Source organism: Hyperoodon ampullatus (genome assembly GCF_949752795.1).
Source record: "Hyperoodon ampullatus genome assembly, chromosome: 10".
In the NCBI taxonomy this organism is placed as follows: domain Eukaryota; kingdom Metazoa; phylum Chordata; class Mammalia; order Artiodactyla; family Ziphiidae; genus Hyperoodon; species Hyperoodon ampullatus.
In genome coordinates, this window is record NC_136923.1 from 82185521 (window position 1) to 82252001 (window position 66481).

General features: G+C 54.2%; 7 protein-coding genes across 11 annotated transcripts; 2 read left to right on the forward strand and 5 right to left on the reverse strand.

Annotated features, from left to right (window-relative positions):
• Positions 1-616: 616 nt before the first annotated feature.
• LOC307059554 (complement C4-A-like) lies at positions 617-14980 on the reverse strand (the record flags this gene model as incomplete). 2 transcript variants are annotated; one of them, XM_079713624.1, is made up of 41 exons in its annotated part: positions 617-857; positions 1003-1135; positions 1421-1504; positions 1674-1772; positions 1855-1944; positions 2081-2183; positions 3820-3894; positions 4028-4118; positions 4236-4422; positions 4500-4593; positions 5432-5491; positions 5867-6034; positions 6110-6342; positions 6561-6732; positions 6828-6941; positions 7042-7198; positions 7367-7442; positions 7622-7831; positions 7981-8070; positions 8172-8223; positions 8469-8678; positions 8787-8926; positions 9191-9261; positions 9354-9465; positions 9556-9753; positions 10034-10108; positions 10284-10410; positions 10665-10823; positions 10995-11180; positions 11311-11493; positions 11611-11787; positions 11899-12014; positions 12645-12777; positions 12890-12995; positions 13166-13262; positions 13446-13528; positions 13736-13824; positions 13909-13979; positions 14178-14370; positions 14573-14774; positions 14916-14980. In XM_079713624.1, the coding sequence occupies 41 exons, from the start codon at positions 14978-14980 to the stop codon at positions 716-718; spliced, it is 5223 nt and encodes a 1740-aa protein (XP_079569750.1). In that variant the 3' UTR covers positions 617-715. The 2 variants fall into 2 exon arrangements, with proteins under 2 accessions (XP_079569750.1, XP_079569751.1); XM_079713625.1 differs by lacking the exon at positions 4028-4118 and having other exon boundaries at positions 4283-4422.
• Positions 14981-15876: 896 nt separating this feature from the next.
• On the reverse strand, positions 15877-22512 carry WHR1 (winged helix repair factor 1). Of its 2 annotated transcripts, XM_079712472.1 has the most exons (7): positions 22381-22512; positions 22087-22223; positions 18168-18263; positions 17737-17876; positions 16781-16878; positions 16522-16669; positions 15877-16318 (listed from the first exon to the last, which is right to left on the reverse strand). In XM_079712472.1, exons 1-7 carry the CDS (start codon positions 22478-22480, stop codon positions 16273-16275), a joined length of 765 nt encoding a protein of 254 aa, XP_079568598.1. In that variant the 5' UTR covers positions 22481-22512; the 3' UTR covers positions 15877-16272. The 2 variants fall into 2 exon arrangements, with proteins under 2 accessions (XP_079568598.1, XP_079568599.1); XM_079712473.1 differs by lacking the exon at positions 18168-18263.
• Positions 22513-22959: 447 nt separating this feature from the next.
• On the forward strand, positions 22960-25095 carry DXO (decapping exoribonuclease). Its single transcript, XM_079712465.1, has 7 exons — positions 22960-22981; positions 23190-23591; positions 23755-23990; positions 24078-24297; positions 24421-24556; positions 24705-24799; positions 24885-25095. The coding sequence occupies exons 2-7, from the start codon at positions 23236-23238 to the stop codon at positions 25033-25035; spliced, it is 1194 nt and encodes a 397-aa protein (XP_079568591.1). The 5' UTR covers positions 22960-22981; positions 23190-23235; the 3' UTR covers positions 25036-25095.
• Positions 25096-25155: 60 nt separating this feature from the next.
• SKIC2 (SKI2 subunit of superkiller complex) lies at positions 25156-35746 on the reverse strand (the record flags this gene model as incomplete). The annotated part of the gene is made up of 30 exons (XM_079712663.1): positions 25156-25393; positions 25489-25629; positions 25819-26037; positions 26114-26224; positions 26375-26585; positions 26691-26817; positions 26913-27060; positions 27394-27498; positions 27640-27777; positions 27928-28065; positions 28419-28649; positions 29723-29845; positions 29928-30140; positions 30326-30422; positions 30497-30643; positions 30979-31085; positions 31266-31350; positions 31482-31628; positions 31955-32100; positions 32320-32448; positions 32617-32807; positions 32910-32963; positions 33260-33334; positions 33439-33553; positions 33645-33762; positions 33862-33971; positions 34818-34921; positions 34999-35127; positions 35240-35429; positions 35630-35746. 30 exons carry the CDS (start codon positions 35744-35746, stop codon positions 25193-25195), a joined length of 4167 nt encoding a protein of 1388 aa, XP_079568789.1. The 3' UTR covers positions 25156-25192.
• NELFE (negative elongation factor complex member E) lies at positions 35745-41439 on the forward strand (the record flags this gene model as incomplete). 2 transcript variants are annotated; one of them, XM_079712313.1, is made up of 10 exons in its annotated part: positions 35745-35819; positions 37189-37258; positions 37360-37505; positions 37967-38041; positions 38165-38202; positions 38388-38719; positions 38842-38986; positions 39146-39200; positions 39449-39551; positions 41127-41439. In XM_079712313.1, 10 exons carry the CDS (start codon positions 35745-35747, stop codon positions 41222-41224), a joined length of 1137 nt encoding a protein of 378 aa, XP_079568439.1. In that variant the 3' UTR covers positions 41225-41439. The 2 variants fall into 2 exon arrangements, with proteins under 2 accessions (XP_079568439.1, XP_079568438.1); XM_079712312.1 differs by lacking the exon at positions 39146-39200.
• Positions 41440-41495: 56 nt separating this feature from the next.
• Positions 41496-47440, reverse strand: CFB (complement factor B; the record flags this gene model as incomplete). The annotated part of the gene is made up of 18 exons (XM_079713193.1): positions 41496-41642; positions 41939-41988; positions 42069-42201; positions 42302-42414; positions 42623-42699; positions 42805-42958; positions 43180-43297; positions 43435-43532; positions 44045-44182; positions 44273-44374; positions 44655-44786; positions 45102-45240; positions 45545-45681; positions 45793-45894; positions 46115-46288; positions 46425-46610; positions 47047-47280; positions 47377-47440. 18 exons carry the CDS (start codon positions 47438-47440, stop codon positions 41496-41498), a joined length of 2298 nt encoding a protein of 765 aa, XP_079569319.1.
• A 594-nt stretch (positions 47441-48034) lies between these two features.
• On the reverse strand, positions 48035-59522 carry C2 (complement C2; the record flags this gene model as incomplete). 2 transcript variants are annotated; one of them, XM_079712525.1, is made up of 18 exons in its annotated part: positions 48035-48425; positions 48577-48626; positions 48800-48926; positions 49126-49217; positions 49359-49435; positions 49546-49711; positions 49829-49940; positions 50037-50131; positions 50257-50397; positions 51377-51466; positions 52291-52431; positions 53337-53475; positions 54859-54992; positions 55172-55270; positions 55351-55524; positions 57663-57848; positions 59091-59300; positions 59462-59522. In XM_079712525.1, the coding sequence occupies 18 exons, from the start codon at positions 59505-59507 to the stop codon at positions 48249-48251; spliced, it is 2256 nt and encodes a 751-aa protein (XP_079568651.1). In that variant the 3' UTR covers positions 48035-48248. The 2 variants fall into 2 exon arrangements, with proteins under 2 accessions (XP_079568651.1, XP_079568652.1); XM_079712526.1 differs by lacking the exons at positions 57663-57848; positions 59091-59300 and having other exon boundaries at positions 59462-59507.
• Positions 59523-66481: the final 6959 nt, after the last annotated feature.

Sequence of the window (66481 nt, forward strand, 5' to 3'; positions counted from 1 at the left end):
AGGGGGAGAGCTAGGCAGGCGGGTGGGGAGGGTTGACCCGAGTAGAACAGCAGTTGGCCTTTTGATGAAGACATCATCAGATGTGAGCATTGCACAATTCTGGGAAAGTTACCTAATACCGCTGATAAAGGGATCAAGTGTCAAACGGGCTTTCAACAGAGCAGGTCTCAGCTAAAAGCAAGACCCCAGAACTGTCAACTGCATGAGGACAGAGTGGGAGACATGTAGCTGGGTAGCTGCTCACGAAGCAGAAGAGCTGAGGTGCTGGCTGAGCACCAGCCCCGCCTGAGGCCACAGTGACGGGCTGCATGGGCGCGGGGAGTGCCCTGCAGGCACAGTGAAAGGGAGGCTCTGGTGTGGACACTGGATCCTCGGAGTGCAGGGTGATCTGCCTGGGGTGCTCACTATGAGGGACTGAGCTCCCAGGGGGTCATCTGGAGGGGGGGGATTCAGGCAGAGCTGGACACTGCAAGGGTCACCCGGGCTCTGAGAGCCTAAGATATGCAAACCCTGGCCTGGGCCCCCCAGACCCTGGAAGGGGCAGTGGGGACGCTGGTCTCAGTCCTGGAGCTACACACTGACACTTTGCTGCCAAAGGCCTTTATTGAGTCCCTGGTGCTGCCTGGGGCTGCGTGCGGGGGCCCGGGCACGGCAGTGATCCAGGCGTGATCTTTCCCTGGCTCTGGCTCCTCCGGGGAAGATGGGAGGGCAGCCCTTACACCTGGCAGCCCTGCGTGCCGTACTCCTGGAAGAAGCTTCTGAGCTGGGCGCAGGCTGCCCGCTGGCGGGTGCTCTGGCACAGGCGCTCCGAGGGCATCTCCTCGATCCAGCTGTTCGAGTCCAGCAGGTACTGGGGGCTGCAGGGGCGAAGGGGCAGGCAGCAGGGGTCAGGAGGATGGTCAGGCGGAAGAGCCCGAGGCACCCGGCTTCTGAGGGGACACAGGATCAGTTCCCTCGTGAGGCGTGAGGAGAGCAAGAGACCGAGGGGCCCAGAGAACTCACTCCCCCTTGAGGTCATGCGTGGTCCCGTCCAGACCCATGATCAGATATTTTTTCCCAGGTTCCAAGTGAAGGCGGCAAGAGGCTCGAACCAGGAAGTTTCTGGTCTGACCGGCAGTGGCCTTGGCATCCTTGGCTGAGGGGAGAGCGTCCACAAGAGTTGTCAGAGGGGAAGAGAAGGGGCTGGACAGCACTGGGGCCAGGGGCTTTGTGCCGAGCCTCTCATTTGACCCTCACCCCTCCCGATGGGGAGGTGCGACTGCTTTCCTGTTTATGGACGAGCCCAGAACTTCCAAGAGGCTGAGGGGACTTGAGCTCAGAATGGCTGAATTCTCACTATTCCAGGCACGAAGGCCCCAAAGCCAGAGCTCAGCTCCTCTGTATCCCTCCAGCCCCGCCCACTTATCTGTCTCCTTCTCACTGAAGTGCAGGACTTGGGTGATACTGGTCTCAAAGAGGCGGAAAGCAGCTCTGCTGTCTTCTCGGAGAACCTTAACCTGGAAGCCTGTGGGGGTTTAGGAGAAGGGAGGGAAGTTAGTCAGCCCGAGGCTGAGAGGGCTGTAAGTCAGTGCAGAGCCACAAGGCTGCCCATGGGCCTGAGAGGAGCAGGCACAACCAAAGGGACCCTGAGGATGGGCCAGGGTCAGGGCCGGGGCCCAGGCGGGAAGACTGACCGTAATCCACTCGGGGAAAGTAGCAGGCGAACTTCATCCTGTAACCTTCCATATCCTGCCGCCCCTGCTCCAGGGCCCGGCGCTGTCGAGGGCACTTCCCTGAAGTCAGGGGCCCAGATGAGCGAGTGCAGGCCCCAGCCATACCATCTTCCCACCCCTGCCCCTGGGCCCTGGGTCTCACCCTCAGCACACTGGCAGACGTCACCAGAACACAAAGTGGACAAGAGTTTGCTCTTAGTTGGTGCCCCGTAAAACACAGAACATTTGTGCTCTGGAGAAAAAGCAGACCGGGGCGTTAGGGCGCAGACCCCCCTATCTGCTCTCCAGTCCCATGGAGCCGCAGGACTTCCCTGCCACCCTTCCCTGCCACCTATCCCAAACCTCCCGAGTGTCCCCGGTGTGCTCACCCGGGTTGTAGTAGTCATACAGCACGGCGCTGGCTGGCTGCACCAGCCCCACGGCCACGTCCTGCACAGCTCCGAAGCCCACGCACTCCTGGGACATGGGGACCTGGCGTGGGAGGGGGGAGGGCGGAGAGGTCAGGCACCCACCTCTGGGCCCTGCGGGGGCTGCTCTGATGTATTTCCTTGGCCTGTTCAGTTCCGGTTGATCTTATCGTCAGTGTCCTTCACAGTGTGTTACCTTCCAGCCTCCGGATTTCTAAAAACTGCTCCCCAAGGTCTCTGGTGACTTCACTGCCCACATGGTGACCTCATCCTAGTCTCCAGAGCCCTGGGCCCCTCTGCAGAGTCTCATATCGTGGACACATTCTCCATGAGACGCTCCCTAAGCTCGGGCTTAGCTTCCGGACCAGCCCTGATTCTGACCTGGTCACTTCTGACATCCCTCTCCCTCCCTCCCAGAAGCGCAGTCCCCAGCCCTGGCCCTCCCCCTCCTCTGCGCTCCCCTCTGGAGGTCGCACCGCTCCCTGGCTCTCCCCAAACCCTTCAGACTGGCGATTCCCGAACCAAACTTTCAGCCTTACTCTTGCATTGGGATTATTGCAGGATGTATTAAATTCGCCACATTCCCTCCGCCTGCTCACCCTCTTGACAGCCTCCCTTCACTGATACAACTGAGGTCTGCCTTATCTGCCATAACCTGACAGCAGGTGCTCCCACTCGGCCCGTCCTCCACGGCCCAGCCGTTCATGTCCAGGCCCAGCCCCCTCTCTTCATGCCCACACTGGTCCAGTCCAGCCTGGTATCCTGCGGGTTTCCCTCCTAAGCTGCATGGTCACCTCCCTGATTTGAAACCCTCCTGGTTCCTCATTTTCCATTGTGTTCAACCAGAATCCTCTGCCTGGCTTCTCAAGCTAATAGGGTCTGTCCCCTCTGCACACACAGGGCAGGGAGGGTCTCCCCTGACCCACAAACACTTGGCTAATGGTATCACAGCATTAACCCGCCTTTTTCACATTTTCTCCAAGACGTTACAGTAAATGTTAAAAAAAACTTTTGAGGGGGGTTCCCTGGTGGCGCAGTGGTTGAGAGTCCGCCTGCCGATGCAGGGGACACGGGTTCGTGCCCCAGTCCGGGAAGATCCCACATGCCATGCTGCGGAGCGGCTGGGCCCGTGAGCCATGGCCGTTGAGCCTGCGCGTCCGGAGCCTGTGCTCCGCAATGGGAGAGGCCACAACAGTGAGAGGCCCACGTACCGCAAAACAAACAAACAAACAAACAAACAAAAAACACTTTTGAGGGCCGTCAGAGGGTTGATAACTTTGTGTTAGCCAAATAAGGCTGTGGAAAAACAAAAACAACTCGTCTAGGACCAGCATCATTTTAAAAAACAGAATACATTTTAATATCAAAAACAAAACAAACACAAAAACCGGGAAGGGAGACAACAACAAAAAAACAAAAGCAGCCCCTCAAGTTGAGTAAGTTCAGCTTTACAAAAGGCTCACCCCAAGCACTGGCACTGGCCCCCAAGCCACAAGGGGCTCAGCCCCTGCCCGCCGACAGGCAGCAGGGAGCCTCCCTGGCCTCTGCTCCGGCCACTCCTGTCCTGTCTCCCTGCTCACATCACAAGTTCTCTCTAAGCGCACTAGACGCTGATACAGCTGCCTCCTGGGAAACTTCTTAACACGAGCTCAGAAAACCCGGTGCCATATGTGCCCCCCTCTGTCCCCCGCCTTGCTCACCGAGTCGAAGTACAGCAGGACGTGGGGCCCCTCGGTCTCAAAGTGACTCACGTAACGGTCAGAGAGGGAGGTCAACTGTGGGGAAGGAGAGCTGGTCACAGGGAGGTAGCCCTGGGCGCCCCTGCACTGAGGGGCTCAGCAGCTGGGGTGCTGAGGGGACGGCGCAGGGCTCCCGAGGGCACAGGCGCCTCTGGGTGTCTGGCCACACCTTCTCCAGGTCCGCCCGCAGGGCATGGAATCCACTCAGGAGGGTGATGTCTGCGATGGCCATGCCTGACAGCCCCACCTTGCCATTCTGCCTGTGGAGACACATGCCCTGTCGTCTGGGTCGCCCTGTGTCAGGCTGTAGACACCCAGCCCCAGCCTTGGGCCAGCCCACAGCACCCCACTCACCCAGTGCAGCCCCCAGAGCTCACCAGATGCACACAGTGTACTGCACCCTGGATTCCTGCTCTTCAGCCACCTTGGGGGCCTCCCTCCTGCGGCGGCTCCTCCGTCCGTCAAACAGCTGCAGGGGTGTCACGGGCTGGGAATGGGCCCCCGGGTCATCCCTGGCCGGAAGGTCCTCATACTCATAGTCCTCGTAGTCCTCGTTGGCTTCCACTGCGCGGGGACAGCACCGTGGCTCAGGCCTGGCACCAGCCCCTCAGGGACCCACGGCCTCTGACCCCAACACTCACTTGTGTACTGGACGTGGCCCACGACCGTCACTTCAATCTGAAGATCCTGGCAGGTCGTGTTCTTCACGTCCATGACATTGTAGGTATGAAGGACCTGGCTCAGCAAGGGGTGGGGGGAGGACACGGGACAGTTGGGGCCACAGGCCTCTCTCCAGAGCCACACCGAAGGGCACCTCCCTGGGCCAAGGGCTTTGAGGCCTCCAGCCCCTTCTCGTCCCCATCGCGGACCAGTCCAGAAATACGAGCGGGCCCAGGTGTCGGGTTAGACGGTGAGACAGAGTGGGGAGCGGGGACCTGGCCTGGGGGTGAGCACTGTACGTGGTGCACAGAGGACGCTGGAATGGAAAGTTCAGGAAAGGCTTCCGACCGAGGCTTGAAGGAGGAGAATGAGTTTGTCACGTGGGACAAGAAGCAGGGGAAGCACATTCAAGGGCAGGAGACCTGTGTAGACGGGTGGATCTGGCTGGCTGGGGAGGTGGGCAGGGCTGGGGTGAAAGCAGAGGAGGAGGTACTGGGGTCATAAGGAGGGGCTCGGGATGGGGGGGGCACTAAGATGGCACCCAGAGTGGCAGCTGGGCTCCTGCAGGGAAGGGACTCCATCAGCCAGATAAGGCGACCCAGGAGGAAGAAGGAGTTTGGGGCACAACCATGTCTGAGGTTCTGTGGGACACAGGGGCCCAGAGCTCAGGGGAGAGGCTTGGGCTGAGGCATCAGGTGTTCAAGCATCAGCACTGAGGGGGTGAAGGGGACGACACGCACCCAGAGAGGGTGGAGACCAGAGTGAGGGGGACACGCCCAGGACGGAGCACAGGGAACGCCAACCCAGGTGTCTCTTCCTCCTTCCCCAGCCGTGAGGTCTGCCGGTAGGTCTCCCACTGAACAGCCCGGCTTCACCCTGCTGGGCCCGGGCGGCCAGTGCTGCCAGCTCTCACCTTCAAGGTTCCTTTGCTGTTTCCTCCCACCTTCACATTAATCTTGCTGCCCAAGGAAAACTTTTGGAAACAGAAAAGGGAAAGAGATGTCAGAATGGCACCCTGTTGTTCCGACTTATCTCCTCCCTAAAAACAACCCCAACTCCTCTCCCCAGCTCGCTTTTCCACAACGTTTCACCTTCACCTGCATTATCTCACTGCCATCTCCTAAAAACCCCGGTTGGGTAGACTCTGCATGTTTCATTTTCGGGTCAGAAAAATGAAGCGCAGAGGCTAGGTGACTTTCTACAGGTAGCAGAGCCAGTAAGTCTTCCCACAAAGATATCAGAAAGAGGTGCCGTGGGGATTCTGCAGGGCTGGGGGACAGGGGGTGGCTTCTGGTCTGGCCGAGGTAGGCGCAGGTGTCCTGGCAACCCAGGTGAGGGAATGGTTCACCTGCAGCTCCTCCTCCAGCCCCTGAACTTGGTGGTTGGTCAGCTGCAGCACGTGGGACTTGAGTCCATTGCGGCCCATGGAGCTGAGGGTCACGTTGAGCCCCTTCTCCTCAGTGGTGTGGGACGCGATCCAGTACGCAGACAGGGCATCCAGGGCCATCACCGTGTCCTGGGGACGATGGGCCAGGACTCAGGCACTTGGTCTCAGGACCACCCACCCCCAGAGCCCCAGGGCAGCCCCTACCTGGGTGCTGCGGAATCCGCCTTGGAAGCTGCCCTGGCGGGTGAGCCAGGATGCAGCCTGGTCGACCAGCTCGCCCTTGCCCTCTCGAAGCAGCAGGTGCAGCAGGCCGTAGGCTGTGGTTTCAATCCACAGGGCCGGGGCCTGGGGCACGGGGTCTGCCGGGCTGTGAGGAGCCAGGGTGGGCGACAGGACGTTGCCCTGAGAACTGGTGACTGAGCCCCAGTACAGGTTATCTGCGAGTGAAAGGAGACCCGCAGTGAACAGGGGGAGGATCTTAGTTGCCTGGCCCTTTGGCGCTCCCCCCATCAGGCTCGCCTGATTCTACCCCAACCATCCCTGCTTATGCTCTGATTCCCTCCGGGCGTCTTCACTCATTCAGTTTCTCCCTTTGGACACACTCAGGGGTCTCAAGGTTCTCCGAGCCCCAGGCTCACCGCCAAGGCCCCCTCACCGCCAGTCTCCTGGGCCATGGCCATGAGGTTGTTGTGGGCAACATCCCGCAGGTCCTCAGGGGCCTCAGTCAGCGACAGGGCGTAGGCTGTGATGGCGGCTGCATGGGACCCCAGGAGCCCAGAACCTACTTTTTCCCCCAAGAAGGTGTTTGCGCTTGAGATGGAGTTTTCCTAGAAGACAGTGGGGAGGAAGGTCTGCGGGCTGGACACCTGGATTCCTGAGGAGAAGGGGGATCAGCAAAGGGCACACACGTTGGGTGCCTTACCACTCTCTTCAACTGCTCTGAATTCTTGTCCGGGAAGACGGCCAGCCCATGATGAAGGGCGATGACCACAAAAGCTGTGAGTGCCACAGTCTCATCATTTCCCACTAAGCCCCCCTGGGTGAATGGGGGAGAAAAGGAGACGTCAACCAGGAGGGGGAGGGGCAGGGAGCACCTTCCCTCCTGTGTTCCGTGGCCTGGCCTCCCAGCCCTGTACCTGCATGCCCCTGTGGATAACTGGATGAGGGTCGTGGAATGACCCATCAGCCAGCTGCTGCAATAGCAGCCACTTGGCCGTCTCCTGCAGCTTTTCAGGTGAGCCGCCCACCTGTTCCTGGGCCAAACTCAGGGTCTTCAGCACAAAGGCCGTGAGCCTATAGAGGGGAGGAAGGGAGGCCTAGGAGTAGGGACTGGTCCCTGTAGGGGACGTGGCCCCGCTCCCCCAGGCACCTGGTTATTGATTTACCCCCCCATAGTACCTACCTCTGCCCCCACCAGCCCTAGCCCCTCTCAGAAACCCAGAACCACTCTCCCAAGCTCACCAGGTGCTGCTGTCCCGCTTTAACCAAGCCCCATAGGAACCATCTGGTTTTCGAAACTCCTGGATCCGCGTGTAGCCTTGGAGAAGAGAGGCAGACGCTGAGGTGACACTGGCTCTCCTGCTACTTGTGCTGAGGCCACGCTCCCCATTTCCGCTGGGTACCCCCTCCCTTCCCCACTCTAGCCGCCTAGGCTGCCCATCTTCCATTAACTGCCCTCTCCTGGCCCCCATTCCTGCCTGCCGCTGCACCCAGAACCTTTCTGGATCAGATCCACAGCGTGGTCCTTCATCTCAGGGGGCAGCATGCTCCACTGCTCTGTCTTGTCCAGGTAGCGGGAAGCAGCCAGTGTTGGAGCCAAGAGGACCATGGTTTGTTCCCCGCAGCCCTGGGGAAGCCTCAGGAGGGAGGCCATGCCTCCCGGTGACAAGGCCCCCTCAGAGCCCAAAGTGTCCAATGGATCTGAGGCTATAAGGGAGGGAGAGGGTTAAGGATCAGAGAGCAGGTCTGGGGGCCCAGGGTCAGAGGGTCATGGAGTCATGCAATCAAACAGGGGTCCGCAGGTTTTACATGAATCCCAGGGTGGCCACTGGGAAGGGACTGGAGGACACTCCCACCTGTGACTCTAACAAAGCTCCTGAAATCTCCATCAGGGATAATATTGGGATCAGAGATGCCAGGAATTTCCAAGGTCCGGCCTCGGGGGTCTGGGGAGATGAGAGAAGTTGGCAGTCTGTCCGGCTGTCCATATCCCCTGCCCCCTACAACCCCCTAAGGACACTGATGGCTGGGCGTGGGTGTCACTCACTCAGGGGGTTGAGTTCATAGACAAACTCCTCCCTGTGAATGGCCCCTTCATTCTGTCTCGGAGGAAACACAGCTGTGAGAGATCACACAGGCTACAGCCTGCCCCTCCCAGCGCAGACTCCTCAGGACTTAGAGTTTGAACTTCAGGGACAGAGTTGGATCAGAATTGTAGAAGGTGCAAACAAACCAAAGCACTGAGTTTGGGTGTTGAGGCTCTGGCCTGGCCTGCAGGGAGGGTGCCAGAATGGGGGGTAAATCTGGGAGCCCAGGGACCTAGATTCAGGGCTGTTCCATTCACCTCAATTTGTAGAACCTTAGATACTGCGTCCCCCACAGGGAAATCCAAGGATCCTCGAGCCACCACTTTCAGGGATACAGCAGCGGCCGCTATGGGCACCACAGAGAAGCCAATGGGCCGGGCAGAGCCCGCAGGGACCAGCACCTGCTGGGCGAGCCCTCCGCCCCCAGCCAGGCACAGCCCCTCCACTGGGGACACGTGGACGCTCACCTGGGGGCAGGAAAACAGGAAGGGCCAGCCCAGTTAGGCTCCCCACCCTTCACCTGCCCCAGGCCCACCTCCACCAACACCGTGTGCTCAGCCCCCGAGGGGCCTCACGGTCATATCTGTATCCAGGTAGTTGTAGAGGACAGGCCGCAGCTCGAGCTGCTCAAAGCGGCGGACGGAGATGGGCAGGCGGAGGTGCATGTGGAATTCACGGAACACTCGGAGCCGGGCCGGGGTGGCCACACACAAGCCTGATGGAGAGAGGGGGCACATATGAGAGGCCTGGGGGCATCCCAGCCGCGGGGTCCCAGGAGTGAGGGCCAGGAGCTACCCCAGCTCCCCCCACCCCCGTCACCCCACCCCCGCCCGCCCCTGCTCTCTGGCTTCGCAGCCCCGGCGCATGGGGTGCAGACTTCTCCAGGTCTCTGCTCCTACTAAGAGCAAAGGACTAAGCAGGGAGCCTGGGTCAAGGGGGCATGGAAGAGGGAGGCCATAGGCAGGCAGGGTGACCGCACCTGTGCTTTTGGACAGGCTCACGCCATGGATTTCCCACGTGGTCAGAGAGTCCGGGAGCAGCTGTCTCAATCTGCGTGGTGGGAAAGGTGAGAAGCCCTGTCACACGCTGAGCTGCCCCAGACACAGCCCAGAGACAAGGCCGGGCCCACCACACGCCCTCACTGGGAGAAGTGGTCCACTGCTTCCACTTTCCAAAGCCAGTTCTCAGGGAAGAAGCTGCGCACAGGGATGTCATCCTCGTCGATCAGGTCCTCCTCCTGCAGGAGCTCCTTGGCTAGGGACCACAGTGGAGGGCAATGAGGAGGGGGCCCTTCTGCCCCTCCAGGTGCCCCTGCCAGTCTCCCGGCCCCACTCAGCCCCTCACCTCGAGCAAGGCCCACCTGGCCCCTCACCCGGGCCTTCTTGCGCAAGCCCTCAGCAAACTGGCAGCAGGACAGGAAGGGCTCCCGGCAGGCCGGCTGCTGCACACGGGCCACCCGCTGCTCACAGGTGCGCGCCATGGGCAGCCGCGTCAGCCCGTCCTGGCAGCAGCGCTTGGCTATGGGGGAAGCGTACTGGCCCACTGCAGGGCCAGGTGAGGGTGGGCACAAGGAAACAAAAACGAGACACACCTCTTTGCCCAGCCTGACCTCTACATACACAAGGACTCACTCTGAGAGACTGGGAACTCAAGAGAGGCCAAAGGAGAGAGCCTCCGGCCCACCCACCTTCGACCCCAGAGCTTGGATCTCTGGCCCCGACACCATATCTTGGCTCTCTCAGGAGCACAGGAGCCAAAAGGCAGACCCGCACCTGACCCTTGGGCCCAAGTGTGGAGAGCTTCACAGGCACCCACAACTCACGCTTCTCGTGAACCGCCTTTTGGAAGCTCACGTTTCTCTTTTTCCGGACCTTTGTCTCCTTGGGGCACCTTAGACCTGGTAGAGAGCAGGACTGCAGCCAGCTGTGGGGTGCAGGGCCTCCCACCTCCCCTCCTTGCTCCCCTCCCCCGGCCCAGCCCTGCCCACCCCTCCTCTTCCTGTCTTACCCCCTCAGGCCCCTCCTTCTTCTTCATCTTCCCACCACCCGCTCCCCTTCCTCCTCTGTTCTCACCCTTTCTGACTGGGGTCAGTTGGTCTCCATCTGAAAAGGCCAGACCAGCTGCCTCAAACGCCTGAAGGGCACTGTCCCCACCCCCAGGACCACAGCCAAGGTCATAGCTGTTCATAGCTTCAAAGACCTGGCGAGGAAAGGCAGAGATGTTGCAGAAACAAGAGTGGCTGTAGGCACGATTGGCCACTCAGCTGCAGGTGAGAGGGCAGGGTACGGACAAGTACGAGAGACACAGAGGCCACAGGGGCCAAGGCTTCAGGGAGGACTGGGATGAGTCCGTGAGTGAGATCGACCTGCTGGCCCAGGGCCCAGGGCTCAGGGCAGCAGGAGGGTGAGCCATGGTGGGGGGGAGGGAGGATTAGGGAGAGGGGCTCGACAAACCTTGACCATGTCGAGGGGTTTGTGGGACTTGCCGCCCACAGCATACAGAGCCGTGTCCACAGCTCCCAGGGCCACCAGGGCTGGAGAATCTGTTTGCAGGTTGAGCTTTACAGTGTCCCCAGGACGATACTCCTTGCTACCATCCACGTTCAGCTCCAGCTGGCAGAGGCAGGAGGTGGGGGGCAGTCAGAGTGGGGAGAACTTCCTTTGGTCTTGTGCAACTTCAGTGTACCCCAAACTAAGTCCATGCCCTGTTTGCAATCACCCTGTCTTCCTCCTCTCTTAACCCCCCTAGCATATACACACACCATCTCTCCCAATGCCAGTTACCTTGCCCTCACAGCCCCCAGCCTGGACGTCCACTCGCAGGGAGTTGGCCACCGGGACGCCCCCATGATAGTAGAAGGCCACAAGGTAGAAGGAGGGCGCCAGGTGATGGTCCACAAACACGGAGACAGAGGTCAGGTCCCTCCTGGGCTCTCGATGTACAGACATGATCTGGCCCTGGGATACGATCTGGGGCGAGAGCAGTGTCTTCTTCACTGTACGTCCTCAGCCCTGAAACCGCTACCCCACCCCAAGGGTTCTTTCCTGCCTGAGACCCTCCTGCACCCCTGTCCTCCTCTGCAACCCAGCTCATGCACACCATGTAGTAGAAGTGAGAGAAGCTCCCACTGATGCCCACGGCTCGCAGGTTTAGGTTAAGAGTGTCCCTGACTTTAGGGGGTCGAGGATCCAGCCTCTCAATGGACAGAAACCCGGATCTTCTGGACAGGGGGGCTTTCACGGTGAGCCTGCTTATGGCAGAGTAGGGGGAGCCTGCAGACACCTGGAGAGAGGGGCAGGGGTGGCAGGGTCAGTGGCAAGGACCCAGGCACCCAGGTTCTCCCCCCAGCCCGGGAACCCCCTCTCCTAGCCCACCCTCTCCCTTGAGGGGGAATTCTACCGAGAGCTGCACTTCTGAGGTGGCCTGAGGGACAATAATGGGAACAACAACTTGGCCGCTTTCGTCTGTGTTCTGTTGAAAGTCCTGGTTTTTAGAAGTAGATCCAGAAAACAACTTGGCAGAAACTTTGACGGGAATGCCAGAGGCTGGTGAGCCTGACATGTCACGGACCAGGGCCTAGGTAGGTGGGAGGGGCAGAGGGAAGAGCACAGTCAGTGGGACGCTGTGCCCTCCTGACCACCACCGCCCCTTCCCCCCACTGCTCCTCCTCCCCCTTCCAGAAGAAACCTGCAGCAGGAAGGGGGCCCCAGGCACAAGGTGTCGCTTGGTTTTGCTTAGATCCAAGGAGAAGGGAGATGACACGAAACGCCAGGATGTGAGCTCTGCCTCCTCCAACTCCCCTCCTGCAAGACACAGGGCAGACAGAGGTGGAGACAGAGACCTGGGGAGAGAGGAAAAGTAGAGCTCGGGGTGGGGGGTGGCGTTCAAGTGTTTCCCGCCCACAAGGCTGAACTCTTCAGGGCACAAGGTGCCTCCTATCCATCTCTATGTTTACTGAGGCCAACACAGGACACAGCACACAGATGGTGCATAACATGCGTCTGATGGATGGATGATGGATGGGTGGGTGGATGGATGGATGGATGGATGGATGATGGATGGATGGACGGATGGGTGGATGATGGATGGATGGATGGATGGATGGATGATGGATGGATGGATGGATGGATGGATGGATGGGTGGATGATGGATGGATGGATGGATGGATGGATGGATGGGTGGATGATGGATGGATGGATGGATGGATGGATGGACAGATAGATGGGTGAAAAAAAATACATTGAGATGGGAAAAGCTCCCCCTTCCCCAGAAACCACCCAGAAATCAGTTGTAGAGAGATAGTCTCCTGGGTTTTTCCTGGCTTTGGGTCTCAGATGAAGGGAAGAAGGGTGGTGTTGGTGCTGGAGAACAGAGGGTCAGCTCAGAGGTCAGACGCGAGGGTCTGGGGTTATAATCAGGGGAAGCCACTCACCTGGAGACTCAATGATCGCTGCTGCAACATAGAGGTGCAGCCCTGGGAGGTCGTTAATATTAATATTAAGCTTCTCCAGCACACCCTGAAACTCAGCCTTTGGGAGGGAAATTCGGCACTGGCCATCTACCAGCTGGGGCAAAGAAGAAGACAGGACAGGGAATGAGACTTGAGTCTCCCACCTCACCTCCTCACCCTCCCTCACTCTCCTCACCTACCCATGCACCCCCTACCCTCCTTCCTACCTTGGTCTGACTCTCCAGCCCCCGAAGGAAAGTCTTTTTACCGTCCTCATCCAGGAGCCCAAAGCGCACATATGCCATCCCCTGCACTGGCTTCCCGTAGATGTACCTGCCACCACAGAGAGATTCGGAGGAGGCTGGGCTGAGGGCTGGAGGAAATAATGGAATAGAGGGAGGAGGCCTGGGGCAAGGGAGGGAAGTGGGGCTCCATAGCACGTTCATACTGAATGGGGAGCCCTGGGAACAGGGCCCAGTGTGAGGGACCGGAGGGGGAGTTACCTGGCCTGGATGACTACTTGGATTTCACTAAGAAAGTCAGGTGTTGTCAGGATGTAGGGCTTTTCCGGAATGATCTTCACCTCAAAGTTGGGAAGGACTGACCCAGGGCGAATGGAGGGCAGGTCACACTCTCATGAAAGGACCCTTGAAAACTCCCCTCCCCTTTGGGCTGTGGCAGCCGCATCGCCCTGCCCCTGCCCTGCAACACCCCCTCCTCTCCTCCCACCCTTTATTCCTTGCAGGAAAGGGGCTGCTTATCCCTCGTGTCTCCAGTTCTCACCATATTTCTTCACCTCAAACTGGGTGCTGCTGTTGGAATCCAGGCTATCTGAGAATCGGGCTGAGATCTTCCAAGTCCCTGGCCTGTGGACAGACAAGGGAGGGACTCAGCCCACTTGTGCAGGAGGCTCACTGAGAGTCAGTGACCCAGGTCCCTAGGAAGAGGACTGCGGGGGTGAACCAGAGGCTCAGGGAGCTCAGGATTGGACCGTGTGTTGGAGGCAGACAGCTGGGGGAAGTGGGAGCTGGGGAGGTGTAGGTGGGGGCGATCTGCAGGAGTGGGGAGCTCACTCTGAGATGTCTGGGATCACAAAGTCATCCTGGAAGATGGAGGAGGGAACATACACCTCCTTCTTCCGCACGCGGAAGCCACGAGAGTTCTGCGATGGGAGTAGAAGGGGTCACGGTCGGAGGTCAGATCAGCAGCCCTCGCCAATCAGGAAGGTCAGAGGTCAGGGACTCACCTCCACCGTGACCGTGAGGGTATCAGTGGACGGACGCATCTTCTGATCCAGAGCAAAGATTCGGTATCGAACTGGAAATGGAGGGCGAGGGGGTGAGCAGGAGGCCATGGGCCAAGGGAGGGTGGGCCCTGGGCCCCTCATCCCTCCCAGGAAGCGATGGGGAAGAGAACAAATATTTGCAAAGCAGCCTTCCTGTGGGGCACTTCGGGTTTTCTCACTCAAGGGGCTGGGAAGAAGTGAAAGGCGAGGGCCCTGGGGCTGAGACTCACCCCGCTGGCCAGGGTTATAAACGGGCTGGTCAGTCTGCAGAAAGAGGTGCCCCCGGCGAGAGGAGAAGAACAGGTTGACACCCTGACTGTTTGTCTGTCTGTTTGTTAGCCATGGCGACTGGGCCACCAGCTGGACCTTGGGGGCTCTGTGGAGGAGATGGAGGCGACAGTCCTCCGCACCTTTCATGGAGGTCTGTCAGGAGAGGGAACAGGAGTGGGTCAGAGACAGAGCAGAAGGAGAAAGACAGAGACTGAGATAGAAACAGGGAAGACAACTCGGGTGGGAGGGGGGAAGGAAGGGGGGCCAGTGAAAAGACAAAGATGTTTACAAGAGGACAGAGAAGAACAGAGTGGGAGGCGCTGGGCAGCAGCAGGAGGGAGAGGCGGCCAGTTACCGGGAGGCTGAGGAGGATGAAGTCTTTGTCTGAGCTGAGGCTGAAATCCACCTTTGGGGAGCAGAACTCATGAGCTGTTGTGGACGGGTTTCTCAGGAACACTGATCCACTCACTACCTGTCCCGAAGGAGCATCCTGGAGCTGCACCCCGACTGACAGGGGGACCCCTAGGTGAACCACAGAAGGAGAAAACAGGAGCAACCTGGGAAGAAGAGGTGAGGGTCAGCGGCCGGCCTCCCCTCAGGCCCCTCCACCACCACCCCTGAATCAGGCCCCTCTGCGCCTGCTCTCCCCTCGCCAGCCCTGGCCCAGCTCGAGCTCTCCAGCATCCTGTGTCCAGGACCTGGGCTTCTGCAGAGACAAGGCGAAGAAGCCAGATGCCCAGATCAGCCCCCAGAGGAGCCTCATGGCTGGAGGACCCAAGAGGGATCAGACCCGTCTGTCCGCCTGCTCCTTTCTGGTAAACTTAGGGCTTGGAGCAGAGTTGACTCTGGACCTTGCTCCTCCCCCGGCCCAGCTAAACCGGGAAACCACGTGACAACCAAGAACTGCAACTGGCCCCAGGCCCAGTATTGTGAGGGGGGCACCCCGGACACCTGGGTCTCTGAGGGAATCTGAAGAAATCATGGCCCAGAGAGACTCAGTCCTTCCCTGTTAACCCCTCTCATCCCAATGCCCTGGGCACCTCCACCTACTGCATGTATCTGGGCGTGTGTATGCATATAGCATATACACACGTACGTAGGTGCAGGAGGGCCCCGCGTGGCTCAGCAAGCGGCTGGAGACACGCGGCTCCTTTGTTGGTCCCACCAAACAAGGTACTAAGAGACTTGCCTCTTACTATAACCCCCATAAAAATTGAGCTATGCTAGGGCTTCCCTGGTGGCGCAGTGGTTGAGAGTCCGCTTGCTGATGCAGGGGACGTGGGTTTGTGCCCCGGTCCGGGAAGATCCCACATGCCGTGGAGTGGCTGGGCCCGTGAGCCATGGCTGCTGAGCCTGCGCGTCCGGAGCCTGTGCTCCGCAACAGGAGAGGCCACAACAGTGAGAGGCCCGCATACCGCAAAAAAAAAAAAAAAAATTGAACTATGCTAGGTTTTTGCTTTTTGAAAGCCTCTAACAGAAATTCTGTGGTTTCGGAGATCAGGCACATCCTCAGCATGCCAGAGGGGGAACTGACCTCAGTGTCCCTTTTTAATCTCTGAACAATGAGGCAAAGCTCAGGCCCAACTTTGGCTTTACCTCTACCCCCAAAACGAGGTGCCCGAACACACGGGTCACATTAAACAAAAGACATCCAGAAAATATCACAGGCAGAAGTACTTTATTTGGCAGTTTCAACCCAACATGTAGGGAAAAGAACCCTGTCCTCCTCCGGCAGCCTCACCAGAAACCCCTCCTTCCTATCCCAAGACAGAATAGTGGCAGCACCTTGCTGCATGAGAGGCAGCAGCTATGGCCTTGGCACCGTTTCTGGCTCCACTTGCAGGAAAGGGCAGAGAAGCATTGCCCAAACCCCCCACTGGGTCAGAGCCCAGGTAAACAGCAGCAGTCACATCTGACCCTCTGCAGAGACACGAGCCCAACACTCATCCTGGCTCCCAAGCCTTCCCAAGGTGACCCTGTCTCAGCCAGGGCAGCCAGCACTCCCGGGCCCCTTGCTGCCCACTCTGGGGAGCTGTGCAACGACGAGCAGAATCCTCATGTCTCTGGCAGGCGGAGGAGGGTTCCAGAAGTGGTGGAGACACTGTGCAAGAGAAAGACGAGACTGGAGCCAGATACCTAGGCCTAAGGTCTGAGGAGGACTCAGAATCTGGCCGAGGATGTTCCCGGGTTCCAGAGAACGAGAGAGGAGCTGGGCTTTGCTAGTGAATGAAGCACGAGCGGGGAGAAAATCCAACCTTGGGTCATTACGCTGTCATCTGCCAGAGGCTAGGGGGCAAGACTCACCAGTCCACCAGCTGGGCCCCAATGAGGTCATGCACATGGTAAGCGAGGCCGAGTCGTGCCGCAGCAGGTGCCCGCCGGCCCAGGAGCTCTGAAAGGAGTAGCTCCCGGTACTTGGCCTTCCGGACCATGCCGAGTACAGCCTGGCGCCCTGGAGGAGAGGTGGCACGGGAGAGGGGAAAGGTGAGTAAGGCCTGGAGGCCTGAGGAGTCACCAAAAAGTGTTCTTGAGGGGCTGCGGGCCTGAGCTGCAGACAGGATACCTTTAACAAAATATTTGATGAATCTCCCAGCTCCAGGCACAGCTAGCCACCAACTTCCAGCATCTCGGACAGTGAGGACCCCGGCATTCACCAGCTGCCTAAGAAGGGGGAGAGGAGGCGTTGGCTCTGGGAACCCTCTCTCCTCCCGCCCACTAATGTTTGGACACTAAGTCTCCAGAAGCCTGGGCACCCAGGCAAAGGGACTGGACGATAGAAGCCCAGCCTGGAGCAGTTCTCTGCTCACACCACGCTGCTCAGTGCCCCGAGCCCTTGCTTGCTCCGTTCTCCTACCTGACTGCCCCCACCCCCAATTCTTTCTTCTCCTGTTATTATTACATGTTCACTAAAACAGCTCCTCCTCTCTGAAGCCCTCCTTGACCACATGCCCTGACACACTCTCAGTCCCACCACCAGGGGAGAAACAGAGGCCTTTCTCCCGAGCTCCTGCCACTACCTACGCACACCTCACCATAGCTCTTCCCACATCTTACCGAAAAAAAGTTTATAAAATGCTTTCATGTATACCATGGGTTACAAAGTAGGGAGCTGGAGCCAGACCCAGCCTCCTGAAACGACATTTTTATTTAGCACTTGCCCGGTTGTTGTTCTTTTGAATGTGAATGCTTTTGGGGCATCACAGCTGCTACCATTCCCTGTTCCCTTGGTCTCAACATGATTCCCATCAGGCATTTATGGCTCCTGCCAGGCCCCTCTCTCTATTTGATTAGCCACCCAGATCTCTTAAATTTTAGTCCAGGGCTCTTTCCAAGGCCCCAGATGGGAGAGGCCTCTTCTCTTGGGGGCGGAGCACAAATTTAGGTCATTTTATTAAAAAGAAGAGTCAGCGTTTTTAACAGTTTCACCAAAAGAAAGAGGACAAGGCTGGATGGGACTGGAGGGAGGTAGGGAGGGGCCAGATGCCTGATTCTGTTGGTCCCGCAGGTCGCAGGTCTCACGTGATTTCTGCGTCCCTGAAGCCAAAGGTCTGTGTCATTTGGTCCTGCTGGAAGCTAAGGTCACTACAGGCTGGAAGTACTGAAGCCAGAAACTTCTGCACTGCGCCAGCGTATGGGCGGCCATCACAAGCCTTGAGGACCTGGAACCAGAAATGAGACACAAGGTCTGGTCCCACCTTCACCCCCCACTGACCTCTATCCCCAAGACAACATTTCTCTTCCTATGTTTTTCCTTCTAATCAGGTCTTTCTACCTCTCATGCTTTTCCTCTTCCTCTTCTTCCTCTCCCTCATACCAATACTTACCAGAGACCTGTGCCCTCTCTGTGAGACGTGAGGTGGGGGACTTGTCTCTCTTCTTTTTATTTCCATTCCGTAATTTCCCTGCACCCCCTCCCCTGGCCCCCATGACACACACACAGTCACACGCACTCTGGTCCTATAGTCCTCAGTGAAGATGATTCCTTGGGCGTCCAAGTCGAAGCCTAGTTGGATGATTCTGATCTCCCCCTGCTCTTGAAGCGCCTTCTGTCTCCACAGAGATGACAATGAAAAGAAGGGTGTCAGGGTAAGATGCTCTGCTATACTCTGGACACTTCTGTGCAGGGAGATTTTGTTTGCAAGTATTGGGGAGTTTTTTCTCTAAAAAACTAAGGAAAAATTATGGGGAGAGAATCAAGTGGATCACCAAATAGTCTCTTCCAATTAGTCTTTCACCCACCCACCTTATCAGTTATCTGTTAAACAATCAATGCATATTTTCTAAGACCAATCATAGGCAGACACTAAGATAAAATAGTGATTAAGACATGGGCCCTGCCCTCAAGGATTAACAGTCTAGATTTTGGGTGGAGAAGGTGGAGAGGAATATGGGATAAAATGTTTAAAACAAATAAAAATAAACCAGACCTTGTATTTCTAGGAATATAGCAAGACTAACTCACCCACTGAAAATTAAGTAAAATGCTGCATAAAATATTATTTAAAAATTGTTTAAGCATTAAAGAGTTCACAAGGTAATAAGGAATTACCAGACTAATATAATATCTAAGTGAAAACAAGAACTCATAGAAGTAATTGGGGGACTTCCCTGGTGGCACGGTGGTTAAGAATCTGCCTGCCGGGCTTCCCTGGTGGCGCAGTGGTTGAGAGTCTGCCTGCCGATGCAGGGGACACGGGTTCGTGCCCCGGTCCGGGAGGATCCCACGTGCCGCGGAGCGGCTGGGCCCGTGAGCCATGGCCGCTGAGCCTGCGCGTCTGGAGCCTGTGCTCCGCAACGGGAGAGGCCACAACAGCGAGAGGCCCGCGTACAGCAAAAAAAAAAAAAAAAAAAAAAGAATCTGCCTGCCAATGCAGGGGACACGTGTTCGAGCCCTGGTCTGGGAAGATCCCACATGCTGCGGAGCAACTAAGCCCGTACACCACAACTACCGAGCCTGCACTCTAGAGCCCTCGAGCCACAACTACTGAAGCCTGCGTGCCTAGAGCCCGTGCTCCACAACAAGGGAAGCCACCGCAATGAGAAGTCCACAATGAAGAGTAGCCCCCTCTCGCAGCAACTAGAGAAAGCCCGCACGCAGCAACGAAGACCCAACGCAGCCAAAAATAAATAAATAAACAAAATTAAAAAAAAAAAAAAAAGAAAAGAGATAATAAGGTATGGGAAATATTTGAAGAGCCAATAACAAAACCACAATCACAAAAGTACATTAATCCAACTCGTATAAACTCATAGAATAGACAAAATAGTAATCAGTGAGGAAATGAAAGATTTCAATAATTTTAGTTACTAAGAAATTAGTAACTGAATAATGCACATTCTTTTCAAATACATAGAATATTTAGCAAAACTGACCATATAGCACAAAGCATGTCTCAATAAGCTTCAAATGACTGCAATCATACTGTGTACGTTCTCTGGCCATAATATCATTTATGCCAGAAATCATTAACAACAAGGTAATTAGAAAATGTTTAGGAAGTAAGACATACATTTCTAATCAACCCAGTAAGTCAAAGAAAAAAGTCACAAAGGAAATTAGAAGATATTTTGAAATGAATGATAATGAAAACATATACCAAAACTTGACAGATGATATAGATATATTTCAGTACTTAGGGGGAAACTACAGCCTGACATGCATCTATTAGAAAAGAATAGAGGATAAAAATTAATGGGGAAAAAAAGTAAAATAAACCCAACAGTGGAAGGGAAACATAAATGAGATGGAAAACGTGCATGCAAGAGAAAGCAACAAAGTTAAACGATAATTCTTTGAAAGACTATTAAAACTGATAAACCCTGGTGAGACTGACCAAGAAAAAAGGGGGAAGGGGAACCTAGAAAAAGCAGATAACCAATATAAAGAATGAAAAAAGGATCATCACTCAAGATTCTACAGACAATAAAATGAGATTACAAACTTTATGCCAATAAATTTGAAATTTTAGATGAAATTGATAAATTCTTAAAAAATACAATTTCTTCCATAAAATGGGATATATTCATAAAATGGAAATCTATGAAAATGAATTAACTATAACTACATGTAACAACTCGGATGAATCTCAAAAATATTCATCTAATGAAACAAGATGTAAATAAATACATATGGTATGATTTTGTTTATATCAAGTTCAAAAGTAGGTAACTAAGCTATATTGTTTATGGATAAACATATAGATGGTATAAGGAAAACCAAGGGAATGATTATCATACCAGTCAAGTATGTCACCTCCCAGGGACTTAAGACATTTTGATCAGAGAAGGATATATGTGGGTTGTTGGTTGTGTTGTACAGTCTGACTTGGGTGATGGTTAAGTGGGTATTTGCTTTATAAACATTCTTTAAATTGTGTGTGTTTATATTTTCTTTTGTGCAATTTTAAAGCTTTTCTAAAATTTAAGCTAACACCAATAGGTTAAAAACAACAAATACTCTATAAGGAGTGGTTCTGACTTGCTTCCTTTAGAGACTGGAGCTAGTCTCCATCTTCCTTTTCTTCTCTTCTTTCTTCCTGACAGGTTGCCAAGTGCTAAATCCAACTGGATATTATTTTACTTGACCTCATCACAGGCCACCGCCTTGAATCACAGGTTCTAACACTGCCACTGAACCTCAAATTTTAAGGCACATTAAGAATCACTTGGGGCAGTAGCTTTAAAATGTAGATTCCAAGGTCCTACCTCAAGAAATCTTAATTCATTCGCACTGAGAGAGTCCCAGGAACCTGTAGTTTTGAATAAGCAGTCCAGGTAATTTGGTACATGTGGAACTCAGGACATACTTTGAGAAACACTGCCTTAAATGCTGGTATCTCCCAGCATTGGGAATTTGGCTCTATTATCTGTCACTGCAAACCTGGGGTCCTTAACCTTTGGCCTCAGAGGATCTGTGAAACAATCCCCTGCCCCCCAAATTGTACATATGCCATATGTATGTATATATATATATATATATATATATATATATATATATATATATATATGGCATATATGCATTTTTCTGGAGAGAGAGCCATAGCTTTCATTATCTTCTGAAGTTTGTGAAAAGGTTAAAAACTGCTCCTCTCCTCCCTCTTCCTACCAATCTCACCCACATCCACAGACTGAACAACTACTCACATCTCGATGACTTCCAGTTCTGTATCAGTGGCCCAGAATTCTCCAAACCCTCACCCAGCTGTCTACTGCACAGTTGCCTTTGGATTCCCCACAAGCACCTCCAACTCAACTTGGGCAAAATCAAACACATCATCTGCCCCCAACAATTCAATGTTCTCCTACTCTATTCACTCCACCAACTACTCAGTCATCCAGAAAATCCGAAAGCTATTCTGGATTCCTCCCTCTTCCCACTCTCCGCATTCCTCACCCATCCTCTCCCTCCCTATACACTGCCCTAATTTAGGCCTTCACCTGTTCTCAGCTGCAATATCTTCCTAAATGATCTCCCTACCTCATCTCACTGCTTCCAATCCATGCAAAACACCGTTCTCTCTCCTGTTAAACATTCTCTACCAGCTCACCGCCTTCAATGGAAGATGGAAATACTGATGTACAAGGCCTGTCCTAATCTGACGTCTGCCTGCATTCCTAGCGCTGTAGGCTCGAACCACGCCCGGTGACTCAGTATCCCCAAAAGCTTCGCTCTTCCACCTTCATGATTTGGCATGCTCTCTGTAGCGTTCTCCTTGGCACCGCAGTGCCTGGCACAATGCCTGGCCCAGAAAGACCCAACGCTTGCTGAATGGCAGAATAGCTGGTGGACCGAGTGAGTGATGGGGAGAACCTCGTAAATGCCCGCAAGGCACGGAAGCGCTTTCGGTCGGTCGCTCTGACGCCCCTCACCAGCTGCCGGTCAGCCACCGTCCGGTCGGGCACTAGGCTGTACACCTGGCTCCTCAGCGCGATGGGCGGTAGCGCATCCTCAAACAGGACTCGCGGGAACAGCCGCACTAGCTCTGCAACTGCCGCGCGCGCAGACCCTGGGAGGAGAGACCGGGTCACTGAGACGTGAGCGGGGACGGGGAGAAGCGGGGGTACGACTCTCGGGGTGCTGTTGTCCCAACATACAGGGTTACCAGAGGCGAGGCCGCTCCCAGCTGGGGGTCTTTAGCCTCGCCCCGGGGTTGCCATAGTTACCTGACTCTCCCCGCAAAGGATCTGCCTCTGCATCCCCTCCTTCCCGCCGCCTCTTCTGTCCGAAGGCCTCCGGGACCAAGCGATGCCTCTTCCGGCTCATATCCCGGGATCCTGTGGATGCGGGGAAGAGGTAGATAGATATTGAAGGAAGAGAACACGAAAATAGTCATCCGGCGCAGAGCAGTGACGCACGGGCTCCCTGGGCGTCCCTCCTTAGAGACCAGTCAGCCCGGTCTTAGTAGGCTGACGTGATGACGAAAGGGGCGTCAACTTGTCATCCCTTTGGCCCTTGCTGGGAGGGGCGGTGCCAATGCATATACAAGCGCCACCCTCATTGGCTGAGGCCCCACGTCCGCTGCTGATTGGCTTCCTCTGAGAGCCTCACGTTCGGGGGGGCCTGGTAGGTGCGGAGGGGCCCCGGTGGCCTCGCTGTGATGTCCCTCCTGGTGTAAAGCGCACAGGCCCACTGTCGCTGAGTGATTGCGTCATCGAGAGCGGGGCTCGGGGTCGGACTACCTTTGCGTCCCTCTTCGACATGTGACGTACCTGCCATGACGTCATAGCTCTGTGAAGGTGGAAGTCGAGGTTGGCGGGATTTGAGGTAACCAGATCCTTGATCTGAGCCCAAACATCCTTCCTAACCTCACTGCGTTTGGAGGAACTGGGGGTGGGGGTATAGGTCAAGGGAAAAGGTGTGATGTGCACCTGGCCATGGTTCTGTTTGAGGACATGAGGCCTGCATGTTTCAAAGCCGGAGCCTGGCCATCAGGAGGCTCGCTTAGTCCTGACTAGAAGTCTCTCTTCTCCAGCCCTTCTCTTTAAAAAGGGAACTTCCCCGTCGTCTCTCAGGACCTCATGGAGTCTAGAGGGACCAAGAGAGGAGCCGGAAAGATAGAGGTAGCTGAGCCTTGGAACAAGCTCCTCCTCCCAGCACGCTCACTGCCCACAGACCCTTCCCTCTATGCTGGACCATTTCCTTTCTACCGGCGCCCTTCTGAAATGGGCTGCTTTTCCCTGGATGCACAACGCCAGTACCACGGAGATGCTCGAGCCTTGCGGTACTACTGCCCACCTCCCACTAATGGTCAAAGCCCCAACTTTGACCTCAGAGACGGATACCCTGATCGATACCGGCCCCGGGATGAAGAGGTCCAAGAGAGGCTGGACCACCTGCTATGCTGGGTCCTGGAGCACCGAGGCCGGCTAGAGGGGTGAGCAAAGCATAGCACACAAGTAGCTCTAGAGACCTCCACCTACCCTCTAAAATTGGGAGAGCCAAAGCGGGAGTGGGGTCAGCCCTTATGCTATTCTTTGGGGCAGCCGTGTGCGCCAATGCTTGTGTCAGATCTTCAGCCCTTAACTCCTCCCTCTCAGGGGTCCAGGCTGGCTGGCAGGGGCCATAGTGACGTGGCGGGGGCACCTGACAAAGTTGCTGACGACACCATATGAGCGGCAGGAAGGCTGGCAGCTGGCAGCCTCCCGGTTCCAGGGGACACTGTACTTGAGTGAGGTAGAGACGCCGGCTGCTCGGGTTCAGAGGCTTACCCGGCCACCCCTCCTCCAGGAGCTTATGTACATGGGGTACAAGTTCGAGCAGTACATGTGTGCAGGTGAGAATTGCCCCCAGCTCTGTGGCCCACTCCCCCTTCCCCAGAGACTGAGACTCCAGCCCTGCTGCTGTTTCTCCCCTTGTGCAGACAAACCTGGAGGCTCCACAGATCCTTCTGGGGAGGTCAACACCAACGTGGCCTTCTGCTCTGTGCTACGCAGCCGCCTGGGAAACCATCCTCTGCTCTTCTCCGGGGAGGTAGACTGCACAGACCCCCAGGCCCCAACCACACAGCCCCCCACCTGCTATGTGGAGCTCAAGACCTCCAAGGAGATGCACAGCCCCGGCCAACGGAAGAGCTTCTACAGGTTCAGGATGGGGGTGGGCAGGTTGAGAGCCTAGGATTGACAGCTGGGAAAGGGACTTGGGGGAAGAGGAGGAGGCTGGAGGGTGGTGGAGGGGTCCCACTGACCCCTTGCCTTTCCTGACAGACGGAAGCTCCTGAAATGGTGGGCTCAGTCATTCCTTCCAGGGGTCCCAAATGTTGTTGCTGGCTTCCGTAACCCAGAGGGTTTTGTCTGTTCCCTCAAGACCTTTCGTACCATGGAGATGTTTGAATACGTCAGGGTAAGGCAATGGTGTCACAGCTCCCACCTGTATCCCGCCCCTGTGCCAAGACCACAGGTCCAGTGTCCAGGGACCTGTAGTCCACCTTCCCCTTCTCCCACCCTCGCCCTCACTGCCAGTCTTCTGCCTCCTCCTGGGCTTTCTCCAGAATGACCGTGATGGCTGGAATCCCTCCGTGTGCATGAACTTCTGTGCTGCCTTCCTTAGCTTTGCCCAGAACACAGTTGTCCAGGATGACCCCAGGTGAGGCATTCAGCTCTGCCCCTCCCCCCTGGGTCCCAGAAGCTCGGCCTCCAGCCCTCAACTCGGGACTCCATCTGCCCCACAGGCTCGTCTACCTCTTCTCCTGGGAGCCTGGCAGCCCAGTCACAGTGTCTGAACATCGAGATGCACCCCATGCCTTCCTGCCTACGTGGTACGTGGAAGCCATGACCCAGGACCTCCTGTCACCCCCCAAGACACCCTCCCCCAAGGACTGATGCTTCACAGGGGCTGGTCCTGTTTCTGTGTGCACAGATAAAGGCCTATTTCTAGGTGGTTCTCCCTGCTGTCTTTTGAGCTGTCATCCCTGCCCAACACCTCAGGTTCACACAGGTGGTTTGCTGTTTTATTGTTACGTTATTACACAGGGGTCATTCACTGGGTGTAGAGGCTGGCTGCAAAGACGATATCCCTCCGTAGCAGGGTGGCTGCCGTCTCCATCTTGGCACCTAGCACAGGCTCGCCCACCAGGCGGGCCGCCCCCCGAAGCGAGCGACACATCTCGGCCAGGCGTTGGATGCAGCGGACCACCAGGCCCTCGGGGGTCCCCGAGAGCCCTGCCAACTCAGAGAAGGGCTGTGGGGGAAGTAGGGTGGGGACTGAATACGGTAGGGCCTGGGCAGCCTCTCCCCAGTCAGCTGTCCACAAAGCGCCAAACCCCAGCTACTCACCATGCCCCGGGCCCACTCGTACACAACCTCGACCAGGCCAAAGTTCAGCTCTCCCACAAATTCCTCCACTGTCTGGTTCAAGCCACAGGCCATCTGCACCTCACCGATCCGCTTGGCCACAGCCCGGACACGTTCCACCCCCTGTAGATGGGGAGGAGAGGTTAAGTAAGCCCTGCCTTCCTACTCCAGGAAGGAGACCCAGATCAAGGAAGAAACAGTTCCAGCTCTTAGGGGCACTTACAGGGCTGCATGGGGCACATGGGGGAATACATGGGGACGGGGACTGGGAGTGCCACGGCCAAGGGTGGGACGGCGGTGGGCGTCCCCTACCTGTTTGAGGGTGCTTGGGAGCTGATCACTAGGGTCCCCGGGGCTCTGGCAGACCAGGCCGGAGAGCAGGGCCGCGATCTCCTCGGGCCGAAGGGCGCTCAGCGCGTTGTCGAACATGAGTTCAGTGAGGAGCAGCTCGTGGCTGCTCAGGGCACAAGCCACCCGCCCTGCCAGCTTCACAGTGCCCCCTTCGTCTACGTACCCCAGGGTTCGGAGCACCTGGAAGGAGGGTGGGCGTTGGGAGCCTGCAGACCTCCTCCTCACTAGCCCCCCAGCCCCATCTCTGCCCTCCCACCTCGACTCGCTGGTGGTACTCAGGGAGCAGCAGCAGCGACTGATCCGACAGCAGGAAACGCAACCGCTCCATCTCCTTCTGTATCTGCATCCGCTCCCGCAGCTTCAGGTACTATGGGGAACCACCGGCAGGAGCATGTTCGCCTCCTCGCCCTCAGCAGGGGTGCAGTGAGGACACGGGCTGCGATGGGGGTGGCCCGTCTACAGGGGACAAGAGGAAGAGTCCCCCTCCCAGCTTGGAAGCTAGCATCCAGGGACCTACCTGGGCAGGGAAACGGGGACTGTGTACACACTGAGCCCCCCGGATCAGCTCCTCCAGCTTTCGGAGCCGGAGCCCCGCCTCTACCACCGACACATCCTTGAGCTGCAGGTCATTGACAGGGTCAAGGGTAGGGGGTCCTGCTGGGTGGGCCTGAGCCAGACGTAGTAGCTCCTGGACAGCAGTTGTCGTGGCCGCAGAGGGAGGCTCCTTCCTGAGAAAGGAGCAGGTCTTGGGACCTGGGGCAGAGGCTTCTCTTCCTCAGGCTGCGGGAGCCTCCCCACCCCCCATCACATGGTCTCCCCCCAGCATCTCTGACTTGAATTTTGGTTGCTGCCTCTTGCTGAAGTCCTCCAAGATCTTCTCCCCATTCAGCCGGAGCACCTTGGTGGTGATGGCAGCCACATCTCCTGGCTGCAGCTTGGCCACAGTGTGGTCACAAGGCCCTGTGAAAAGGGGAGAGCAGGGTCAGACCTTGCCGTGGGCCCAGGCATCCCAACTGTGCTGCTGTCAGGAGCTCGGCCGTCTGTCCCACTCTCACCTTCAGGCAGGAACAGCTTGAATCCCACGAGGTCATCTGGGTAGGGCACATCGGGGGAGGCTGGGCCCCTCTCCTGCGGGTCCTCAGACATGGGCTTATCACACAAGACCAGAGTCGTGAATACTCTGCTGGTGGAGCTCGAGGAGACCTAGGGGAGGCCAGGCCAGGGCAGTGTGAGGAGTGGACATCAAAGGTAGAGACCAGATCACCAACCTCAGGCAGGGATTGTGGTGCAGCCATGCAGAGCCCACCGGTATGGACTGGTAACCAAGTCAAGTGATCGGAGCAGACTCTGGGGGCAGAGTTTGGGGGAAGGACAAGGAGGTGAGCGTGAAGTGGTGGGGATGGGATGGAAAGGAGGGCTCGAGGGAAAAATGAGAGCACTGGTGAGTACAACGGGCCCCTCGCCAAGTGGGGAAGATGGAGCTAGGGCTCGCCCCGCCCTCCCTGCCTCTGGGCTTCAAATTCCCATTGCCCTCACCTGAAGGATCACACCCAGTGCGTTGTGATGCTTCTGATTCTTCACAATCACCACCCTTCCCGCTGAGAGAGATTTCAGCCCATTCACAGACTCTATGATGCGTCGCTGAAGGGCAGGGACGTGAAGAGAGGGGATAAGGGAGGAAGTGTCACAGAGACACTAGGACTAAGTTCAGGAGCACCCAGAGTGTCACAGCCTCTTCCTCCCTGTCTGCCACCCCTGCCCCCAACACTCACACGCACTTACCTGGATCAGGCTCCGGGTCTCTGTCAGTTCCTCCCCGCAGCTATAATACTCAGGCAGGTCAACGAGTTGGCCAGTTACATCAGGCTCCTCCAAGGCCCCCAGCCGCTTGGTCAGTTCAGCCAGAGTCTGTTCATGGGCCTGGGAGAAGCCAGTGTGGGTGTGCAGCAAGGGTCTCCAGGCCCAGAACCCTCCACTTTCACCCACCGGCCTCTGGATGCCCATCTCGTCCAGGCCTGGCTTCCCTCGTCCACATCCTTCACAGCAGCCTGGTCACGCCCACCTCCTCACCTTACTGTCCTTGCGGGATGGAAACTCAGAGAAGCTCCTCTTCATCATGTCCTCCACCCTGAGGGCGTCCACCCGCAGCAGGTTGAGGATCATGGTGTACGTGAGGCGGAACTGGGACTGCAGCTGGGACGGCTTCCCCTGGGCCGGGCCAAAGAAGCCAGTGAGGCGAGGGGAGACCCGCTGCTCGGCTGCTGTACTCCCAGCAGCTCTAGTCCCAGCTCCGCAACCACGGGGCCCTAGACAAACTGCTCGCTCACCTCTGCAAAACAAGGGAGTGAGACTAAATAACTAGACCCTCCAAGGTCCCACCTAGCTCCATATTCACAGTGGAAAAAGACTATAGAGGAGAGGAGATCCAATCTCATCCTTGGATTTGCTCGCTCCTACCCTGGCTTCTCCCAGGCAGAAGGAAAGTAGAAAGAGGGGAGAAGGGAAGAGGGTTGGCAGAACCGAGCAGGTGCCCAGAGCTGGCCTCGGCTGCCCCGGCTCACCATCATCATGCGGTGCAGGTCCGCCATCTCGGGCACACGGCCCTTGCAGAGCAGGATGACAGTGCCTGTGGGGTCCAGGCCCCTCCGGCCCGCCCGGCCGGCCATCTGCACATACTCCCCAGGGAGCAGGTCCCGGAAGGTGGAGCCATCGTGCTTACGCGTGGAGTCAAACACCACTGTCCGGGCTGGCATATTTACACCCATGGCGAAGGTCTCCGTGGCAAACAAGACCTGGGACGGGGGAGAGGATCAGCAAAGGGGCTACACGCAGCTGTGGCCCAGCCCTGGCCAAGCCCACCTCACTTTGTAGCCAAGGCTTAAAAGGCACCAGGCACAGTCCCAGACGGTTAACTCACAGGACCTCACTTAACTCTCAAGGCAAATCTACAGTATGTACTATCGTTTTCTTTGTTGTATTTATTTAGCCACCTATTCCTTTCCTTTTACCCCTATACCCCACTCCCATCCCCCCACTATCAAACATCCCGCTGTATATAACGCGTACCTTTTTGTGTGAATGTGTTTTATAAAATGTGTCGTTTTGTGTATAATTTACAATTTGCTGTAAAGGCGATTACATGTCTCCTTCTGTTTTCTTCTTTTCTTCCATGTAGTGTTTTCAACATCCATCCATGTTCCTGTGGTTATATCTAATCCACTGCTTCAACTGCTGCAGAACACGTTGTGGGGTGCATGCTGTACATCTACCTACCGGCTCTCCCAGTGAAGGGGTACCACCAACACCCTGCCACAAGACTACAGCCAACAAAGGAAGAGCAGGCGTGCTCCCTCAATGACCAGGGTGAGAATTTCATTGTGATTTACACTCAGGAGTGGAATTTAGGGACAAAGAGTATGTATATACTTATTCTTGCCTCCAGAGTGCCAGGATGCACTTCAGACTGGCCACACCTGTACAAGGGTTCCTGTAATCCTGCAGTCTCCTACGTCTTGGGCAACACTTGGCATTAGCTACTTTCCTATATTTTACCAGTCTAATAACTGTAAAGTCCTATCTTGTGAGTGTTTCAATTTGCATTCCTCTGATGACTAATGACTTTCATAAGTTTGCTAGCTTTTTGGGTTTCTCTTCTGAATACTGCGTGTTCATACCTCATACACCTCCATCTTAAAATGTGAAATCTACAGTTCAGGGAGGTTTAAGTAATTTGCCCAGGGTCACACAGTGAGGAAGTGGTGGCGCTGGGATTCACACCCAAGTTCTTAACCACTGCACTGTCCTGCCTAAAAGCTTTCCCCTCCCCTAAGTGGGCAACGAATGCCTTGGGGAGTCCCTCTCCCACCAGCATGTGCACCTTGACCAGGCCACGGCTGAAAAGCATCTCCACGATCTCCTTGAGAATGGGCAGGATGCCACTGTGGTGCACACCCAGGCCGCGGTGCAGGAGTTCAGACATGTGCAGAACCTGTCGGGGGCCGAGGCCCAAGATCAGGGATGGGGTCATGGAACACCCAATCCCCACCAGTCTCTGGGTCCCCCCTCCATACCTGGGGCAGCTGGCGGTCAGAGCCCCGGAGGCGAGCGAGGCAGCGCTGCAGGAAGAGGTGAATCTCACTCTTCTCTGAACTCGTGGTGAGGTCAAGGGAGGTGAGGCCCGAGGCCTGCTCATCACAGCGGCCACGGGAGAAGGTGAACACCACCACAGGCAGCTGCGCACGGGTGCGGAGGGAGGCCAGGAGGGACAGGTACACACCACGGTCCTGGGGAAGTGGGGAGAAGGGAGTGGAGACTGAGTCCCTGAACCAGTGGGGGCCGAAGTGGCAGAAACTGAAGCCGAGTCAAATCGGGCAGTGCTCAAAGCTCAACTCCAAACACCTGGGAGATGAGGGAAGAAAGGACACAGGAGAAACAGGTGGTGGCGGGTACAAAGCCTGCCAGTTCTCACCTGTGCAGGCCCCCCCTGGTGCGTGGGCTGCTTGGCCCCAAAGGTCTGGGCGTGTTTGCTCATCCGCTCCTTCTTGGCCTCCACAGCCGCGTAGTACCTGGGGCAGGGGAGGGGCAGCGATCAGTCACGCCCAGCTGGGCCCAGCCCCCACTCTTCCCGACTCAGGCTTACCCCTTGGTGTGGAAGGTGCCTCGGGAGTCCAGCAACAGGAAGAGCTCCCCCTGAGTCTTTGGGCTGTTCCCCGTGAAGAGATAATGCTCCAGGGGGACTGGGCGAGTAACGGTGCTGACCACATAGATCTGGCGACGCTTCAGCCGCCTGAGTGAGGAGGAGAAGACAGAAGATCAGGGCTGCGAGTGTAGGGAGGAACCTACATCCCCACCATCTTCCCCCACTCTGGCTTCACCCAGTCTTTTCTGGGAGCCGGACTGGAAGGCTGTCCCCGTCATCCTGTCTCTCAACTTGCGAAGGGATCTGGACCCAGGTGGGATCCCTCAGCCTCCCAAGCTGGACATGTTCCCCGGCCGCACCCCTTTCTCATCCCCACCCCCAAGGCCTGACCACTCTCCCTGCTGTGATAGTCTATGCCCCCCGCCCCGACTGAGGAACGCTACAGCCCCCTTCACCCAAGCACCCCAGGACACACGTCTCACCCAATCCAGTCAGCAAATTCAAGGGCGTTGGGGACAGTAGCACTCAGGAGGATGATGGAGACGTGGTCAGGGAGCATGATGAGCACCTCCTCCCACACGACCCCGCGCTGCGCACAGGGAGGGAAGACAGCTCAGGGGGGGCTGCCCTTCTGCCCCTAGGAAGTGGCACAGGGTTCCGTGTCGGGGCAAAGGAGGCAGTGCGGTTCGCGGGCTGTGTGGGATAGAGGAGCTGCTGAAGCAGCCCCACAGGACAGGACTGCCAGGATCTGGGGGCCCCGTCCCCCTACCTCAGCATCGTTGATGTAGTGAACCTCGTCAAAGATGACCCACTCCAGGTCTCGGATGACATCTGAGCCACTGTATAGCATGGAGCTGGAAGAAAGAGACCCAAGGCTGACTTCCCAGTGGCTCCTGTCTCTACCCTCAACTCAGCCAACGTGCTCTCCAGAGCAGCCTCACCTTCCTGACCAAAAATCCACCCGTGTTGAGTGCCCATCTCTCACCGAAGGATCTCTGTTGTCATAATGAGGCAAGAGGCCTCTGGGTGCAGCTGCACGTCCCCGGTGAGAAGTCCCACGTCCCCAAATGTGTTTCGGAAGTCCCGGAACTTCTGGTTGCTCAGAGCCTTGATGGGCGAAGTATAGATGGTGCTGGGAGAAGAGCATGAAGTCAGCCGGTCCCTCCACACTGACTCGTGGTCCCAGAAGCCTGCCACAGAGCTCAGGCACCCCCTTCACCCTAACTTCCCTCATGTTCCCCTTCATGGAGTTACCCAGGAAAAATTCTGTACCCCAAGCCCTTCCGAAACTAACTAAACTCCCCACACTTTCTCATTTCCCCCTGGACCCCTGCCTCAGTTTCTCCCCCACAACTCTCATCTAAAGGATGAAGTAGGGAGGTGGAGAAGAGATGAGACTTAGAAAGGTTGCAGGAGAGAACGGGGCTGGTGAAGGGGAAGCTGGGGACGGGACTGTACCGCGTCATGTGTTTCTGGGCAAGGGCAATGGCGTATTCAGCCACAACCGTCTTGCCCGCGGACGTGTGAGCCGCGACAAAGACCGAGTCATGCCGTTCCAAGTGTAGGATGGCCTGTTTCTGAAACACATCTGGCTCAAACGCCCACTGTGGGAGAGAGAAATAGATGGGGGGCGGGAGAAGGGAGAGGGGTCTTCCTGCCTCCAGCTCATGGGACATTCAGGGCAGCGGGGAGAAGGCCAGAGTGAGGCAAGTCTGGGACAGAGGTCCAAGCTGGCCTGAAGGCATCTGGCCTCTGGTGGGGAGAGGAGACAGGGAGTGCGCTGGGAGGAGGTGGGGGAGCATGTGAGGACTGGGCCACATTACCCGGAAGGCTGGCTGGGGAATGAGTCGGTAGAAATCATCGACAGGGGAGGTGACATCCACGGGAACGGCCCACTGCTCCTGAGGTGGGGGCTTGGGAGGCTCTGGGGGAGCTACAGCTGTGGACGCTTCCTGGAAGGGGAAAGGGGTGTAGGGTCAATAAAGATAACAGTCAGAAAGCTCTCTGTTACCACTCCTCCCAAAAGATGCTCCAGTCTTCCCCTTGGACCCAACCAGGCCAGCCCACCCTGTCTGTGACAAGACCCTTCTTTCCTGCCTCAACCGCCCAGAACCACCAACCTGCAACACTAGGTTCTCCAAGCTGCTTGCTCGGGCCAGGGGAGCACTGCAGGGAGAGGCTGAAACAGTGTCCCGTCTGGGACCGCCCGGTTGTCCCACTGCCTCACTCTCATCCTCATCGCCCCCACCCAAATCCAGGGGCTCCAGCAGACGGCTGAGGCTGAGCAAGCCGGGAGCTGGAGCTGGGTGATCTGAGGAGCAAGGCGAAAACGGAGGCCTGGTCATGTGCACCTCTGCTCTGAAGAAGAAGGGCACCACTTCCCCTATGCCCCCATCTCAAAACTAAAACTCACCCTCTGGTGCAAAGTCCACGCCTTTCTTGAAGCCAGGTGCAACAGTAAGAAGATCTGGAGGACAGGGACAGAGAGAGAGAATCTGGGCTCCTGCACACCGCTGTATAAGTCACATGGTACATTAACCTAAAGGGTGTCCTTCACAGCATAGACGTTGCAGTTGCGAATATTTATCGTGACAGTTTTCCAACAGATGACAGTAAAGGTTGTTATGGAAGGGGTACCTTTTCCTAATTTGCTCAGAGAAATGCAAGAGCTAGCAAGGACCCAGTGACAGGCCCGGGCCCCTCTTCCTCAGGGCCCAGACTCAGAGCCCTACCTCCCAAGGGTCCATCCTGGCACCACCTCACCTTTCTCAAAGTCTATCTCCTCCTCAGCCTCCTCCCGAGTGCTCAGATCTGTTATGGTGGGCTCATCCATTCCACCTGGGGAGAGGTTGAACAAACAGGGATTCATGGGGTGGGAGTGACACAGGAGGGGTGGAGACTAAGGGCCTCCTTCCCTACCATCCCATTTCCACAAGTGTCACCTGGCCAGAAAGGGTACTGTGTTGGATTCCCCCACAGGGACTGGGAGATGGGCCCGGGTGGCCGGCGAAGAGACAAGGAGGTCGTGGCCGACAGGTTTGTATTCTCTAGCAGGACCTGACGCAAGAGATCAGAGCACCAGTGAGGCTGAGTTTGCCTCTGACTCCCCTTTTCCCAACCCTGCTTCTCGTGGCCCGTGACCTCTCACCTCCTTGTAGCCTAGTATCTGGCCTGTGGTTGGGTGTCTTTGGGCCTGTAGGTCGGAGGGGACTGGGGCCCCCAGTGTGGCCAGGAGAGACCAAGGATCCATCTTCCTCTGCCATTTTCTGGACAGAAGGAAAGTAATTTTCAGGTCTTCTTTCTCCTCTCTCCCAGCTTTCTTCAGGGACCCATCTCCCTAGTCCAGGCCCCTCTAGACCCCTCACCGGGCCGAGTGCTCCACACCGTGCAGAGGCAGCCAGGCTGGAGATGACAGAAACAACTGCTCTGCTTCTTGCTGCAGATCTGGGGCACAGGGAGGGAGGCCGTGGGGAAGCTGGAACAAGGGCAAGATGAGACACATAAGGTAAGAGAAGAGAGTAAGACACAGAGCAAAGAGAAGGTGATAGGATTCTTACTTCGATCAGAAATGGGAGATGTCCCAGAGAGACTAGGACAATCAGGCTGAAGGACTGTTTTCCAAAGGTGGTTCTGCTTTACAGGACAAACGGCCTGCAACTGAATTACCTGGGGTGCTGGTTAATAATACAGACTTTGGATTTCAGAACCTATGGACCTAAGAATTTGTATTTTAAAAAAGCTCCCCCACTCAGCTCGGTGCTCTGTGATGACCTAGATGAGCGTAATGGCGGGGGGGGGATGGGAGAGAGGTCCAAGAGGGAGGGGTTATATGTATACATATAGCTGATTCACTTCGTGGTACAGCAGAAACTAACCCAACATTGTAAAGCAATTATATTCCAATAAAAAAATAAAAAATGAAAAAGGTCCCCGACTAATCATGAGGCACACTGATATTTCAGAATCACTAGTTTTAGGAAAAGGGGTCCCAGACCTAAGGATGAAGAGCCAGGTGCTCAAAGGCTAGCATCTCAGCCACCAACAAGCGCCTTGGAGAGAGAAAAAGACTCCAAGGAGAAGAGACACATTTGAAAGAGCAGTTCTCAGAGTTAAGGTATCCCCAGGGCTTCCAGCTCTGTCCTCCCATGGGCTCTGACCCACAGCAGGTCCACTGGGTTGGGAGTCCGTCCAGCACCAGTCTAGGCCCGGATGACAGGCGTCCAGAGACAGGAGAGCCGGGTCAAGTTAGATCCTACTGTGAGGAGGGTGAAGGAGGTTTTAAGTTCAATGAGGGTCAAGGTTAGGGGCAAAAGTCACTCACGGTACTCTCTGGAGCCCCAGGCACATTCAGCAGCTCCCAACGCCCTGTGCATCCCAGCTCCACTGCCCGAAGGGGCAGGTCCAGAGGATCTGGGGGAGGTAGCACTACGGGGGAAAGGTCACAGGTCAGGGGTCAAGGGTCATTCCCTGTCTACTCCTCCTTTCTACCCCCTGCCCCTCACCGATTCGCTCCGTCTCCATCATCCTGGAGCCTCGGCAGCTACCCGGCAGCCCGGAAGTGTAGGGAGGAGCCGAAACGGCGGAAGTAGAAACGACTTCCGGCACAACCCCTCCGGGGGCGGGGATGAGCGCTACCGAGGGGCGGGGCCAAACTGGTGGGATGCCGGGCGGAAGTGTGTGCGCCGCGGGCCGCCTTGGTTACCGCGTTCTCCGCCCTTCTCTACGTCATCGCCCCGAGCCCGCGATCCGCTGCCCGCTTGGGCGCCGCCCGAGACCGTGGGGCTTCGGTTGCCGCCCCCTCAGGTAAGGCCTTCTCCTCAGCCTTCGTCCCTTTTTTCCGAGCTCCTTCTGTCTTCTTGCCCTTTTGGTTGCTCTGAAAGCGCTGCGCGGGTTCCACTGCCTCCTCTGCTTTTCGGACCCCGCAATTGCCATACTAACCCCAGCGAGGTAGGGGGGGTCTGGTGCCATCGTCTTGGCGACGGAGGGGGTGTTTCTCCCTTCCTGGGCCACGTGGTGCCCCTAGGCGCTGGTATCCGTGATTCCTGAAGAGAGAAGGGAATGCTGGTTGATCCCGACGAGCGGGGGTTTGGACGGCAGCCTGGTTTAAGCAAGGGGTAGGGAGAGGCAGAAAACAGGAGTAGGCAGGCCTGGAGGGGTCGGGCTGGGGTCAGTGTGCACGGCGTGTGAACCCTGGGCGGTGACAGTGGAGAAAGATGTCTTGGGCCCTGCCCCTGAACCAGGAGCCACCATGTTGGTGATACCCCCCGGACTGAGCGAGGAGGAGGAGGCTCTGCAGAAGAAATTCAACAAACTCAAGAAAAAGGTGAGGGAGTGTGTGCGGGTATGACCCAAACTTTCAAAGAGTCTACACTGAGAACACCTGGGGTGAGTGTGAGGGGATGGGGGGGTGGGGATTCAGCTAGCACATACCTGGAGACATACCACCTCTCAGTGTAGCTTCAGGAATGGGCTTTCTCAAGTGTGTACTTTCTTTTCTCTCTTTTCTATGCAGTCTGCCGTGGAGTTTTCTTCCTTTTCCATGGCTTTTAGTACCACCTAAGAGCTGGCGATCCCAAGCTTGGTTTTTCCAGTTCCATCTAGTGTTTTACTGATAACTTTCACGTATCCAAAATTGAAGCTATCATCTTGTCTGTTCTAAACTTGGTCTTCCAAATAGGGCTGACTACATTTACTTCTCCCATGTGTTTGGAATGAAAATCTTATCATCTCTGTCTTCTGCTCAATTTGCACAGCCAAACATTTGCCAAGTCGACTTGATTCTTCCCTTGAAGTAATTTCTTCCGTTTACTTTTTCCTGTGTATTCCCTAGATCAGGTCTTTGCTGATGCTCACCTAGCCTGTCGTAGTGGTCTCTCAACAAGTTTCTTTTTTTGGACAGACTTCTTCACTCCTATTAAAATGGTGCATTGAAAACACAAAACACTGTCCTTCTTTTTCTCAAAACCCAGTGGTTTCACATTGTCTATAAAACAAAGCCTTAATCAGGCATCCCTTTCTATAGAACTATTCCTTGATCCCAAAACATGCATTCCCAAAGTTTTCTTATCTCTGCATCTTTGCCACCCTGTTTTCTTTGTCTAAAATGCCCTTTCCTCTCAGTCTGTGTTATGCAGATTGTATCCAGGACCCAGCTTAATAACCATTTGGCATCAGAAAAATCTTACTTGCTCTCAGCTACAATCTGCACTTATGTTCAGTCTTGAAAATTCAACCTAGTCATCTAATTTCTCAGACTGTAAGCTTCTTGAGGAGAGGATCTATGTCTCATACTTTTGCATATCCCTGTTTCAAAGCAATTGTGTGTTCTTATTAAACATATAGGGGTGGATGGATGAAGTCCCTAAGGAGGCACGGAGGTTTACACTTAATTGCAGCTTATATCCGGGGGCTCTGGTCTATGATTGAATGCCTTGTTTTCAACTTGAAAAACATGAGACTGTGGAAAGCCTCTAGAGGCCATGGTTTGAATAGATTAGGTATGGCTGGCTTTGCAGATGATCGGGGGGACTATGTAAGAGGCAGGGCAGCCTCAGTGTACCACTCCAGGGGCACCATTTGCATTGTTTTCTCTCAGAAAGGTGTCCCCGGAGTGATGCGCCCCGGGGCCTTGGGAGAGGACCTGGCCAGGGATTGGCCCTCACCAACTCCTCTCTTCTCACTCTTGTTCCCAGAAAAAGGCATTGCTGGCTCTGAAGAAGCAAAGCAGCAGCAGCACAGCCAGCCAAGGCGGTGTCAAACGCTGTGAGTGACAGGGGAAGCGGGGATAGACTGGAAGTGAGCAGCACGGGCTGACCTGTGTCACAGCCTGGCCAACATAATGCCTCTTTCCCTCGCCACTCCAGCACTGTCAGAGCAGCCTGTGGTGGACACAGCCACGGCAACAGAGCAGGCAAAGCAGCTGGTGAAGTCAGGAGCCATCAGTGCCATCAAGGCTGAGACCAAGAACTCAGGCTTCAAACGTTCCCGGACCCTAGAGGGGAAGTTAAAGGTGAGCACAGGCAGAAAGATTGTTCAGGGACTCCTTGACCTCAGAGAGCATCCTTCCAAGTTGGAATGGAGGTAAGTTTAGGGGGAAAGTAACGCCAGTTTAATCACGGGCAAGTTGCTATACCATTCTGAGCTTCAGGTTTCTTATCTGTAAAATGAAGAAACTGGATGACTCCTAGATTCTCCGTTTTACGCATTCTATGACTCTAATCCATCATGTAGTAGAGCTCCTGGATTGTGTTGCTCTGAAGAGTTGAACAGGCTGAGAATGTCATCAGGTTTAAGACATTTTTAAGTAAACTAACTGCTTTAAGTGTGTATTAAATCTTTTATGTAAAAGGAAATTAAAAAAGAGATAGGCCAGGGGAGCCGAGAAGAGGGTGAGGGAAGAGGAACTCCTTCTGCCCCGTGGCTAGGCAGCCTCCTGCTCCCCACTGAGGTGGGTCTCTACCGTCTTCCCAGGACCCTGAGAAGGGGCCAGTCCCCACTTTCCAGCCGTTCCAGAGGAGCATATCTGCCGATGATGATCTGCAGGAGGTAATGGTTTCCAGTTGTCTGTCTCTGAGGGGCTGGGGATTGAGAAAAATGAGAAACCCACATATTTGGGACCACACGCCAGCAGCTAGGACTCATCTTAACCGTCCTTGGTTTCCTTTTCAGTCGTCTAGACGTCCACAGAGGAAATCTCTGTATGAGAGGTTAGAGAAAGATAGGACTGGGTCCCGTTGGCGGGCGGCGGGGGCGGGGGGATTGCCTGGGTCCTTAGGAGGATTGGGACTGGAGTGGGTGGAGCTGGGGCTACAGAGGGATTGCTGAGTCTCGCCAGGCTCTGGGAAGACGAGGTAGAGGCCCCCTTTGATCCTCACTGTCTCCCTCTCCCCAGCTTTGTGTCTTCCAGTGATCGGCTTCGGGAACTGGGGCCAGATGGAGAAGAGGCAGAAGGCCCGGGGGCTGGTGACGCCCCCCCGCGAAGCTTCGACTGGGGCTATGAGGACCGTGGTGGGGCCCGCTCCTCGGCCTCCCCTCCCCGAAGCCGCAGCCGGGACCGCAGCCGGGAGCGGAACCGGGACCGAGACCGGGAACGGGATCGAGACCGAGAGCGGGACCGGGAGCGGGACAGAGACCGCGATCGAGACCGGGACAGAGACCGGGATCGGGACCGGGACCGAGACCGGGACAGGGACCGGGACCGGGACCGAGAGGGCCCTTTCCGCAGTGAGTGATCTTGGCTGGTGGGAAAGTGACTTCAGATAAGCTTTAGGTGGGTCCTACTAAAGCGGACTCTTAAAGTGGAGGGTGAGCTAGACTATGTCTTGTTACTGATTTCTATCCTGTAGGGTCGGACTCGTTCCCTGAACGCCGGGCCCCTCGGAAGGGGAACACTCTCTATGTGTATGGAGAAGACATGACGCCCACCCTCCTCCGTGGGGCCTTCTCTCCCTTTGGAAACATCATTGACCTCTCTATGGATCCACCCAGAAAGTAAGGATGACAGTGGGGCAGGATAATAGTCCTTGGAGGACCTGGGGTATGAGACCTGAGGGAGGAAGCTAGCCTGTCTCCACAGCCTATAACACTGGGTTTGATTGGGTCCCGAGGAGCCCATAGGCCCTCTACTGACCCTGTGTTTTCTCATCCCAGCTGTGCCTTCGTCACCTATGAAAAGATGGAGTCAGCAGATCAGGCCGTTGCTGAGGTTGGGACTTCCCAGATCTGTTCTTCCCATCCCTCCTGCCATCCTTATATTTTCTTTCTAAAATACTGGGAGCCAGGAGGAAGTCATTTCCTCTTGACAGAGACGGTCTCTCCCTATTTACGCAGGAAACCTTGCATTCTCAAGTCCCTACTTAGTCTGTTCCTAGGATGGCAACTCCTGGAAATTCTCCTTTGGTTTGTCTATAACGTTTCCCCCCATCCTCTGCCCCCTCCCCTCTTCTGCCCCAGCTCAACGGGACCCAAGTGGAGTCCGTACAGCTCAAAGTCAGCATTGCCCGAAAACAGCCCATGCTGGACGCTGCCACTGGCAAGTCTGTCTGGGGCTCCCTGGGTAAGAATGGGCTTCTTCCTTTCATTCTGTCCCCTACAGCGCCCCCCTTTTTGTTCCCCTGCATGTCCCTGGGTTCTGTAGAGGTGATAGAGGTCTGGATTTGTGTGGCAGCTGTGGGGATTGGAAGGAGAATCGTCAGGCCTTCTGTCAGTTAGAAGTAGGAGAAGGAGAGAAAGTGTTGAAAACAATTTCCAAGGCACTGACTGGAACGGGGAAAAAGTGGAAGTGACTGAGGTTGGTGAAGAAGGTGAGCATCTCATGCGGCCTTATTCATTTTGAGTTGCAGTATAGTTGGTTTTACAAAATAAGCCTTTGAAATTAGGGATATGGAACTCAGGTGTGAGGTAAGGCATGAAAATGTAGACTAGAGTCATCTGTATCACGGGGTAGCTGCAAATAGTGTTGGCAGGGGAGACTGAATTTCAAGAGAAAATGAACCAGGACTGGGCTTGAGGAATAGTCAGAGGATATGGTGGGAAGCTGGGCTGTGTTCCTCATGCCCCACACGTCCCCAGCTATCCTGACTTGTTAGGCTGAAGTTGAGGATGCTGCAAAGGAGACAGAAGGAGAGGTCATGGGGCCAGGAGCAGCACCCAAGGGGCCTGGGTCATTGCAGCCAAAGGACACAAGCTTTGAGAAAGAGGAAGTGATCAGCGGAGTCAAGATACAAAGCTCTTAAGAGAATGGGGGCTTGTATGGGGGGTTCACTCTGGCCCCAGAGTGGCAGGGATGGAATCCTTGGAGGTGGGGTGAAGAGAGGGACACACCGGGGGTAGGGAGGAAAGAGGAAGGGGAAGGGACGGCTCGAGGGAGAATGCTGAGGGCCAAAGCTACACCCAGAATGAGTTGTCCTGATGGAGTGAATAACCCGTTTTACCTGAAATAGATTTTCATGTAGAGGAGGGGGCACAAGGGAGTTCAGAGCAAGAGTGGCCCTCTGTACAAGAAGGAACCAAGGGCTTCCCTGGTGGCGCAGTGGTTGAGAGTCCGCCTGCCGATGCAGGGGATACGGGGTTCGTGCCCCGGTCCAGGAAGATCCCACATGCCGCGGAGCGGCTGGGCCCGTGAGCCACGGCTGCCGAGCCTGCACGTCCGGAGCCTGTGCTCCGCAACGGGAGAGGCCACAACAGTGAGAGGCCCGCGTACCGCCAAAAGAACAAAAAAAAAAAAAAAACATAGAAGGAACCAAAAAGGACCAGCACGTTAACAAAGGACTATAGAGATTTTCTAATTTTTTAATTTTTGGTGTGCTGACTGAAAGTTGTGGGTTAACATCATTCACACGTCTCAACAATAACATTCGGAGTTTTTCTAAGAACAAAACACTCATTACGGTATTAGCATGTGCCATGATAACAGTGTACACTCTTTTTTGCTGGGGCCATGGGTTGGTAGCCGCTGGCCTAAGAGTTAGGCTAAAGGTATTAATAGAAAGGCCATCCTGGCCACCAGAGGGCAGCATGGAAACTGGGCATCCAAGGGCCAGAGGCTAGTGTTGAGGTGGTCAAACTCTGGGCCTCAGGTCTCATCAGTGCCCTCCTTCAGACCTTAATGAATACTCTCCTCCCTCCCTAGCTGTCCAGAATAGCCCTAAGGGTTGCCACCGGGACAAGAGGACCCAGATTGTCTACAGTGATGACGTCTATAAGGAAAACCTTGTGGACGGCTTCTAGGGAGTGGAGCTGGATTCCCTGTGCCTCATCTGCCCCAACGCTGGTCTCAGTAAAACACTGAGGTGGAAGCTCACACATCTCCCTCAGCCTCTGGTTTTTCAGCACTTGGGATTGGGGTTGAGCCTTTAAAAACGGCTGTTAGATTTGATCTCAGTTGTAACAACATGGTCAGTGCACGCTCCCCACTCCTTTACCCCAAAAGGATCTTGAACACAGGTGTTGTCGTAGTTGTTTTAATTTGATGTCATGCCCGTTTCCAACAGGAAACCCCTTATAGAAAACCCAGGTCCTCATCTTGGAGTTTTTCCTTGAGCCAGGGCAGCACTTGGTAGAGGTTGATGTGAAAGTCTCGGGCGTAAGCAGGTACCTGTTGCTGCCGCTTGCAGACGTCCACAACGCCCCAGCTGATCACACCAACCTGAAGAGGGTGAGGGCGTCCCAGGAACCGTTCGGTAGAATTCCTCCCTAATCCCAGGGAGCTACTCCCAGCTGCATCTGAGCTGACCTGGGAGGGTTAGACTAGGGGCCGAGCTCAGTCCTATCCCCTGGCACACAGATCAGACACACAGCCCTAAGTTGGCCAGTTCAAGGAAAAGTCCAGAGGTGAGGCAGGCTCCACCCTCCCCTTTCCAGCCACGTGCACTGAGCTTTCTTGCTTTGGGGGCCATGCTGACCACTTGGCATCTCCCCACAGAGAGGAAAGGGGAAACTCACTTGAATGAAGCGACTCTTCTTGTGAATAATCAGGGGACCACCAGAATCACCTACAGGGAGGGAGAAGCTGTAGGGGAAAAGACTCTTGGGCCTCAGGAACTTAGATCACGACCAAAGAGCCTTCTCTCACCTTTGCAAGTGTTGGGGTCAGCATAGGGAGCCACCCCTCCGGTGCAAAGGAACCTGGGGGTGACTACCTCAGAGACGTCCTTGACTTTGTCATAGCCTATGGCATGTAGAGCATCCCTCTCACAGCCAGTTTTCTGTAGGTGAGGTGGGGATGCACGCAGGAGAGGAGTGATGAACAAAGCTTGCTTAGGAAGAATTGGGGCTTCAAGGACCTCAGGAACCCACATCCCTCACCTTTTCCCCATTCTTGATGTAGACCTCCTTCCGAACCAGTGTCTTCTTACGATCCTTAGACAACTCAGACACAAACAGAGCTTTGATATCCTTTGCCGGGAGCAGCTCTTGCACTGGACAGATAGACAGACTGGGTCATTTCAGCACTCTCCCTTCCCCCATTGTCCTTGTCCTTTGTCCTTGTCCCTCAGCAAATGTTCCTCCACCCCTTCCTGTGAGCTAGAGACTGGGCTGGGCATCACCTGCTCTTCCTGCAGCTCCCTCTCATGCCTCCCTTGTCAGAACCTCACCCTTATACTACTCTCCCTGATTATGTCTTACTCTGTTGCCGGCACGTGGTTGACTGTGGAAGCCTCAAAGCTTGATTTGATCCCTCAGTACAGGGGAGACAAATGGGCCTGTTGAGAGATGGGGAAATTCAGGGATGGTGAACCCTGGACCTACCCCAGTCTTCCAGCCCTAGCTTTCCCAGCCTTTTCTCTTTGGGAATCCAGCTGGCTCACCTGGTGGTCTCATCATACTTGAGCTTCTTCTTGAGCTTGATCAGGGCCACATCATAGTCATAAAATTCAGGAATACCTTTTGCTTTTTTTGCATTGAGGTTGTAGTTTGGGTGAAATAGGACTTCTTCTATCTCCCACTCCTGCTTCTTCCCTCCTGAAGTAGGAGAGTGGATACCTCTAGACCACCCACTTCTCTGTAGGCAGTCTCCTGCCCCCGTGTCATCCCTAACTCAAGTCTTCCTCATCCCTAACTGGTCCAGCGTGCAAGGGAAGGGGCTGCGTTGAGGTCAGGTGGAGCGTGGGCTCTTGAAGAGAGTGGGAGGTACTGCCCAGAGGGCATGGCTGAAGCTCAGGATTGATTGGTTGCATCCTTACCCGTGCTGACCTTGATTGAGTGTTGCTCGTCATCCACAGTGAAACAGTGTGCCGCTGTCAGCACAAAGTACTCAGACACCACAGCACCCATGCAGCTCTCATGTCCCTTCAAAGGACGCTGGGAAAAGAGCGGCAGGGGGAAAGCTCGGCTTTCACAAACAACACCATCTATGAACACTTTGCCCTTCCCCCCGACCGTCGTTTCACCCTGACCTCCCCTCCCGTAAGTCCCCGCCACCAGGACGCTGCACTCACGGTGACTGAGATCTTGGCCTGCCATGGCTGCTTGTGATAGTCAGTACCTTTCTTGTGCTCCCAAACCATGCCACAAAGACCCAGAGTCCGGGTTTCATCTGGCAAGAAAGGAGATTGTACTGAAAGCTGGGACACTTCATTTCCAAATGGCAGCAGCCTTTTGGGGAGGGACACCTACGTGTCTGTGGGGACCAGATGCCCATAGGAGGAAAGGGAAGGCAGGGGCACTTGTTTCCTTACATTGAGGGCAGGGAACCACTGTGGTATCGTGAAAAGAACAGGGGACAGAGATCAGAGAGCTGGATGTTTTCAGGCCCAACTCTTGCTAACTTGCCATCCCTTGACCTCTCTTGGCCCCAGTTTCCACATCTGTAAAACAAGGGACTTAAGAAAGATCTCTGCATCATTCAGAGCTCTGTGACTCTAAGATCAGGGAGTGGGCAGTACCAGGAAGCAAGAATAGTGACACGGAGGTAGAGAAGGAGGAATGAGAAAGGACTTCCAGACTGCCAGGGGCTTCAGGAGGGGTGGAAGGATGAGTGACCTTGAGGGGTCTGGGGAGAGCTGAGCTTCCTGACCATCTCCTTATGCCCTTGTGATATCTTCCTACCAAGCATCTGTATGAAAACATCCTCCAGGTTGTCTACGTCCTTGAGTTTGAACACGTGTTGCTCTCTATCCTTCTTGGAAGCCAAAGCATTGATGTTGTCTTGGTCCACCAGAGGCCCAACCCCGAACACATAGATGTCTGAGAGAGAAAAAGGGAGAGTGAGGGTCCAGGCCCTGGGGGGCAGGAGCTAAGAAAGTGGGGTGCTGAGTCCTAGGCAATAAAACTCACCCAGGTAATCCTCCCTGGGGTTTTTGCGATTTCTACCAATGTCCAGCAAGTCCCGGATATCGTGAGTGACAGAGACTGGATCCCCACCCATGTTGTGCAAGCCTGCAGGAGAGACCAGGACCATGAAGGTGGGAGACAAGGAAGGAAGAGGGTCAAGGAGGATAAACTGGCTAGAAGGAGTGACATATACGGCTGAGTGAGCAGGTTGGGGAGGAGATGGACGTGAGAGACGGTGGAGAGAAGGGTCCCTCCTCTTAAAGGCTCACAGGAAAGAGCAGCGCTCAGGCCCCCAGCGATGAGTCCAGTGTTACACGTGGACTGCAGCGCCACACGCTGGTTTGAGAGGGTGGGGAGTCAGAGGCAGGAGAAAGGTCCCTCTGACCATCAGTCATGAGGATGATGACATGGCGGGTGCGGTTCCAGGCTTCAGGGAGGTCGTTCACTTCCCTGCTCATCATGTTGTATACTTCCAGGAGAGCCTTCTTGGTGTTAGTCCCTGCCTTCAACTTGTGGTCTGTGGAAAGGGAAGAAATCATCACCGCCACCTGGACTTCCAAGCCATCCTTGACCCCAGAGGCCTAGCAGCAACTGAGATCCACATCTGTCAACTTTTTGAGTTAATTGTCACCCCAGTGACTTCCCTTTGACAACAGTGACCGTCTCAGTTCCAAAGGGTTCCCTCCACCCCCCATTTTCCAATGACCCTGCTGCCCATCCATGGATTAAAAAGGAGTCCTTGTCTCACTGCCCTCCCCACAACACTCCTGAAACTTCGGACCTCTCTGACCCCAAAGTGAACCTCCCACCATTCCCTTCCCTGACTTCTGACCTTCGTAGTTGATTCGGTTGAGCTGCTCTGTGACCCAGTCTGCATCGCTGCTCTTTGGCTCAGACACTCTGATCAAAACTTTGGGGTCTGTGGCATATGTCACTAGACCATATTTTGGCCTCACCCCATAACTTGCCACCTGTGGGTGAGGGAAGCAAGGGGTCATGGCATTGAAAGTAGAATATATGGCTGGGAGGATTCAGCAGCTTTGCTGGGACAGACAGGGAAGGACATAGTAAGAGACTCATCACCCTGGGGTTCATGGAGGAGTCTGGGTTAAAGATCAAGAAACTGCTTCAAGTAAAAGGAAAGGAAGACAGAATAGGACCTGGAGGTTTTCTGGGACCCGGTGGCTCAGAGGGGCTGGGAGCATCAGGGAGCTCGTCCTGGCAGGGCAGTGAGGTCCATTCAGGGTCCCCACATTCAAGGAGAGGGGGCCCCACCTTCTCAATGAAGTTGCTGAGGCAATTCTTAGCCCCTGTGAAGTTGCGGGACCCAATGCTGTCTGATCCATCCAGCACCAGGTAGATGTTCATGGAGCCCGAGGGGTCCAGGATAATCTTCCTCTTCTGTTGTTCGCCTGGGGGCCACCAGAGAGACTCAGGCTCCAGGGTGCATGGTTCTCCTGCCCCTTCTCCATCCTCCCCCCACCCCCAATTCCCTGCCCTGCCTCCCCTCTCTATCTTCAAACCTGGGCTGTGCCCATCCTCAGCATCAACTCCTTCTATGGTCTCTGTCAGGGAAGACAGGAAGGCTTCGGCCACCTCTGCAGGAGTATCGTACATAAAGGAGTCTGGGAGAAGTCAGAAAGCAGGTCAAATGTCTGGGAGGGCCAGGGACACAGTGACGAGAGATGGTGGGTTTCCAGGGTGGGAAGGGCTCAGAAGTTCTTCGGGGAGCTTTAGAAGTGAGGAAGGAGCTGGGTTGCAGTAGGGGGAGAAGGCGGTGCTCTGGTGTGGGAATGTGAGGATGGGAGAGCAGGATCTGACATGAGGGTACAGATCAAGGGTCACCTTGGCAAGAAGGCTCCGTTCCACTCCAAGAGCCTCCTTCCTGACATGTTCGCCGCTGGGAGCCACGGAGAGTGAGCCCCCGGCTGCAGTAGTAGGTGACACTGTCTTCAAGGCGGTACTGGCTGCCCACCTTCCTTGTGCCAATGGGGATGCCCGGGTTCAGGCAGTACCCCGCTGCAGAAGCACGAGACATGGAGGTAAGGGCCAAAGCCTGAGGGCAAGGTAGAGCGCAAGAGCTATGGTGCCAGTTCCTCAGGCCGAGGGTGGTCAGGAAGAAGGTACTGTCGTGGGAAAGGGGGGTGCTTCTCACCTCCATCATCGCAGATGGCCGTTTCCCCATCCCACCGACCCGTCACTTGGCAGGTGCGATTGGCAGAGCCCCGGAGGTTGTAACCATCATAGCAGCGGAAAGAGATCTCGTCACTCAAATTGTAGTAGGGGGCCCGGGGCCAGTACTCCCCGTTCTCAAAGTCCTGTGGTCTGGGACAGCGAATTGCTTTGGGGGAGGAGAACAAGTAGACGTTACTGAGACGGAAGGGCTGCCCTCTAGGATATCCCTCCTGGTCTCAGGGACCCTGTCACTGAGAAACAGCGCCTTCTCGGTCCTACAGGATCAGCTACTACCCTTGACCCCTGGAGGGTACCTCAACCCATGAGGAATCCTGCCACTCCCCCCTCCCCAGTTCTGAGTGTTCTTTGAACTGCCAGGGCTGCCTGACACAGGGTAAACGCTTAGTAAAGGTTAGCTCCCCTAGCTCCCTTCATTCTCCCTCCGTCCCACCTCCAGCCCTTGCTCAGCTCCCACCCTTGCTCAGCCCAACTTGTCAGCCTGCCTGGTCTCCACACAAGTCGAATCTTATCCAAGTCTGGACCTTGGCCACCACCTGCTCTGTCCCTCTGCTGGCCCATGCCCATCCTCACTGCCCTCCAACCTTTGCATTCGGCCCTCTTGACAATCTTTTTGTCTTGCGTCTGCAGGGTGCTCCAGGATCCCGTGGATCTGCAGGTACGAATCTGCACAGGGTATGGGTAGAAGCCAGAAGGACACAAGTACTCCAGTGACTGGCCCGCCTTGAGAAGCTGGAAGGAGCCACCTTTGATCTCTACTCCCTCCAGAGAGCAGGGGCTTTGGGGCCCGGCCTCAGGCAATGGCGTCATGCTCACACCTAAAGAGAAAGGCTGGTGAAGCCCAGCCTCACAAGGCCAAGGACGGATCCTGGGGGCAGCAGGGGTGGGGGGAGGGGGGCTGTGACCTCACTTACCTCCAGACAAGAGGCCCAGGATCAAGGGTACCAGGCAGAGCTGGGGGCTGCAATTGCTCCCCATGGTGACGGAAGACAGGAGAGAAACTGGGGCTGGTGGCAGGATGGCCTCTCCTGGCTTCTGCTGCGTGTCTGCTTGGCTCGATGTCCAAGCTGAAACTCCGAACTGAGCCTGGTCACACTCCCTTCCCCTGCCCCTCACAGCCTCCAGCCTTTTATGCAATCTGTGTTCTGGCACCTGCTGCCCGCCCCACCCACCCTACCCATGTCACTTTCCGGAATGTCCGAGCGGGAGGGCCCCACTGAGCTGCCAATCAAGGAAACAGAAACTGCAAAACCCCACCTTTTGCTGCCCAAGGTCCAGGACTCTGTCAGCACCTCCTCTCAGCTCCAGTTCCTCCCCAACAAGCCCAGACCTCCCCCTTGGGGACTAGATCTAAGGCCCTCACTGGCTCCCCTGTTGACTCTGTTATGGAGCAGAGTCCAGCCATTGTTTGTCCAGCAGGGTCTCTGACCTGCCTTCTTGCCGTTCCTGGAATCATTCTGGCCTCTCTCTCCCCGCAGGCCAGCCCCCAGGCAGAGGCACAGACAGATGTGGAAATCATTGATTTTTATTAATTTCATAGCCAGGTAATTCCCTGTGAAAGTGGAAGGAGAGTGAGGCAAGTAAAGCAGAGGGTGGGGCCCGCACTGGCAGGAGGACCAGGGGTTCCCCAGCGTGGATGCGCCGCTGCTCCAGGATCCTGGAAGCAGGCATGCGCTCAGAGCAAGGCGTGCGGATGGGTCATGGAGGCTGAGGGTGGACGTTCGGGGGTAGGAGACGGGAGAGATGGTGGGTCCTAGCAGGACAGCAAAGGGCTCAGTGGCCACGATCAGAGGGGCAAAAAGTTCAGGACGCCCTCCAGGTGCTGTCTCAGCCAGGGCTGCAGGTGGAAGAGACTGATGTGGAAATCTCGTGGTGGTGGGACCCTGCCACGGGGCGCGCTTTTGCGGGAGTTCTTATCAGAGCTGCCACAGGGGTTGTAGAGACCCCAGCTCACCAGGCCCACCTGGAAGAAGGAGAGGTTGGGGTGGGGACGCTGCCCCGGTCCCAGCCCCAAGCCCCAACCTCCTTAGTTCCTTCAAAGGCCTGCCTGGTGCCTCCACAAGGCCAAGATCCTGTAACTCCAGTCCTGCGAGCTTCCCCCCTTCTCTCCTCACCTGAAAAAACCTGAATCTCCGCTCAAGGAAAACTGCTCCCCCAGATTCTCCTGCCAGAAAGGAGGGACAAGAGACTGTCATCCTGACTCTCATCACTGCATCAGGGCGGTGCACCGGTGTCCTGGCATGCAAGTTGACCAGAGGGACACAGGTGGCCTCCCCCTCAGGAGTCCAGACTCCAGGGTGGGGACTGGGGGTGAGAAGTGGAGGTGGGGGGGCTCACCCTTGCAGGGATTGTCATCCCCCTGCATCCCACTGCATAGGAACTGGTCTGTCACCACCTCTCTGACATCTGTCAAGTTGGGGAACGTGGTTTTGTCTTGGGAGACGACCTTGACGCAGTTTGTCCACTGCAGTAGGGGTGCAATAAGACAGAAGGATGGAGTGAGCAGGCCCAGGGGACACCTGGCCGTGCAGCTAGGCCTGGACGAGGGGTGACTTGGAGTCAGATGGAGAAAGCACTCAGAGCTAGGGGATGAAGAGAGACGTTCCGGGAGTTGCCACGGGGGATCCCATCCCCCCACAGCATACTGGACCCGAGACCCTCACCTCCGACCCTGTCTTGAGGTTAACGTTCAGCTTGTTCCCATTCAAAGCCACGAAATGAGCAGGAATGCTCAACTTGTTCAGAAGTTCACTCTCTACCATCAAGGAAAAGGATGTTAGTACTGGTCCCTTTACCCAGCATCCAGATTCCCGACTTGGGAACTGCAGCACAGTCCACGTCATCAGCCCCCAAGCCCTGATCCCAGTTCTTCATGCACCCTAAGCCCAGCGCTCACCATGGTCTCTGCAGGTGCTGCCTGGAAGTCTCCGCAAAGCCAGATTGGCCTCCACCGTGCAGGGAAGGCAGATAGGCCTGAGGAGAAGGACAAGGGTCACAGAGACCCATCCTTGGTGTCCCCTCCTCCAGTGCTCCCCAGAGCACTTCTCACCCAGAGGGCACCCTCCCATCCCAGACTCCGGCACCTGGCGTGGGTGGACATCTTCACTTTCTGGGCCAGCTTTAGCAGAGCGATGTCATCGCCATAGAACTCGGGGATTCCCTGATTCTTCTTGGCAAAGACATTGAACCCCGAGGAGATCACCGCCGTCTCAATTTGGAATTCTTTGCCCCACTGGGAGCTGGGATCCCCTGGAAACAATGTGGCAGATTAGGCTGGACCAGGGCTGCTGAAGGGGCCAGAGGCTAGGGACAAGGGGTGGGAGCTCTGCCCATGGGGTCGGGAAGCGGGTGCAGGCCCTTCCTTACCCACGCTGACCCTCCACAGGGAGTGGTCCTCGGCGTTGCGGAGGCAGTGAGCGGCTGTCAGGACCCACTGGTCCGAGATCAGGGCCCCTCGGCAGGTCTCCTGGCTCTTGGGCTGCAGGGGAACAGGTGATCTTCAGGGACTGCTGTGTCTCTGGCTCATGGCCGCTGTCACCTCTGGGATCCAAGCCCCATCCCTCCTTCCTGGTACCTTAATAGTGACATGCCAGGGTGTCCTCTCCTGGGCAGAGGCATTGGCAGACATGTTCCCTACCCCACAGATGGTGTCCGTGAGCTGGGAGACATCTGTGGGCGTGAGGAGCAGATGGTGAAGGAGGCTGGTGAGGGGCACTGTGAGCAGGTGCCAGCACGGACCCCTTGGCCGGCTCCACACTGGCCACACCACTCTGGAGAGGGCGAAGCACACTCACCCAGCATGTGCTCAAAGACCTGGCTCAGAGCCTTCACGTCCTTCAGAATGAAGGCATGCCTCTCGCCATCCTTCTTGGACCCCAGCTCATTCAGTTCTCTCCAGTCCACATCCAGGTTGCCCACGCCGATGGCATAGATGTCTGATGGGGAGGAAATCACCAGAATCTTGTGGCTGAGGGGCTACCCCTCTGAGCCAGCGTGGGTGCCAGTCAGAACTGCCCTGGGGTGGACCATAGAGTCTGGTCTTCTCCCACCCTTTGTACCCCTCATGGGCCTTTTTTGCAGTTATGATGGGAACTGGACAGTTATCACGCCCCACGTGTTTTCTCTATTCCCCTGCAGTTCCTGCCTCTTTTTCATGAGGTGTGTTCAAGCACTTAACTCTGGCCCAGTGATGCTAAGGAGTTAGGGAGTGGAGTTTGTGTTTTGCCTTCCTTAGGCCAGGGTTTTCAAGAGGAATATGCTTACCTCCAAGGGGCAGGTGAAGTGGGTGGCATGAACAGAAATGAGAGGACCCGGGGGAAAGTAAAACTTGGGGCCTCAAAACCAGCTGCCCTCCCTTATCCAGAGCGTTTCTCTTTGAAGTTCTTTTCTGGTCAAAGGTCAGTGCAATTTTTGTTTAGTCTGAATTAGAGGAGCTGTTCTTTCAGAGACTGCAACTGCCAGAGCCTTAGTTATCTGCACTGCTAAGGGAAGAAAGGCCAGGAACAGTCCCTATAAGGAATCCGGGCCTTTTCTTCCTGGAGAGGTTTGTGGAAGGCTGAGGCTGATGGTGAATGAAAACGATGACGATGACGATGGTGGTGGCCGCCACCGCACACTGTGTTTGTCTGTGCCAGGCAGTGTTTGAGCATTTGCCCTTATCGGCCAGTGAGGTAGGTCCTTGTACTATATCCTTACAAGTAAAGAAACAACCCATGGCCACAGCCAATCAAAGATGAACCCAAGTTTGAAACCACGGGCAGTTTGATCACTTTTCAGTGTGACCCTCGGCTGCCTTCATACAGAACAACACAGCCTGGGGTCTTGACAGAAATACAGCCAAGATGCTAGAACCCCTGGCTGTGGGCCCTGGGCCCCCTGCAGGGCAGTACAGATGGGGCGGGGGCGGAGGCTCACCCAGATAGTCTTTCCTCTTCTGGTTGATGTTCAAGACCTCCTTGATATTGTCAACAGCCACCTTGGGAGAGCCACCCATGTTGGACTTTCCTAGAACAAGGAAGGAAAAGAATTGTCCATCTGGGTGATATATCACGATTCCCCCCAGCCCTGGAAGAGAGGGGAAGCATTCATCCTGGGGACCTCAACACCTACACTCCCTACTCGAGTTTCAAGATACATTACTTACTGATGTTCTTTAGCACTGGGCCAGGGGCACCCTACACTTTATCTCCTTTGATTCTCATGAAGCCCCAGTAAGTGTGGGTCTACTCATTTTATAGACAAGAAATCTGATTTCTAGAGGAGCCATGTAATTTGGACAAAATCAAGAGATAAATGGCAGAGCCCAGATCCACTAGCCAGTCTGCCCTTCCATTGGTGGACTTCGACATCACTGGTCCAGAGCCACGCCTGCCCATCCAGCTCCCTCTATGTGACCTCCCCGGTAATAACAATAACTAACACTTATAATCATAAAGCACTTTTACACAAAGTACTTAAATTGCTCTTCATAAAAACTGTGTAAGGGGACTTCCCTGGCAGACCAGTGGTTAAGACTCCGCGCTTCCACTGCAGGGGGTGAGGGTTCAATCCCTGGTCAGGGAACTAAGATCCCACATGCCGTGTGGCGTGGCCAAAAAAATTTAAAAAAATAAACAACAACAACAAAACTGTGTACGGAAAGGAGGGCAACTTCCATTATCCATAATTGTTGTGGTTGTCATTTCCGTCATCATCGACACTATTTCTACTTTATAAATAAGAAACCAAGGCCCTAAGTGGCAGGGGGAGAACCAGAATGCAGGTCTCTGACCCCACATTGCTGCTCCTTCCACTATGCCAGACTCACTCACAGAGACGGCGATACCCACCATCTGTCAGAAGGACGATGGCATGTCGGATTTCCTGCCAGGCCGCCGTGTTCATACTGAGCCGTTGCATTTGGTTATTCATCATGATATAGACACAATTTAGGGCCTCGTAGATGTTGGTCCCGGTTCCATTTTCATGGTCTGGAATATGTGAAGACGAAAAACTCTCTTAGAAACTTCCCACCTACCACCTGGGAGAAGGGAATCACTCTATTTCCCCCAAACACTGGAAATGCATTTATCAATAGATTTGATAAACACAGACTTTTGATATCCAGTTAGAGATTTGGCATCATTGCCCGTTCAGACATTAAAAGACTTTCCCTTTAGAAATACTCATTGCACTTGAGGATATGGGGAAGGGGAAGGGTAAGCTGTGACAAAGGGAAAGAGAGGCATGGACATATATACACTACCAAACGTAAGGTAGATAGATAGTGGGAAGCAGCCGCAGAGCACAGGGAGATCAGCTCGGTGCTTTGTGACCGCCTGGAGGGGTGGGATGGGGAGGGTGGGAGGGAGGGAGATGCATGAGGGAGGGGATGTGGGAACAGATGTATATGTATGACTGATTCACTTTGTTATAAAGCAGAAACTAATTTAAAAAAAAAAAAAAAAAGAAATACTCATTGCATAACCCCACTAAAGGCCATCCTGAAGTCTCAAGATTCAAAGATGGGGTTTCCAAAGAAAGTGGGTTGTTTCAGCCATCTGCTACCTACCACCCAGGTAGTTTCCTAATGACATGAGGAGACTATGAAAACCACACCATGTGGTTCTGACATCAGGGAGGAGCCAAAGACCTGCATGATGCATTTGGACGTGTAGCACGTGCGAGGAAGCCCGGAGTTGGTAGGAGCTGGGACTCCCCGACCATGAACCTGACTTGGAAGCCACTCCACCTAAGGAACCCTAGTCCCAGAGCTCTGGGACTTGAGTGCCACCAAGAAGCCTCACTCTCTCTCAAACTTGTCCAGTATCTCTGCAGGCACAGAGAGCTCATCCCCTGCCCCCACTCCCATCACCTTCATTTGATGACATCATACCTTTATAGTGGGCATTTTCCAGACTGTGGGCCACTTCAGTCACATCCTCGGATTTGCTGTCCAGGACAGACATGATGACTTTGGGCTTTGATGCAAAAGTGATGATGGCGACACTAACCTTGATCTCAAAGCTGAAGATCTGTGAAGGGCAAGTGAGAGGTAGTGTGAAAGGCTCCCAAACCAAAGGAGAGTTGGTAAGGGAGCCAGCAAAAGGCCTGGAGGAGGCAGAGAGCCTGGACAGAGACTGACAGATACAAGGCCCTTGGAGAGTCCCTTCCTGGGAAACGGTTGCTTGAAGAAGCCAGGAAAGTGACATTTGTTGGTCCTCTCCTCTCTTTGACTGGCTCACTCTTCATTTAATCCTCACCTCAGTGCTGTGAAGGGTCGTGATGATCCCTATTATACAGATGAGGAAGCTGAGGCTTGTTTACCTTGCCCCAGATCACACCACTGGTAAGAGGTGGAGGTAGAATTCAAACATATCGGCACCCTGGAGGAGGCAGAGAGCCTGGACAGAGACTGACAGATACAAGGCCCTTGGAGAGTCCCTTCCTGGGAAACGGTTGCTTGAAGAAGCCAGGAAAGTGACATTTGTTGGTCCTCTCCTCTCTTTGACTGGCTCACTCTTCATTTAATCCTCACCTCAGTGCTGTGAAGGGTCGTGATGATCCCTATTATACAGATGAGGAAGCTGAGGCTTGTTTACCTTGCCCCAGATCACACCACTGGTAAGAGGTGGAGGTAGAATTCAAACATATCGGCACTTGTCTGTCGAGTTTTGCAGCCTCACGGCTTAATGAGTTACTTAACTTTACGTCTTAAGAGAGACACTAAGGAGCACAAAAGCTGCCTTCTTTCAAATGTAGCTGGGAGGGAAAACATGTATCTACACAAACTATTGTGAAAAGCATAACTACCAAGCAAAGTCCTGGCAAGGAATCTGAACCAAGTGGTTCCAAACTCTTCTGTTCATGCACCTTGTCAGTCGAAACATTCTGAGCACGTACCTCAATATAGGTATATGTATTTATAAAGTATACTCATACTTATAAAGTGTATCACTATTTAAATATATTATACACATTTTAAAACATATAGAAAATATTGAAATTTTAAGAGGAAATTTTAAATATTAAGTTCTTAATTTAAGTTAAATTACAATCATTCACCATGGATACCAGTATTTTCCTGCCACACGCCAGAGGATTATTTTGGATACCCCTCTGTGAAGACCACTGTTCTAGATGATGAATTCCTGGAAAGTGGGGTCTCAGCCTTGTTCATCTTTGAGGTCCCCCCACACCCAGAACAGTGCCTGACATAGAGTAGCTACCCCAACAGTGTTTGTGTCATGAAAAATAGGATCCTCTAAATTAAATCCGTGATTCCTGCATGGCATGTGTGTAATCTGGGAAGACTTCTTGGAGGAGGTGGGCTGTGAGTGGGATTCTGAGGAAGGGAAGGAGACAGAGACCGTGAGTGCAGGAAGGCTGCTGGTATGTGCGAGCTCCTATTTCCTGACCCTGTCCACCAGGTGGGAGGCGCTCTTCTTGAAGATTTCAAAGTCCTCTTCCTCCACACTCTGAGATGCGTCCAGGAGCACATAGAGGTTCAGGTGACCCGAGCGCTGGATTTGTATTTTGCGGCCCACGTTTTCTGGAAGAAATGTGGAAGGGGAAGATTGAGACTCCACCTCCTACCCACTCTCTTGCCAAAGGCAATCAGGCCCCTCTACCTCAGCCCCGCTGAGCCCACCGGAGGCTCCTGGCCCCTCGGAAGCTTGCCCCTCCCCTGCTCCCACCCAGCACCCTGCCACCCCCCCTTCAAGCACTCACCCTTCTTCTTCTGGGTGGGATTGGTGGTTCCAAGGAGGTGGGACAAGGAGGTGCCCAGGGCAGGGGCCACATCCTCGGGAAAGTCGTAAGAGTAGGGCTCTGTGGGGAGAGCCACCGGGGTCAGCTGCGGCCAGGGGTGGGGGCCCAGGAGTCTCAGGAGGGTCAGAGCAGCTACTCACGGCGGCAGATGGGCTCCATCCCACTCCAGACCCCATCATCCTGGCACTCTCGCTCCACAGACCCCGTCAGCACCAGATTCGAGGAGCAGCGGTAGCTGACCTTGTCCCCAAGGCCGAAGCGAGACCCCGTCCGCACTGCACCCACGGCCATGCCCGGGTTGGGGCAGTGGCTGGCTGTGAGGAGCAAAGGAAGGTGGAGGTGAGCAGGGACCCGCCTCCTCAGCCTCTGGGCGCTGCTCACACACCCTCTCCCGCCAGGCTCTTCCTCCTCTACAGACCCTCAGAGCCTCTGCGGGTCCCTTGGCCTCTCCCTTGAGAGACACCACAGCTGTGCCTCCCAGGTGTGTGGATAGAAAACCTGAAGTAGGGAAAAAGATTTAGAACTCAGTGGCCCAGTTGCCAGCTAAAGCATACCAATCCCAACCCAGGGACTCTGCCTGTATCCATCCCAGAGCCTCAGGGAAGATGCTGGCTTCCTCAGGGAAGGAGCCCTACCTCTCCACAGAGAATATCTGCAAACAATGAGACATCACTACACACCCACCAGAATGGCTAAAACTAAAAAGATGGGTAATTCCAAGTGTCAGAGATGATGTGGGGCAACCAGAACTGTTACATTGCTAGAGTGTCAAATCAGGAAGCCGTTTGCAGCCTCTTCTGAAAGAAAACATATGCCAACGTGTGACCCAGTAATTCCGCTCCTAGGTAATATGCTCAAGAGAAATGTGTCTAGTGCACCCAATCACACATAAGGATGTTCATAGAGTTTTACTTATAATAACCAAAAACTGGAAAAAACCCAAATACCCATCAACAGGAGAATGCATAGATAAACTGTAATATGTAATGGAACTACAAAGCAATAAAAAATAACAAACTGCTGATACACAGGAAAACATGGATACATCTCACAGGCAGAATGCTGAATAAAGGAAGACAGATGCAAAAGAGCACATTCTGTATGATTCCACTTCTATGAGGTGTAAGAATAAGCTAAACGGGGCTTCCCTGGTGACACAGTGGTTGAGAATCTGCCTGCTAATGCAGGGGACGCGGGTTCGAGCCCTGGTCTGGGAAGATCCCACAAGCCACGGAGCAACTGGGCCCGTGAGCCACAACTACTGAGCCTGCGTGTCTGGAACCTGTGCTCCGCAACAAGAGAGGCCGCGATAGTGAGAGGCCCGCGCACCGCGATGAAGAGTGGCCCCCGCTCACCACAACTAGAGAAAGCCCTCTCACAGAAATGAAGACCCAACACAGCCAAAATAAATAAGTAAATTAATAAATTTTAAAAAAAGAATAAGCTAAACGAATCTGTGGAGACAGAAGTCTGAAGAGTGGTTACTTTGTGGGAGGGGACAGGAGGGAACCTCCTGATATAATGGACCCTCGGTCTTGGGTGGTGATTACGTGGGTGGATACACGTAAAAGGATACTTGTGGGTATAAAAAGTTCATCAAGCTGAATACTTAAGATCTGTACGCTTTAGGTAGTTTAAACCTCAATTTTCAAATGAATTATATTTATGTTTGAATAAATGGCTATTGTCAAAGAATCAAGGACGTAAATAGGGAGCCAACAGCTGGGCACCAGGTGAGGGTATGGTCCTGCCAGCTCATGGACTCTAAACCTTCTGTATTATGTATTTAGAGCTGTGATCCAGGAAGCTTCCAAAGCCCACAGGCAAATGTGGCTCCAGGGAATCCCAGGAACCCCACTTCTGTCAAGCAGAGACCCCCAATCTTTCACAGGGGCAGTAATGACCACGACAAAAGTATATGTGGTGTTTAGCACATTCCAGGGGCTGTTCCCGGTGCAACTCACTTGATACACACGGCAACCCCATGCAGTCAGTACTCTTACCATCCCCATTTTACAGATATGAAAACTGAGGCACAGAGAGGTTAAATAACCTGCCCAAAGGCTGTCAAAATCAGAACCAGGCTTGGAACCCAAACTTGCTCCCGAGGCAAGGCACCTAAGCGCAACACTTGATTCCCTTCATCATATCTTCCCTACAATAGCCCAGGGCGCCCAAATACCAATCTGGCTTTGAGGCATTTGGAAAAGCTGGACAGAGTATTTGGAGCCTTTATGTTGGATCTGAAGCTTAGCACCAACTTCCTTGAGCCAGTATCCCCACAGGCCGGAGATGTGTGATTATAGACCTCAACTGACCAAAATCTAGGAATATGATTTTGGCACCAAAAACACCAGGCCCCTGTCCCCACAGAGGCTCCCTGCACACATATCTGGTTCCAGGGCTCCTGGGAGACCCCTGCCCCCATGCAGCCATCTATCAGGGCACTCACCGCCGTTGTCACACACAGCTGTCTCCCCATCCCACATGCCATTGGGGCGACAGTGCCGCACGGGCGAGCCCCGCAGTATGAAGCCATCCTCACACTCGAAGCTCAGGTTGCCGCCCACAGGGTGGGACCCCAGCCGTGGGGTGTATACGCCGTTCTCAAAGGTAACAGGGGCTGGACAGCGAACAGCTGGAGGGAGAGAAGGGCATGAGAATATAAGGATGGAGGGATAACACCTGGGCTGGACACCAACTGGGTGAAGTTCAGCTTGGATGCATGGGTAGAGCCAGCTGGTTGTCAAAATATTAGGTTGATGCCCGTGAAATTGCTACTTTTGGCAGTTGGTTGAATAATGGCAGTTTCACACAGTTCAACCTAATAGATTGAGAAACAGCCACTTCTCTCAGCCCCCTGAGGGCCATGTCCACCCCAGCCCCTCCCCTGGGGTCCTCAGACGTCCCATGAGTGGATAACTAGAGGGGTGACTCCCGGTACAACAGGGGATGCCAGGACAATTCAGCATCCATCCCGAATGGTCAGTACTGTGCAGTTAATTGTTCAGTATTCTAACAATCATCCCTGGGCTTCCCTGGTGGCGCAGCGGTTGAGAATCCGCCTGCCAATGCAGGGGACACGGGTTCAAGCCCTGGTCCGGGAAGATCCCACATACCACGGATCAACTAAGCCCATGCGTCACAACTACTGAGCCTGTGCTCTGGAGCCCGCAAGCCGCAACTACTGAAGCCCGTGTGCCTATAGGCTGTGCTCTGCCACAAGAGAAGCCACTGCAATGAGAAGCCCAAGCACCACAAAGAAGAGTAGCCCCCACTCACTGCAACTAGAGAAAAGCCCCCGTGCAGCAACTAAGATCCAATGCAGCCAAAAATTAATTAATTAATTAATTAAAAAAAAAAAGAATCCACCTGCCAATGCAGGGGACACGTGTTCCATCCCTGGTCTGGGAAGATCCCACATGCCGCAGAGCAACTAAGCCCGTGCACCACAACTACTGAGCCTGTGCTCTAGAGCCCGCGAGCTACAACTACTGAGCCCACGTGCCACAACTACTGAAGCCCGTGCACCTAGAGCCTGTGCTCCGCAACAAGCCACCGCAGTGAGAAACCCGCACACCGCAACGAAGAGCAGCCCCCGCTCGCCACGACTAGAGAAAGCCCGCTCGCAGCAACTAAGACACAACTCAGTCAAAAATAAATAAATAAACTTATTTAAAAAAATCATCCCTGGCTTTGGTACCCCACAATCTACATCAGAGCCTGCCTCCGATGCCTTACTATTGGGCCGTTGACATTTTCCCACTATTTTGAAAAACCCTGTGGAAAAGAAGCTTTGCCACCCCATCTAGTCATATTAAGCCCCACCCTGAGTAGACTAAATAGAAGTCCTGGGGTGGCCGCTGGCGGGGAGCCTCACGTTTGCAGACCGCCTTTGTCCGCTGGGTGGATCTCGGGAAATGCCACCGTCCGTTGCTCTTGCACAGGCTTGTCGCCACCGGGTATGGGTAAAGGCCCAGGGGGCAGGAGTAGGTGAGGATACTTCCAGGGGCCCAGCCATTGCTGAGGGTGAAAGTGCCCCCAGAGATATTCACGTTCTGAGGGCAGGAGGGAGTGGTCGTAGCCAAGCCTGTGGGCATGGGGACACGACACAGAAATGGAGAAAAGAAGGAAGGCATGGATAAGAAAAGGAAAGCAGAAGAGACTGTCCACTTCACACGTGGAGACTCAATCTGGGTAGCACTGGCCTTGCCCCACAGGACCCCAGCATCCCCCCTCCCCTGCCCCTACCTGGGTACAGGGGCAGCAGGCAAAGGACAACCATCAGTGGCTCCATGGTGTCTACCTTACGGGCACGGAGAGGCAGAGAGCCGGGAGAGGGAAAAGGTCATCTGACTTCCCGAAAACCAGAGTTGGCTCAGCAGCTGCTTCATCTGCTGCCAGAGAAAGAAAACTAGGGAGTGGCAGAAGGTAGGGGGGATGTTCTCTCGTTAGGAGAAAAAATAATCAGGGATTGAGGACTGAGCTGAGGGGGTGAAACTTCCAGTCTGTCTCCCTAATCCTGACACATCCATAGAGTCAGTTGATCTGCACCACAGCTCTGCACACTGCTCCCCATTTCCACCGTCTCACAGGCACAAGTGCACGCATGCTTTTACATGAAGAGTCTAAAGCACACAAACGCGCAAACCAAACAAGATATTGCAAAACGTTTTGTTTAAGTAAAGTTTCAGTTTTCCTTTGGGTTTTCCCAAGTGGATTTTCCTTCCTCAGAGTCTAGAGTAGTACTGTCTTCTTGAACATAAACCCCCAAGGGATTAAACTAGAAATTCTTGATACCTAGGAGGATTCACCATCTTTTTCTTCCCTGCAGTCCTTCCGCAGAGAGAATCTAGGGAGAAAAATGAAATCAACACTTAGTTTTAGAGACTGGAAAAATGTTGAGAATGTTTTTACGGGAAGTCCAGTAGATAAAATCCCCAACTTATAAAATAAATAAATCTGGGGTTGGTTATTCAAAGGAATGAAAGTATTTTTGGATTTGGGATGTGCCTTTAAATTACAACTTGCCTTTTGTATGAAATGCAGAAAGCAAAGAAACTCTAAGCTAGTGTGTTAGCCTCCCCATCCCACAGAAGTCTCTAATATTTGTCAAACAATGTGGGGTGTAAGTAAATAAGATCAATCAAAGATGAAGATGAAACGTCTCTGAAGTAATCAGTTAAGTTTATGAAAACTCTTTTGATTTACAAATAACTTCTCAGAAATGCACATACACAAAGTGAACATACACAAAGTCAGTTCCTTGGACAGAATCGACTGAATGCAGGAAGACCATGACACCCCTGGTGTTGGGGGTCCCAAAGCTGCTGCTGAGACTGAGCTGCTGGTGCCTCCCCTGCACCCAGTATCTGTTCTCCCTCCTTCTACAGTAAGAGATGTTTAGCAGAACACATAGTCACCCAGCTAAAGAATACATTTTCCAGCTTCCCTTGCAGCTAATGGCCAGGTGACAAGACTCTGGCCAATAGAATGTGAGTAGAACTGATGTGTGTAACTTACAAGTAAAGTAAGTAAAGTAACTTCCCCCACACACACTCCCATGGGCTGGAATATAAATCTGATGGTGACTCAAGACAATATCCTGGGGATGATAGTGCAAAGAGACAGAGGAGCCTGGGTCCCTGACACTGTGTTGATGTCATACCAGCCCTGCCCACATGCTCAGATTTTTACAAGAGAGAAATAAACTACCTTCAGAGTGGTGAGTATTAGAGACGTTCTGGCTTCATCTCCTTTCAATCACATAGTAGGTTTGAACTTCCCCCATCCACTTGCTTTGGCCAATGAAATGTAACTGTAAGTGACATGGACTACTTCTAGATGGAAGCTTTATGAGCCAATGCAGTCTTCCTCGTGCTCTCTTTCCCTCTTTATGGCACGTTTGAGATGGTGGCTGCTCTATCAGCCCTGGGTGACACCAAAAGCAGAACCTTTGCTGACCCTCAGCAGATATGCAATGTGAGCAAAAAATAAACCTTTGTTGTTTTAATCCACTGCTGTAGGAAAAAAAAATACCACCCCAAATTTAGGGGCTTAAAAAATGATTTATTCTTTCTCATGATTCTTTGGGTTGGCCAGGCAGTTCTGGGCTGTGCTCACCCATGCAGCTACAGTCAGCTGAGGGCTGAGTTCAGTGGGAACAGGAGGACCCATGGTCTATCACCCATAGCCCGTCACAGCATGGCAGTCTCAGGACAGCATTCTAAGAAATCCAAAGCATAAGCTGCAAAGTCTCTTGAGGCCTGTCCTCAGAAGTCACATGACATCACTTCCACCATGTCCTATTGGTCACAGCCCAGATTTAAGGTTAGGGGAAACTACCTCTTGATGGGAGGAGTGGCAAAGTCACATTGCAAAGAGGCATGCACACCAGAATAGGAGAGATTTATGGCCATATTTTGCAAGGCACCATGGCAACCAAGATTGGGGGGTTGTCATCAGGACACAATGAATCCTCACCTGACTGAATACTTAAACCGCTGAATTTTGGGTGCCTCTTAAAGCTGCTGCTATGGACTGAATTGTATTCCCCCCAGATTTGTATGTTGAACACCTAACCCCCAACGTGACTATATTTGGAGATAGCGCAGCCTGTAAAGGGGTAATTAACCTTAAGTGAGGTCATAAGGGTGGGGTCCTGATCTAACAGGCTAAGTGTCCTTTAAGAGATACCAGAGAGAGTTCTCTCCCTCCCTCTTTCTTCCTCTCTCCCTTCCTCCTTTCCTGTCTCTCTCTCTCTCTCTCTCTCTCTCTCTCTCTCTCTCTCTCTCTCTCCACACATATGACATCCTGCCTGCCCCCATGCAGAGGATTGCCTACAAGCCAGGAAGAGAGCTCTTACCAGAAATTGACCACAATGGCACCTTGATCTCCTCCTTCCAGTCTCCAGAACTATGAGAAGAGAAATTTCTGTTTAAGCCACCCAGTCTGTGGTGTGTTTTTAAAATTTATTTATTTATTTATTTATTTATTTTTGGCTGCACTGGGTCTTCGTTGCTGCGCGCAGGTTTTCTCTAGTTGTGGCAAGCAGGGGCTACTCTTCGTTGCTGTGTGTGGGCTTCTCATTTCAGTGGCTTCTCTTGTTGTGGAGCATGGGCTCTAGGCACACGGGCTTCAGTAGTTGTAGCACGCAGGCTCGGTAGTTGTGGCTCACAGGCTCTAGAGGGCAGGCTCAGTAGTCGTGGCACACGAGCTTAGTTGCGCCGTGGCATGTGGGATCTTCCTGGACCAGGGCTTGAACCCGTGTCCCCTGCATTGGCAGGCAGATTCTTAACCACTGAACCTCCAGGGAAGTCCCTTTTTTTTTTTTTTAATGGCAGTCCAAGCAGAATAATACGTCCGCCCAGCTCATATCTAATAGCTGCCTTGAAAAGAAAGGGCCTTTCTTTCATGATTTCTCCCAATATTGGATGAGTTAAATAAACTCTGCAGAGCATGTCAGAATCCACTCTCCCTTCTTTTTTTTTTAAGGATTTTTTTGATGTGGACTATTTCTAAAGTCTTTATTGAATTTGCCCCAATATAGCTTCTGTTTTATGTCTTGGTTTTTTGGGCGCGAGGTATGTGGGATCCCAACTCCCCGACCAGGGATCGAACCCACACCCCCTACATTGGAAGGCGAAGTCCTAACCACTGGACTGCCAGGGAAGTCCCTCCCTTCTTTCTTAAGTAGTAAAACTCTCAAGTTTTTTGCTGGACCCATGGAGTATGCTCTTGAGAAAGGGGTGTGCGTCTCAATTTTTCTTCTCCCCTTCCCACTGGCTGGCTGGAATACAGACAGACTGGTGGAAGCTGGAACAGCCACCCCAGACCACAAGGTGGAAGTCATGTTGATAATGACAAACAATAAAGTTCCAGAAGCCCTGCTCCCCAGTCCTCTAGAGCGCTCATAAATGCCCCGGAATTCTTATGCTCAGACCATTTAAGCCATTGTTATTCTAGCCTTTGTTTTAGCAGCCAAACCTTTACCTAACTAATATTCTTAGCCAGAAATCCACATGGGAGCGAAAGGCAACACCCAGGGACATGTGTTTATCAGGGTATAATCTAAACTGCTGCAGGAGGGACTTCCCTGGTGATCCAGTGGGTAAGACTCCACGCTCCCAATGCAGGGGGCCTGGGTTCTATACCTGGTCCAGGAACTAGATCCCGCATGCATACCACAACTAAGAGTCTGCATGCTGCAACCAAAGATCCCGCATGCTGCAACTAAGACCTGGTGCAGCCTAAATAAATAAATATTTTTTTAAAAAAATAAACTGCTGCAGTAAAGAGAACTCAAAATATAGTGACTTAAATAAGACAGGGGACTTCCCTGGCGATCCAGTGGTTAAGACTTCACCTTCCAATGTAGGGGGTGTGGGTTCTATCCCTGGTTGGGGAGCTAAGATCCCACATGACTCGCGGCCAAAAAACCAAAACATAAAACAGAAGCAATATTGTAACAAATCCAATAAAGACTATAAAACTGGTCCACATCAAAAAAAATCTTGGGGCTTCCCTGGTCGCGCAGTGGTTGAGAGTCCACCTGCCGATGCAGGGGACACAGGTTCGTGCCCCAGTCCGGGAAGATCCCACATGCCGCGGAGCGGCTAGGCCCGTGAGTCATGGCCGCTGAGTCTGCGTGTCCGGAGCCTGTGCTCCACAATGGGAGAGGCCACAACAGTGAGAGGCCCGCGTACCACCAAAAAAAAAAAGGCCTGGCACATGCAACCTGTATTTTCACTCCAGATGAAAGGAAGAAGGTAAGTAATGCCTAAAATAACAGACCTTCCATTCCTGCCAGCTTCTTCCCTCTTGTCCAAATTTCTTCTGATCAGTTCAAGGCTTCTAATGTTTACTTCCAGGAGACCAATTCCAAAGAGAAGAAAGCAACATCCACATTCTGCAACTCGTCTGCTATTCACAGGTTAGAAGAAGGAAATGACGGCATGATAGCCTCTCAGGATGCCTTACTGCTCCCACGGGGAGCTCAGCGCCTCAAAGCTGAAAATTTCATAGGAAAAGTGGTTGGTCATTAAGACAGGCAGAGCTACTGTAGTATAGTCTCTGCTTGGTCACAGTCTACTCCTTGTCCAGTCTGGACAGTTAGACATGGACTTGACCTCCCAGGATCTGCCACCCTCAACCTTCCATGGCAACTGCAGGGCTGAGTCCCATTTCCAGATCAACTCCCAGTTTGGGAAACTAGGCTGACCTGGCCTGGTTCAAAGCCTGCTGCTGAGGATTCAGTGTTACTCAACAAACCTCTCTGTGTTTGTAGTGGATCCATCCTTGCCCCACTCACATCCCTAGGGCCTCACCATTGGGTTGTGCCTCGGCCTTCCTATAGCAGCATCTCTATCTCTTTGCCTGAGGGTTTCTCCAGTGTCCTGTCCCACCTGTGCACAGAAAGCTGGAAATGCCAAAGAATTAAGGCTCCCTGAAAGCAGCCCTCAGGCTGTGACTGCGTGGAATGGGTATATAAATATCCCAGCCTGCTCACTCCCACCACAGGATAACTCTGATATTTTGCACGACTCCAGGGTTCCTGAGTGGGACTAATCTCCACTCCCCCGCAGTGCTAAGTTCCCCTGATAACACACACTTTATTGGCTGCCTTCCTTCCCTATCCCACTTTCCCACTCCCCTACCCATGTTTCCTGGGAGCGCTTCCCAAATGCACTACGTGTGCTTGAATCCTTGTCCTGGGGCTGCTTCTGGGGGAGGACGATGTCATATTAACAGGAACGACTGTGCGCCAGACACTATTCTAAATCCTTTATATGTAGGAGCTCACTTAATCTTCAAATAAGCCTAAGACACAGGTTTTATCATTACCCCCACTTTACAGATGAGGAAACTGAGGCATAGAAATGTTAAATGCCCCCCCACCCGATTCACACAGGTACTAAGTGGTAGAGTTGGATTCAAACCAAGACAGCATGGCTCCTGGGTCTACACTCACGGCTCCTGTGCTTTAGTGCCTCTTCCTAACATCTTCTCTGCAATGGCTCTTCTGAGGTCCCCAAACTTCCCTCAAGTCCCGGTTCCACCCCCGCTCCCTTGCACTGTGCCCTCCCCAGCCCGCTCTCCCCTAAGCGCTTGCCTCTTGCTGCCCCTTCTGCTGAAACACCTTCTCCATCCTTCTCAAAGCCCTCATCCTCCGAGGAGCTCTCTCAGGCCTCCAGATTCCTACGGCCCTGTCTACAGGCCGTACTGACTTCTAGTTATGTGTGTGCTTATCTCAACCTCTCCAGAGGAAGGATCCCAGGAGTTGTTGATACGATGAGCTCCATGGATAAGGTCAAGGCTGATGGTTATACCCTAGACTCCAGATTATGCCCAGCAAAACCTCTTCCCCAGCTCTATCCTCACTCCAAGTTCCTTTAGATCAGCAACAAAAGTGTCTTTTGTTTCTATTCCTTCCATTTCTTTTCGAATAAAAATATCTACTTTGGGTCAGACCCCACCCTCTTCTTCTAACACACCCTACTGTTAGAGCACTAGGTACACAGCCACCCCCATCCTACCATGCATCGACCTAGTTACTTTGAACCAATTGCCCAAATGTGACCTTGAGAAACCTTTTACATAAATCATCCTTAGAGCTTCAGAAAAGGGTTACACCCAGCCCCTGGCCCCTCCCCCATCCCCAGGGTCCTCCAGGCCTCTTGGGCCCAGAGGCCACCCTACAAGGTCAGACTCTAGGTCGGGACACTAAACCTCCTCTCCTCACCCATCCATTGCACAAACAATGCCTGAAAATTAAGCAAGCGGGGAGAGGGGACCTCCCAAGAAACAGAAAACCTGTCCCAGACCTCTGTAAGGGGCCACATCTCCTTCAGATGAAACTTAACCCCTGGGAACAGCAAGGCCTGGGCTCTGCCAGTGTGCCTGTCTGCCCACAATACAGCCCCTGCCTCACCCATGTCCGTCCCGCCCCTCTGGGGTCTTCCAGTCCTGGGGGGCCAGTTGCGGCTGTCATCCGCCCTCCCCCACTTCTTGCCGCCTACGGGAAGGCTGCCCTGTGTAGCCCAGGTGAGAGGGTGATCATGGCCCATGCAGTCAGGGGTCAGCTGGAAAAGGGCAGGGCGAGGGATGGCCCCTGGCTGTAACATCCCTGGCTCCTCTCTTATCCATCCCACAATCCTCCCCCCTTGTCTGGACTGAGCTTTGGTGGCAGGGGAGACCTAACTGCAGTTCCTCTGTCCTTTCATTCAAAATGCCTCTCTAATGTTTTCCTCTGTATCCTGGAGTGTGGGGAGG

What these genes read in the sequence shown, in the direction of transcription:
- WHR1 (XM_079712472.1), bottom strand. Translation starts at nt 22,480, where the DNA reads ATGAGCCGGAAGAGGCATCGCTTGGTCCCGGAGGCCTTCGGACAGAAG. An exon ending in CGGTGGCTGACCGGCAGCTG is followed by an intron (nt 18,264 to 22,086) that starts GTGAGGGGCGTC and finishes CTGTGGAGACAG; the next exon opens with AAGGCGCTTCAAGAGCAGGG. An exon ending in GGGGCCCAGCTGGTGGACTG is followed by an intron (nt 16,319 to 16,521) that starts GTGAGTCTTGCC and finishes TCTCTTGCACAG; the next exon opens with TGTCTCCACCACTTCTGGAA.
- DXO (XM_079712465.1), top strand. Translation starts at nt 23,236, where the DNA reads ATGGAGTCTAGAGGGACCAAGAGAGGAGCCGGAAAGATAGAGGTAGCT. An exon ending in CGAGCAGTACATGTGTGCAG is followed by an intron (nt 23,991 to 24,077) that starts GTGAGAATTGCC and finishes CCCCTTGTGCAG; the next exon opens with ACAAACCTGGAGGCTCCACA. An exon ending in CAACGGAAGAGCTTCTACAG is followed by an intron (nt 24,298 to 24,420) that starts GTTCAGGATGGG and finishes CTTTCCTGACAG; the next exon opens with ACGGAAGCTCCTGAAATGGT.